Source organism: Staurois parvus, unplaced genomic scaffold, assembly GCF_062004578.1.
Source record: "Staurois parvus isolate SC_StPar_1 unplaced genomic scaffold, SC_StPar_1.0 ptg000297l, whole genome shotgun sequence".
Lineage (NCBI taxonomy): Eukaryota > Metazoa > Chordata > Amphibia > Anura > Ranidae > Staurois > Staurois parvus.
Genome location: NW_028318093.1, coordinates 433,525 through 505,613, shown reverse-complemented (window position 1 = coordinate 505,613; position 72,089 = coordinate 433,525).

Genomic DNA, 72,089 nt, shown 5'->3' with positions numbered 1-72,089 from the left:
TTTTTCCCGAATGTTCAGTGTTGCTGGCTATAGCCGACAACACTGATCAGTGTGTTCTGATAGCAGGGAAGACTCCTCAGCATCAGAATGCAATAGTACAATGGGGAGGATTCCCCCATCCATCTTGAACGTGTGGATAGGGGAATCAGGTCAGTTTTTATCATTCAGCCTGCTGGTTGAATGAAAAAAAATTAATAATGTATGGCCAGCTGTAGGTTGTGCTCAAATGTTTACATTTACACAGATACAGGTTAGAGGCCAAGGATGTAGACAGCGTGTTTCCAGGGCTGCTCACCTGTCCTGATATGGATGTAAATGCTTTGATGTGCAAACATCTGCAGTGTCTGTCAGCCTGCCATTGATCCCTAGAAGCTGTTGTCCACAGTTGCACACAACCACCTGTGACTCCTGGGCCCACACTCCTTTGTACTCTGTACAAGTCCCCCACAGCTGTGTGAATCAGTCCTTAGAACCTCAGTCAGGTTTTAAATGTTGTTTGTATCCCCATGAGAGAATTTCTCTTCTCTTCCTGTTTTGGTGGACAACCGTCACTTGGACAGGAAATTGGAAACATGTTTCCTAATGGGAACCCAGACATCAATAAAATCTTGACAGAGAGTTTAAACCCCTTCACTGTGCTAGAAACATTTTTTTTTATTGCTGGCTGCGCTTCAGGGATTTTCCCTTGTTTCCTGTTCTGTCTGACACCCATGAAACACACAGTAAATAGGGGGATTATTTATTACTTCCTATTTTGTTTGGCAACCCTCAAATTAATAGTAAATACTTGTACAAATCCCCCCAGTGAGGACACAGGCAGGCAATAAAAAGTTGTCAGATGTGTAGCCCATCTCTGCAGTGCTGCACTGCTCTGCAGCATGGACTGGGCTGCTTCTGTACTGCCATCTCCATATTTTCTTTCTCCCTTTCAAGCTTCCAGAGAGGGCCTAGGTGCATGTTAGGCCAGGCATAGCCGAAGATGCCTCAGCGGTGATGACCTGGTGTTCCACCCTGTCAGGCATGGGGACCCTGGGCAGCCTGTGCAAAATGTTGGTTATGTGTTAGAGAAGACACTGGTAGCTTGTGATGAGGCAGAACTTGGTTTACTTGTGTGGCTTAAGTTGCAAACATACAGAACACTTCAGTAATGTGTAACAGCAGACATCTTGGTTTTGAAGAGAGAGAGAGAAGAGAGAGAACCAACAGGTTTTACACATATGCACAACTGGTAACCTTAGTGTACAGTGCCATCTACTGGTCAAGTGATATTAACACACAATACTGTATATAGTACATGCTGTTGTATTCCCAACACAAAAGGACCTCAGAATGCCATTAGCATGGCTGCCATTACAAATCATGGGAATCTACACATCCTGCCTAACAAAGAGAATTAAAGTTCCAGCCTTGCCCCTGGGATTGATGTAGAAGAAGAGACTGAAACTTTAAATTAATTGTCGGGATTACTCTGAAAATAGTTCCTTCTTTGTCCCTGATCCCTGCTTCTGAATTGGTGGGGCGCAGGGAACTTTATTTTAATCGCTGGGAGCCATGGTCAGTGGGATTATTGTGCATGAACCCAAAGGTATTCAAAGAGTCCCCTTTCTGGCCCTTGCTCCCTGTAGAATTGAAGGGGCCCAGGCCCAGTAGAGAAGGGCTGGCTCTTCCCATAATTGGCTGCCCTGGCTACCAGGTTCATCCAAGTCAAACAGAAAGGAGTAATGCTACACTATATTCAGTCCTGCTACTATACACACCTACCAGCCCTCTGACTCAGCCTTCTTAACCTGGGTGCCCAGTCTCCCTGGGATGCCTTGAGGATTCTTCAGGAGTGTTATTGGCAAAATGTCTAAAAATTGCCCAAAACTTGTATACAAGCCAGCGGGTAGAACAAGCAGGCCTTTTAGTTACACAAAGCCACAGGTTTACATTGAGCACCATTACGACCTTCTAGCCACCAGCATCCTGGCAACCAATGACATCATCATTTGATAAGGCGGATGTCAGCTGCCTGCACAGCATCCTAGATTGACCCTCCCCTGCCCCTCTATATCAGTGCTGGGGCCACATTAGCTCATTGATGGAGAAAAACGGAGGGAGAGGAGAAACATTGGAATACTAGTCAGTACCAGTGTGCAAAAGTGTATTTGCTTTGGAAGAATAAATCACCTCTAACGTTGGGTGTCCTACATGTGTGAATATTGCTGCATTATATAAAACTATTAGAATAGTTTTTCACATTTTAGAATAGGGTGCCCTTTTAAAATGATGGACAGTCTTGAGGCACTCAACTTTAGAATGAGGTGCCTCAAGACTGTTCATAATTTTAAAGGGTGCCTCGGGACTGTCCATAATTTTAAAGGGGGCCTTGACTGAAAAAAGGTTGATAAACACTGCTCTGACTGGACAGTAGAGCAAGGTTAGAACACACACAGGGGCGGACTGACAACTCATAGGGCCCCTGGGCAATAGGGGATCATGGGGCCCCTGTGTCCTTGCCCAAACTCAAAAAAGCTTATGAAAAAGGTACCAGGGGCATCTCATGGGGCCCCCTACTGACCCCGGGCCCTCGGGCAGTGCCCGAGTTTCCAAATGGTCAGTCCACCCCTGAACACACACTATTATCTCGCTGCTAACTTTGCCCTATTCTCCCATCACACATACAAAAGAGCTTCACTTTCTGTATGTACTGGCCCTGCCTCTTCCAGTCTGTGTGCTGTGTGCTGGGATTATAGGAGGCTGATATCAAGAAAAATGTACCCTAGTTTTAATGTTTTTTTAATTATTGCATGGCATGCATTAAAAGGATTTGTATATTTGATTGGATTTCAGCTTTAAATCTGCATTAAGGCATTGCAAATTAAAGCAACAGTTTAGCAGAGAGTTACTGCATTTGATTTTGTGTTGATGGCACATTTTCAGTGAATGTGAATAGGACACAAAAGTGAGTGACACTACCTGACAAAATCTAAAGCCAATATTCTTGTGTGGAAAACTACTGCAAAGTATTTCAGGCAGCTTGCCTGTGTCTTGTCTTCGTGTGCCAGGGTTACATTTGGAAAGACCCACATCCTGCGCCTCTTCTCTTTTGGGAAAGACATCCAGCTCATTGTGTTTGATAACGTTTCATGTAAAAGACTGATTTTATTATGTGTACAACTTCTTTTGTCTTGGATATGTTTTCTCTGTTCAGAAAAATAGTTTTTATCCCCTACACCTCAAAGATGTCTATTTCCTTTTTTAAATATGCTGTCAAGAAGAGAAGGTAGCACAACAATGGAAAGTTAAAAACTTTATTTAACCACTTCAATACCAGGCACTTTCACCCTCTTCCTGGCCAGGCCAAATTTCAGCACTGTCACACTTTAAATAATAATTACACGGTTGTGCAACACTGTACCCAAATGAAATTTGTATTATTTTTTTGTGCACAAATAGAGCTTTCTTTTGGTGGTATTTAATTGCTAAAAAAAGAAAAAAGACCCAAAAAATATAAAAACAAAACTTGGTTTTCTTCATTTCTGTTATAAAATGTTGCAAATAAATAATTGTTCTTCACAAATTTAGGCCAAAATGTGCTCTGCTACATTTATTTGGTGAAGAGAACCCATATCAGTGTTTATTATTTAGTCTGTAGGAAAGTTGTAGAGTCCACAAACTATGGTATATATCTGAAAATTGATCGGTCCTGATGTACTGACAGCATATCTTATTTCTGGGGCCCGAAAATGTCAGGACAATACAAATACCCCCCAAATAACCCCTTTTTGGAAAGTAGACAGTCCAAGGTAATTAGTAAGAGGCATGGTGAGTTTTTGCCGTATTTTTTGGAAAATTAAGAAATTTTATTTTTAATTTTTATTAATTTGTTTTCTTGTTTATGATTTTTTTTTTTTAACAAACTGTGACCAGAGCAATACAATGTTACCATAGTAACATTTTACTACTCTACAATTAACACATTATGATTGATTGTAGCAGTGAATTTCATTACTACAAACACGCATTTTACTGAATGATATCGATTAGTTAAGCATTGTTGTGATTAGCTGTGATTGCCCGATCTGTGATCACTGTGACCAATCACAGCTAGCAACACAACTGTACACAATGAATGGCATGAGAGAAAACCATTCATTATTTACAATTGTCATGTGATCTGCTGTGATTGATCACAGCAGATCACATGGTACCGGAAGCGGACCAAGACAGTGATCTGTCATTGGCTGTGTCCGGTGGCCACACAGCTGCGTGCAAGGTGTGTTCCAGAGGACATCATATGACGTCCACCCAGACCTTAGAAAGTGGTTATAACTGAATTTCTGGCAGATATGAAAGAAACAAATAATGCAGGTCGGTATTCATTAATATATCCTTAACCTCTTCTCATCGGCCCTTTGCATATATGCAACCTCTTAGTGCGTGAAATTTAAAGAGATTCTAAAGGTTTATTTTTTGGGGGGAAAATAATAAACATGCTATATTTACCTGCTGTGTTCCATTCTCACCATGCATGCGCGACTCAGGGAGCACGCAGCGCGGCAATCGACAGTGCTCTGTGTCCCTCGGACACAACGGATCACCGATCCACGGAAAGAGCCAAAGATGTCGGTTCGGTCATGTGATCAGCTGTGTCCAACCACAGCTGATCACATGTAAACAGGGAAATGCCGGTTATCGGCATTTCTCTCCTCTCGAGCTGTCACGCTGACAGCTCGAGAGGAGAGGAGAGCCGGTAATCAGCATTCCACGGAGGGGACATGTACACTGATGATCAGTGTGCCCCTATGATCAGTGTGGCCCCAGAATTGCCACCTGTCAGTGTCCATCAGTGCCAGCTGTCAGTGCTGAACAGTGCCACGTGCCAGTGCCCATCAGTGCCACATCAATGCCACATATCAGTGCCTACCAGTGCACATCAATGCCACATATCAGTGCCCATCTGAGCTGCCCTTCAGTGTCACCTATCAATGCCAATCAGTGCCACCTATCAGTCCTGCCAATCAGTGCCACCTATCAGTGCCACCTATCAGTGCCAGTCAGTGCCACCTATCAGTGCGCATCAGTGCCGCCTATCAGTGCCAGTCAGTGCTGCCTATCAGTGCTAGTCAGTGCCACCTAACAGTGCCAGTCAGTGCCACCTAACAGTGCCAGTCAGTGCCGCATATCAGTGCCAGGCAGTGCCGCCTATTAGTGCCGCCTATCAGTGCCATATATCAGTGCTGCCTTTCAGTGCCCAGGAGTGATGCCTGTCAATGCCCATCAGTGCCACCTACTAGTGCCTCCTCATCAGTGCCCATCAGTGCCACCTATCAGTGTCCATCAGTGCATCTTATCAGTGCCCATCACTACAGCCTCATTAACACACATCAGTGAAGGAGAAAAATCACTTATTTACAAACTTTTATAACAAAAACTAAGAAAAAACATTTTTTTTTTCAAAATTTTCAGTGGTTTTTGGTTTGTTTAAGAAAAAATAAAAAACCCAGAGGTGATTAAATAGCACCAAAATAAAGCTCTATCTGTCACAAAACAATGATAAAAATTTCATATGGGTACAGTGTTGCATGACCGCGCAATTGTCATTCAAAGTGTGACAGCGCTGAGAGCTGGAAATTGGCCTGGGCAGGAAGGGGGTATAAATGCCCAGTAGGTAAGCGGTTAAAGAGATACATACAGAGAAATACAAACATTTATAAATATTCTGTGCAAAACAACTCTTGAGACACTTGCATTAAATCCCAGCTCTTGTGCGGTTCCCCTGAGATGTTCGGGTGTTTTTGGTTACTTGGCATGCACCAGTACCTGTTTCTTTCTCCGTGATCCAAAATAAATAATACATCCAATAAGGACTCTCTCATAATGGCCACAATATGTATGCCTTCCTAGAAACTCAAAGGCAGAGATATCACCAACAGAGTCCCTGAAAAATAATCAGGTGGTTTAATCCTTTACCATCTATGAAAAACTGAAACAGCAATTTAGGGTGAACTGACCCTTTAATTGGTTTCCTTCCAAGACTGGCGCTGGCATGTATGTGCATAGCAGGAATATTGGCCTGGAAGCTTCTTCCGGAAACAGAGAATGATTGGTTCTCCGTACTCCGTAAAGCACTAATACTTTATGTCAGCACTGCATAAATATGAGAAATAAAGAAAATCATTGTTTACAATACCTTGTAGAGTGTTTGTCAAGCGCATGGCAAATTCTTATCATTAATAACTGAGAAATTCTAGAACATCTGCATGATCCATCACATACCTCTAGTGTACTGAACAGCTGCTTCCATGCTGACAGACATCTAAATAATGTGTGCAAGAATTCCTATACATTAACTCCAGCATTGCATGCATTTGCTGGCACTACGTATATGGGCGACAGGAAAATTACACCCAGGGTTTATTTTCCCTTAGACAGACAGATGAGCATATGGATACTGTTTATGGTATACAGAAACATTATTGTAATGCCTGTTTAAATTTATATATATACGCATGTCCTTAATGTGACTGTGGGATGTTCCTATAATAAAGCAAAGTGAAAATTCTGTTTCAGGCAAAACTGTCCTAGGGTGGCATTAGATGAAATTATCATGTTGATACTATGTACTAATAACAGGTTATAAATAAAATATAATGATGTAGAGTGTTAATTTAAAGCAGAAGTGTATCATATTCTTTATTATTATTATTATAATAATACAGGATTTATATATTTCTCAGCGCTTTACAAAATATAACAGGAGACAATATAGTAACAATACAGTTCAATACAAGAGGGTTGGAAGGGCCCTGCTCCTGGGAGCTTACTATCTAATAGGGAGCGGCTGATGGTACAAAAGATAATAACTGTGGGGGATGAACCGATGGGAGAAACAGAAGATTCAGTTATTAGCCGAAGGCAAAATAGTCTTCTCTGAAGAGATAGGTTTTCAGAGATCGCCTTAACGTGGGCAGAGTAGGTGATAGTCGGACAGATTGGGGCAGAGAGTTCAAGAGGATGGGGGAGGCTCTGGAAAAGTCCCGGAGATGAGCATGAGAGGAAGAGACAAGGGAGCTAGAGAGCAGGATGTCTTGGGAGGAGTGGAGAGAACGGTTTGGATGATATTTGGAGACAAGATTGGTGATGTAATTTGTGGCAGAGTTGTAAATGTCTTTTTATGTTATTGTTAATATTTTGAATTTTATTAATTAGGTAATGAAAAGCCAGTGGAGAGCTTGGCAGAGAGGGATGGCAGACCTGGAATGGTTGGTAAGGTGGATGAGTCTGACAGCAGCATTCATGATAGACTGAAGAGGGGATAACCTGTGATTAGGTAGGCCAGTGAGGAGGAAGATACAATAGCCAAGTCAATAGTCGAGGTGAAGTTTCCAAGATTTGGACAGTGATTGGATTTGGTGCTGAAAGGGCAGATCGGACTTCAGGATTACACCTAGTACCCTAGCATGAGGGGAGGGACTGATGGTTGTATTATTGATCTTGATGGAGAAGTCAGAGGAGGGGGCACGGGCTGGAGGGAATATTATGAGCTCAGTTTTAGAAAGATTGAGTTTGAAGAAATGGTGTGACATCCATGCTGATATGTCAGTTAGTAATACGAGAAGAGACGACAAAGATTGGATAACAAGGTATTAATATGAGTGACAAAGTAGGCTTTTTTGGCAGCATGGAGGGAGGAATTATATTTTAAGAAGGCAGATTTACATAGGGTGAATGCTTGCTGAAATTTGGTTTTACGCCACAATCGCTCCAGCGCACGACTATGTCTATTAAGATTTCTGGTGTCGTCAGTCTGCCAGGGTTGTAATGGTTGGAGCCTGATACTTTGTGTAGTTAGAGGAGCAAGTGAGTCCTGTGTGGGTGAAAGTGAACTGTTGTAGACAGAAGTGGCCAGGTCAGGGTGGGGCAGGGGAGAGATTCTGTCACAGAAGTAATCAGTTGCAGAGTAGAAAAGAGAAGGATTAAAATGGTGAAGGTTTCTGTGGGTAATTGTTTGCTGCTTGGAGACAAGAACACTGTGAAGGTGATGAGGTTGTGATCAGAGAGAGGAAAGGAGGTGTTGGTGAGGTTGTAGGGGGTTCAAAGATGGGAGAAAACAAGGTCTAAGGTATTCCCTTCAGAGTGAGTGGAGGTCTGTGTCCATTGTGTTAGGGCAAAAGATGAGGTTAGGCTGAAGAGTTGGGATGTAGCCGGGTTGTTAACAGTAATGGGGATGTTAAAATCACCAAGAATAATAGTGGGTATTTCAGAGGAGAGAAAGTAGGGTGGCCAGACAGAGAAGTTAATAAGAAAGCACGACACCGGTCCACGAGGCTGGTAGATCACTGCAATCCTCAAAAAAATGGGAGAAAACAGCCGAATACAGTGATTCTTGCAAGAAGAGAAGGATAGAGAGGGTGGAGTAGGAAGGACTTGAAAGGTGCTCAGTGTCGATAGAAGAAAACCAACTCCACCTCCTTTCCGACAACTAGGTCTTGGTGAGTGAGTCCAGTGGAGGTCTCCATGAGTCCAGTTGAGGGCTGCGAAAGAAGAAGGATCTGATGCTTGAAGCTAGGTTTCTGTAATTGCTAGTAGGTTAAGGGAGTGAGAGACAAAAAGGTAATGGACAGAGGTGAGCTTGGTACAGACACAGCGGGCATTCCAGAGTGCACATGAAAAAGGAGGGGTGGTTTTTGGGAGCAGGGGGATTGAGATTAAACTAAGTGGATTGTGGTTTATGCTGGAGGAAGAAGGGTGCCTGGAATGGGGGTTAGATACTAGAGGACCAGTGTTTGGGGAGATATCCCCAGAGGTTAGGAGAAGAAGGAGGGTAAGGAAATTAAGATGGGAGTGAGATGTATAAGTGCACATGCCTCCCTGCCCTGGTGTTTGAGTCAGTAGGTGGGTTAGGTTATAAGCAGGAGGTGATGAGAGTAGTAGTAGGGAGATGATAGAAGTGAGAGTGATATGTATAAGCTTTGGGGTGGAGCAGAGGGGTAAAGAAATGAGATTTTGAGGACAGAGGATACTATTATGAGAAGGAGGAGTAGAGGGGGCATATTAAAAGGTAGATGGAGTGGTAATCAGAATTGTAAGAGATGCTTTCCAATGTGTTTTGATTGCAGTCCATCCAAAGTGAAGTTCTTTGTTGTGGCCAGGGGCGTACTGACAACTCATGGGGCCCCCGGGCAATAGGGGATCATGGGGCCCCTGTGTCCTTGCCCAAACTCAAAAAAGCCTATGAAAAAGGTACCAGGGGCATCTGATGGGGCCCCCTACTGACCATGGGCCCTCGGGCGGTGCCCGAGTTTCCAAATGGTCAGTCCGCCCCTGGTTGTGGCTTTCTTGCTGATTTAGTTAAACTGCTGTGTTCAACAGGTGCTGAGCACTTGTGCTCTCACGAAAGAAAAATGCCCTATTTGTGATTGTGCCCCCTGTCTGTGAATTTCCCGATAATCTCATTTAAATTTATAGGGAGATGATCAAATGAGGAATCCTTCCCCACCCCAATTAGGAACTGATAAGGAAAACATGAATGGGGGGGGGGGATTGGTCAAAGTCAGACCAGCCACAGATACAGGCCAAAGTCATAAAAGATGATTGATTCTTTTATCATATATATACAGCAATGACACACAATAGGGAGGCATTCTTTGTTAAAAATGCAGTGAAAAAAGCAGCAAACACTTTTTTTTGGCTATTTGCTTAGTGGTCATGTGACTGATATTTAGCTGCTGTGCTTTGCTTTGTCTGAGATGGTGGGCGGGACTAAGCCACAGGTTGTCATGTGTAATGGTGACACCACTGTCTGTCAGCTTAGTGTTTGAATTGATGACAGTGAGGCTCCCTGCAGGAGCTGCTGTCAGTCAATACCTATTGACCCTTATTGGTTCCCTTGGGCATGCCTGCCTGTGACATGAGGGAAAGGCATGCAGAGACACAGTCTGGGTAATTCTTAGAGGTTTCATTGACACCCTTTAGAACTTTGTTTGGACACAGCACCATAAGTGACAGTACTTGCTCCTGATTCATTCACCTGTCAGAGATGATGAAGGAACAATAAGAGACATTTGGCAATTTGCAATTTTTGGCAATTGCTCCATTATTTTGCTAACTCTTTGTTCTGTGACACTTCGCTTAGGGGCACTGGTTTGCGTTTTGATGTTTGAAAACATTGGATCCTCATAATGTCTTGGAATGATCCGGGTCCTCCAATCTATATGGTCTTTGTGGCTCTCTATATTTGGGAACTACTTAAAATATATATGCCAGATCCCCCTGAGGAAGCAGGCTTGTCCTGTGAAACTCGTTGGAGATGACTGCCTAAAAGCTTTTTGACCATTGTGGGATGCAAATGAGAATGTATGATATATTATATGATTGTGTTGTTTTTAACAATATCTCAATGTCTGTTTTCCTCAAATTGTATTATTTTTGTACAATAAATATATGAATATTTTACATATGGTGTGGTACCTTGAAAGTCCTAGTAGTTTTTCTTTTGGTAGGAAATTTGATTATATTTCAGTGTCCAGGTACCAGCAAAACTATTGAACAGGTTGGGAATATTCTGTATCGGTCTCCCTCCCCATATCTAGATTTATAATCAGTGGGAAAAAAAGCAGTTTCAGCGCCTCTGAGCAAGATCCATTATTGTATCATTAAGATGCCAAAAGTGACTGTCAAAAAACCACATGCTGGTTTCCCTGTAATGTCAAATAAAAAATGATGAGGAAAGTACAGCAGCAACAATGTATCAATTGTGTAATGGTTCAAGCAGGAAAAATCTTGTGCAGATCTTGTTCAGACTAACAAAAAGTCATCAGATTATCCATCTAACCAGAAACAAATATTTAAGTTTTAGGTGGTCTTCCTCAGTAATTATAAAGCTTGCTTATAGATGTTTGGGGAACCCTTCAATACGACATCATGAAGTCCATAGATCCCATCACACATTCTGGTGTCATCTTGAGAAGGTTCTTTCTTCCAAATTTTTGTTGACAAGTCCTCACTCCTCACAGGTTTACGGATGTTTGCACTAAGTAGCTTTTAGTGGCATTCTGATGAAATTAGGCATCTTGTTATCTTTTTGGTGGGCCCTTAGCTTGTATTGCCGCTACAAAGAATATGTATGTGCCTTTCCTAATCCAGTCTAAAAGTAGCCTGGCGCTCTTCAAAGAATGTCCAGAAATGAAAACACATCACCTGTGGAAACAAGGCAAATTTTACTTGAAACACATCTTCACTTAAAGGCTTCATCTCTGAGTGGTTTCTCTATTTAGTAAAATTAATTAGGCGCCCCTGGGTTGGGTTTCATGGTACAATAAAGCTTGCCTTTTCAAATGCAATGTCATTCTGTATATGCTTTGATGGTATGAAAGAGGTCAAAGCTTGCTACCAAAGCTTGCATTACATCAAAGTATAGCACACAAAAAAGTTCATCCAGATAGCAATGACCTAAATTGCCGAAATTCAAAAACCTGTGGTCTATTGTTCAGAAAGCAATCTAATGACCTTATGTTGGCTTATACTTCTACCCTTAGTAAAATATACTGTACACAAGCATATTCATTTTGTCATCAATTAAACAAAAAACGATGTTGTTAAAAAAACAATCTTACCCTAATTCCAAGTATTTTAAGAAATCTCATTATGTACCATCACCAAATATATGTATATAGATCTGCATTGTTCTTCGGTTTTGCATTGTGTCAAACTAGCAACTACCATGATGCATATTTAATTTTCAATTTGTGTTTTTTTTACATTTATTACATATTTTAATATGTTCTGTTATCCAGTGATTTGTTATGTTGTATACTAGTATATTTTGTGGAGGGTTTTTGTGTGTAATGTGGGGCATATTTAAAAATGTAACATGAACTGTATGGTATTTTTATATTTTAAATATAGTATATAAATATTTAAAATAGTGTTTTGGCTGGATTACCACTTTAATTGTAACATACTTTAAAGCTCAATTGAACTTTCAATTCAAATTAGCTGAATACATTCCAGATGCATTAAAACAGAAGGTGTTTAAAGTCTTGGGGATCATTTACACTTGCAATCAGGGTGTGGTAAAAACAAATGATTGAGCCACATTTTTACTGCCCCCTTGACGGCTCCCTGTAAGATGCAAAGGCAGCTGGATGGGATTATATACATATTTCAGAAAGTAACCCATTGAAGGAAATGGGGCTGATCCACAACTACACATGAAATGAAAGGAGGTTTGCAGGTGTTTGGGGCTTTTTTTTGGCCGCTACTGCAAGCTAAGTGTTTGTCTCGTGCTTGTGGCACCGCCCCATTTACTTACACACATGGGAGAGTTTGATAGGAAGTGTTGCCTGTCAAATTCAGGTAGCATTAACCACTTCAGCACTGGATCAAGCATTTTTTGCTATTCTGCAATTATGCGGCCATGCAACACTGTACCCAAATGAACTTTATACCATGTTTTTCACACACACAGAGCTTTCTTTTGGTGGTATTTGATCACCACTGGGTTTTCAATTTTTTTTATTATATAAATGAAAAAGGACCGAAAATTTAAAAGAAACAGTAATTTCTATTTTCTATTATAGAATATATCCAATAACAAAATCAAGAAATCAAATTTCTTCATAAATTTTGGACAAAACGTATTCAACTGCATGTCTTTGTTAAAAAATCCCAATAAGTGTATATTAATTGGTTTGTACGAAAGTTAATTGGATTGATTTACTAAAGGCAAATAGGCTGTGTACTGCAAGTGTAGTTGCTCTAGATCTGAGGGGAACATGCAAAGAAAATAAAAAAACAGCATTGCTTGCACATGATTGATCTAAAGCAACTGCACTTGCAGTGCACAGTATATTTACTTTTAGTAAATCAACCCCATAGTGTATATAAACAATAGTATATATACTGGGATGTTTATTTATTTATTTTTTATACTAGTACAGCAACTTATAGTGGGACTGTGATAGTGCGGTGGGCAATCTGACAATCTGGAATATGTGCTGCTTTTACTACTAGATGTGACTGTTTTTTCTCCCTGCTTTGCAGGGAGAACAAAATAGCCACATTGCTGCTCTCTATTCAGAGCCCTATGTTGTTTGTCAACACAGTGCTCTGAACTGTCATTAGCTAAGCTGATCAGCTGGTCCTGGCCATAAGTCATTGGCCGGGACCTGCTGATTGACTTGTGCTGTAGCCAATGACAGCACAGAGGGACAGGCGGGTGAGTGTGCGTACGTACATGTCCGTGATCTGGCACAGTGGGGCTGCTCTGCCATAGTAAAACTGTAGTAGGTGGTCCACAAGTAATTAAAATTGCTGCTGTGGCAATGTATACTCATTCAAGTGGCACCAAGTCCCCTTGTTTACCGCGCCCGACAACTTGTGTGAAAGGACCCCTCAACAAATATGTCAACAGTGATCTCTTCCTTCACGCTTCACTCTTATGTTAGAGGAAGTATTTTCAAAAGTGGACAGCCGGAGAAGGGAAGGCTTATCATTTTCTCTACATTACTGCACTGTGTGGCTTGATGGATTCAACCTTGCAGGTCATGTGATACTACCACAGACTGGTCTTCAGCATATCACCTTACTATTCTGACCTGGAGCTATGGTAGGACTTTAATTGTTTGTAATATAGTAAGACACTAAAATTTCCTCACTTAACAGTAGTGCAATGAAATGTTGGGAATTGGGATAACATTATAGTCTGGAATTCTTACACCTGTACAGACTGTGTATACACCTATATAAATATAAACTTGAAAACTCGAATGTGATTAACCTCTTCCTGTCCGGACACTTTTACCCCCTTCCTGTCCAGGGCAATTTTCAGCTTTCAGCGCTATCACACTTTGAATGACAATTGCGCAGTAATGCAATACTGTACCCATATGAATTTTTTACCATTTTTTTGAGACAGATAAAGCTTTATTTTGGTGGTATTTATTCACTGCTGGGATTTTAATTTTTTTGCTATGTAAATGAAAAAGTCCAAAAATTTTGAAAAAAAGTGTTTTTCTTATAAAATTTTGCAAATAAATAATCTTTCATCATAAATCTTGGCCAAAATGTATTCCGTTATATTTTTAGTAAAAAATAATTAAGCCAAATAGTTTATAACCAAAAATTATAATTTTTAAAAAAAAATTTTACATTTTTATTTTATTTTATATTATTATTTATGTTTTTTTTTTACATACTGTCACAATAGCAGTACAGTGTCACCATGGTGACACTGTACTACTTGTGGGGAGTGATGAAGATTTTTTTTTTTTTTTACAGTGATTGCTTTTACACCCATATAGGATGTAAAAGCAATAATTTCTCTTTCTCTCTGTCTGCATTCTTGCAGCCATTGAGAAATACTGAGTGAGCTGTGATTGGTCACAGCTTGTCACATGGTACAAGGCTGTTGTAAATAGCCTTGTACCATGTGACCTCCGTGATCATTCACAGATTTCACACATAGTAAGCAATGATGTCAGAAGTGACATCTTGCTTACTACTTTGCATGTGATCACTGATTGGCCAATCAGTGATCACATGATCGGGACCTCGTACAGAGGTCCCGTCCGACAATTGGTGTTTCACTGTGTCCGGAGGACACAGTGGGCACCGGATCACGGTGCTACGCGCTCCCAGGGAGCGTGCACCGCTAGAAATGGCGGGTGCCGTTTATGAACGGCAATCCGCCCCTGGAGTGCCACCGCCCTGCCGTTTATAAACAGCAGGTGGACGGCAAGTGGTTAAAGTGTTCACACAAAAAACTTTTTTTCCATAGAATAGAGCGGGGAAGGATTAGAACCCCTGAATTTGGGGGAATTATTCAACAACAACACAGACAAAGATAACTATTTCTTTAGTAGAGCCATGGTCGGCTACAACCCCGGTCAGATTTTTATTTCTGTCTGTGTCCCTGGTGTACATTTTCACACAGTTTCTGTCTGGTGCAATCTAATAAGCCATCGATCACATCATTCATAACATGCTTCTGCCTGTCTCCTGCTCTGCGAATGTGTTTGCTATCAGTAAGCGGTTGAGAAGCTTCAAGATGTAGCACTACCCCGATAGGAGTCACAGACCTTTTGGGTTACCCTATAGTTGTCAGAGACTAGGCCCGAACATGGGCCTTCTACGGTGAGTGGCAATGTTTCTTCTTGCTGAGCCACCTGGAATACTGGACAGCTCCCTTGACAATTATTTGGATGATCCTACCTTGACCTTGTTTATCATGAAACTTGAACCCCTTGCTCCTCCCATAAACTTCCTGATATAATCCATGTCTCTGCATTTCCTGTTTGCCAGATTATTGTGCTCTCCAGCCAGTATCGTGGTCCTTGTCGTCTCTGTTGTTATCCATATTTTGCTACCACTCATTATTGATCCTTGGCTTGTTCTCGACTTTGCTTCTGCCTGATCCCAACCTGTGACTGCTCCTTACTGACCTTGGCTTGTTTACTGACCACGCTTCTGTTTGATCCTTACCTGCTTATACGCTACTGGACCTCTGCTTGCTCACCTCCTGGTGGGGTGATCCTAAGGACCTCGACCTGGTACTAACACACAGCAAAATCTATCTCCACCATCAGGAGCTCTGGTGAACACCGGTTGGTACTTAGACTCTGCACCTCGGGTGATCCCACTCTTTTGACAATGGTGACCTGCCTGTGTACCTACCCTGCTGGTTTTAGGTGAGCCTTTCCACTGCTATAGCAACTGGCCTTTGAGCCTGACCCCTGATCATGACAATAGTCCTGCACAGCCAGGCAACATGCATCGTCCATTCAGACATGCATATAAGAGACACTAAGTGGTCCTTTGAGCTTTTGTTTTTTGGATTTTATTAGGGGAATTTGAACTTGGATGCGGTAAGGGGTGTATGGGATGCCCAATGGAATGGCAACAGAGGACAAACTTCCTAGAACTATATACATGTCTTTACAGCAAAACATTATCTTCTGGAGAGCTAGCCAGAATCTCCTGGTGTACCACACCAGACCCTAGATACTCCTTTAGCCAGTTGTTCTGGGTGAATACATGGGCAGGGGATCCAGTGCTTGTCACTTTAAGGGGAAGACAGTCCTGGGTAGCAGCCAAACCAGTTTCCCACCAGAGTGCTCCTTCCCCTTACTGGACCAGGGGGTGCAGGTCTACTCACTCAGACCTCCTCCTATTAGCTGCATTGTCAGTGGCTGCTCTCAGGCCTTCTGCTGAGCTGCTCCTTCCCTGCTGCATAGGTGGTCCTCACTCTGGGGGCAGATGAATCCTAAGCTTTCCTCCTTTCCAGCTCCACTGCCTGTAGGTGAGCCCTTTCCCATCCTGACCCCCTCCCAAGCTTCTACTCTCCAGCCTCTCACTTCTCCATCTTCCACCCGAACTCCCCTGCTGCTGAGCAGGCTCTCTCACTCTTAAGAGCTGTCCTGACCCCATGCCAAGCCTCCTATTGGGGATTGATCAGGATCCCTCAAGACTGCAGACCAGCCACTCCTCATCCCCTCCCACTGCTTCTAGAACTTTCTCAAAAACTCTAGAGCAAGGGAAAGTCCCAGAGAGCTGGTCTGCAGAGTCTCTCAGCTCTGATCTGATTTTGACTTCCCTCTGACTATTACTACAGGCTGCTACTGCCTAACAATTTAGAATCTAGCTCCCCCTAGCTATCTAGGAGGGTGCTACAAAGAGATGGGCTATGTTATAGAGCAGTGGTGTCTCATTACTGGGGGGGTAATGCAGCTACATACTATAGAGATCAGGAACTAAACTAGACCGGCATAGAAAAGAAATGTTGTACAGGTAGGTAACCACCACATCAACTGCTTAAAGTGGACCTTTCATCATTAATTGCACTTTCACCCATTCCTTTCCTTTTACCTTGTACACAATCACATATAATTTTTGTGCCTTTAAAGAAAACTTATTTGAGCTGGATTCACCCTCCTTGTCTGCAACCTCCTGCGATATTTATGTCACACATCCCAGAAGGCTGCATCGGACGAAGTATTGCAAGATATTTTCATAGAGCCATTATGTAACCTGGCACTAATATTGCTGGCACAATGGCAACCAGTAAATAAAATGATGGGCAGCTAAATTTCTGTCTGTGCATGCACAAGATCTACCGACTTGTCACCATGGGGCCAGATGTGAAAAGCAAAAAGTGACAGCTGGTTCCTGGTTATCTAAGTCCAAGATGGCGGTGTGTAGAAAGATACACACTGGGTAAACTTGGACTGCAAAGAAGATATTGCTGGACTCCATGGCCTAGTTAGTGTGTATATTAAATACATAGTCCACCTTTTGGAAATGTTTAATAAATACATACAGTAAATACAAAATTATTCAATTTTTGTTTTCAGGCCTGCAGGCAGGGCCACACAGAACCACGCTCATTTAAAAATATAACAGATGTCTGCAGGGAGAAGCACCCCAACATTCAGGTAATTGAGGGTGGGGGCTGGGGAAGTGACCATGCTTATTGTTAGACGTAACATAAAACATGGTCTAGAGGGTGAACTTAAGACTTTAAAGTGTTAGGTGAAAAGATGAACCAGCACCCTACAGCCCTCCCATTTTCCCTCCCCCTGGTCCCTGCTGCAGTTATCTCCATGGGTGCAAATGTTTCAACATCCACACATAAATAATTAAAATGTAGTTCTTTTTTTTTTTAAAACATTTCCAAAATAAAAAGCACAATAAAACCACCATAATATTTATTTCCAAGTGGTTACAGGAGTGTATGCAGTTGAATTCAGCTCTACATGTTTCGCAAGATTACTGGCTTCTTCAGGAGACTTATGAATACTGCAACATATATCACCGAGGCATAGTAAGCCATGCAGGATATCGTTGGACAAAAACTAGCAGAAAAACAATGGTAGCTCAATTCACCTCCCACCCCCACTGGCTCCTGGTTCAAATCAGGCATCAAATGGCCACAGGAGGAGAGAAGCTTCCCTCAGTTTATGATCCCGGTACTGACTAAAGTTGACCCCAATACATAAGAATGCGTAGACCCAATCATGGAACATCAAGAGCAATATATTCATTCCTAGTGGAAAAAGGCTCTCAAAAGGGGAAAAAGAAACCCCTGCACTTCCTTATGGAAACAATATATATATGTTGCAGTATTCATTAGTCTCCTGAAGAAGCCAGTATGTAATCTGGCGAAACATGTAGAGCTGAATTCGACTGCATACACCCTGTAACTGCTTGGAAATACAGTTAGGTCCATATATATTTGGACACAGGCACAATTTTAGTTTTTTCAGGTATTTACCAAAACATATTCATGCTATAGTTATATAATAGATATGGGCTGAAAGTTCACACTCTCAGGTTTAATTTGAGGGTATGTGCATCCAAATTGGAGGAAAGGTTTAGGAATTACAGCTCTTAAGAGTAGCCATCCCCCCCTTTTTCAAGGGACCAAAAGTAATTGGAAAATTTAATCAAAAGCTGTTTTATGGCCAGGTGTGGGCTACTGCTTGTTATTTATTCATCAATTAAGCAGGAAAAAAGGTCTGGAGTTGATTCTAAGTGTGGTATTTGCATCTGGAATCTATTGCTGTGAACCTACATCCTGCATTCAAAGGAGCTGTCCATGCAAGTGAATCAGGCCATTGTAAGGCTTCAAAAACAAAACAAATCCATCAGAGAGATAGCAGCAACATCATTAGGAGTGGCCAAATCAACAGTTTGGTACATTCTGGAAAGAAGAACGTACTGGTGAGCTCAGCAACACAAAAGGGCATGGACGTCCATGGAAGGCAACAGTGGTGGATGATCGCAGGATCCTCTCTATGGTAAAGAAAAACCCATTCACAACATCCAGACAAGTGAAGGACACTCTCCAGGAGGTGGGCGTATCATTGTCAAAGTCTACAATCACGAGAAGACTTCACGAGAGCAAATACAGAGGGTTCACCACAAGGTGCAAACCATTCATAAGCCTGAAGAATAGAAAAGCCAGATTAGACTTTGCCAAAATACATATAAAAAGCCAGACCAGTTCTGGAAAAGCATTCTTTGGATGGATGAAACTAAGATTAATCTGTACCAGTATGAAGGGGAAGAAAATAGTGTGGAGAAGGCTTGGAACAGCTCATGATCCAAAGCACACAAGGTCATCTGTAAAACATGGTGGAGGCAGTGTGATGGCCTGGGCATGCATGACTTCCAGTGGTACCGGGTCATCAGTGTTTATTGATGATGTGACAGAAGACAGAAGCAGTCGGAAGAATTCTGCAGTGTTTAGCGATATACTGTCAGCCCAGATTCAGCCAAATGTAGCAAAATTGATTGGATAGCGCTTCACATTACAGAAGGACAATGATCCAAAACACACTGAAAAAGCAACCCAGGAGCTTTTGAAGGAAAAGAAGTGGAATATTCTGCAATGGCCGAGTCAATCACCTGAAATCAACCCAATTGAGCATGCATTTCACTTGCTGAAGGCAAAACTAAAGGCAGAAAGACCCCCAAACAAAGAACAACTGAACACAGCTGCAGTTAGAGCCTGGCAAAGCATCAGAAAGGAGGAAACCCAGTCTTTGGTAATGCCCATGGGTGCCAGACTTCAGGCAGTCATTGCCAGTACAGGATTCTCAACAAAATAAAAATTAACATTTTATCTATGATTATATTCATTTGTCCAATTACTTTTGGTCCCTTGAAAAAGGGGGGATGGCTACTCTTAAGAGCTGTAATTCCTAAACCCTTCCTCCAATTTGGATGTACATACCCTCAAATTAAACCTGAGAGTGTGCACTTTCAGCCCGTATCCATTATATAACTATAGCTTGACTATGTTTTGGTCAATACCTGAAAAAACTAATATTGTGCCTGTGTCCAAATATATATGGACCTAACTGTAAATATTATGATGATTATTATTATTTATTATAGGTGCTTATATAGGGCCATCAATTTACATTGCGCTTAACATATATATTGCATATTCACATCAGTCCCTAACCCTCAAGGAGCGTACAATCTAAGGTGGTTTTATTGTGCTTTCTATTTTGGAAATGTTTTAAATGCTTTATAATAAAAAAAATATTAATTTAAACTATTTATGGCTCTTGTTAATGGTTTTGGCACCTTAAAAATCCCCTTTTCTCTTCTTCTAAATGTGATATAGTTTCTTTATGGGGATGTGGTGCCTGTGGTCCTCTGATACTTGGGTAGTTTGTGTATAATCAGAACTGATCTGATCCATCCTGGCACTTTTCAAACCCCAGGACTGCTGCACCAGGTGGCATAGACAATAAACTGATTCATCCATGGATGTTAGTAGAGCAGGGACCAGGGTGGTGGGGAGGGTGTTAGTTCACCTCTTAATTTTTTCTGAAGAGATTAACTAACCATTTATTTATCATTTATAAACATTTATTGTAGTGGCTGATTTAAATTTTTGACATGTATGTGGAAGTTCCTCTTTAACAAGAGATTTCCTTTTTTTGCTGGAGCTGTCATTTAGCCCATGTAATATGGAATCATGATAGTACACAGCATAGCATAGACATACACTATATTAACTATTTATGGCTGAAGCTTTTAACTACTGCTTGTAAAATCAGTTTGTGTTTTAAAGGTAACAGGAGGCAGTATCTTATATTGGAATTTTTTTTATATTATTGTTGTTTTAAAGAAATTGCTTCTGACATAAGCTAATGGGTTCACACTGATGCTATGTGATACAAAGTTACCTTTTTTGGAATACTTTTAATATCAAGTTACCCTACCTAAGTTAAAGGGAAGCATTTCCCCAGGCAGACTTGGTAGTTCAAAGATGTGTTTATATTGTAAATATCAGCAGATGTGACATGGCTTTTTAAAAGATCTCAGAGTAATTCTTCTTGGCTTTATACTCTGGGGCTTTAAAGTCACCCTTGCAGGTATGATGGGTGATGTAACCACAGCTGACAATTGTCCTTAGGTCCTTATGACAGTATCAAAGTTATTAATCCTAATAGTAATGACAGTTCTTATAAATAAATACATAAATTAGATCAGCTTGATGTAAACATTCTTCAAATATTTGTTAATATTAGGCCTTTTTTTATTTATAATGTGTACATAAAGTAGAATATCTGCGTTACCATAAAATAAAATATATACAAAAAAATATTTAAAGAAAAAATATGTTTGCGGCGCATACATCAATATCAATTAATAAAAAATCTTAATTAATACAAAAATATATAAAAGTCCAAATAATTCAGTCCATTTCTGTGATCACCACGTGGAAAAATCATACAGAATTCATTAGAATAAATCACTTTGATCATCCAATAATCACCACGTGAATATCTGTGCAAAAAACAAAATATAAATCTGTGCGGTGCTCCCCTCTCAGGTGTGCACTCACCAAAATTTATTGACTCCCACTCTCATGGTTGGCATACTGAGCGTAAGAACATATTTCTCCAGGGACCAGATCTCCCTTCAAGCTGTAGTCCATTGCTACACCTTTTTTACACCTTATTTTTGGATATAAAATAAAATAGTTTGTTAGGGCCAAGTTGGCCCAAAGGGACTATTTCCTTTATAATACTATGTGGCTGCTGTGTGTGTTGTAATATTGTGTAGTGGTATTATCTATATACAACATGCGGCTTTGTATTCTGGCAGCAGTAAGGAATACCTCTCTTCTGCTGCCCGAACTGCATTGAATCAGCCTGAATGGGTTTCTACCAATCAGGAGAAGCCTGGTAGTTTTATCAGAGAATACAAGGCTTTCTAAGATCAGCCGATGTGGAAATCTTGATGTCATCCACTCACATCTTCACCGTGGCCAATCAGGGGAAGCCTTTTGTTTATTGATAAAAATACAAGGCTTCTCCTGAATGGTGGAGATGCAACTTGATTTGGTTCCAGCAGTAGACAAGAAGTTGCCCGTACCACTGCGGAACACATTGCCATGGAACACACTCTTTATATACCGTGTTTCCCCGAAAATAAAACATCCTCCGAAAATAAGACTTACTTACAGGTTTCCTTCTGGGTGAAATATAAGGCATCCCCCCGAAAATAAGGCCCCCTAGGCTCTGTCTCGGAATGAAAATTAATTTACCGTAAACTGGTTGCTAGGGCCGCCCCGACTGGCGTCTAGCAACCAGTGACGTTACGCGGAGTCCTGACGTCACTGCTCTGTGGAGGCGGAGCGGAGGTCGAACTGAGCGGTGAACACGGGGCGGGAGAGAGGAGGAGACTTTTGCAGATGCGTGTAGAAGAACAGGAGGATCAGAGTGGACGGGACGCGGCGAAGGTGGTGAGTGCTGGTCTGTCTCTGGTGACACTGCCTGTTATGATGATTGTTATGATGATGTTCCAGAAGATGATGACATGATTGTCATTGAATAAATGAGTTAATTCTTGATACTGTAGGATTCACAGTTTGTCTGGTTTGTGTTGACAACTACCGTACCGTATACAGGTAATAAATTTCCTTTATTTTCATTTAACAATAAATTCTTCTTCATGGAAAAATAAGATATCCCCTGAAAATAAGACCTAGCGCATCTTTGGGAGCAAAAATTATTTTAAGACACTGTCTTTTTTTTGGTGAAACATGGTAGCTAATATACAGCTAATATGCAGATACTCCCTGGACATTCTGTAGACTTTTAATGGTTTTAATATAATTTGTACTTATTTATGGGGGAAGCCACATCTGCTGGTTACAAGCAGATTTGCATAGCTACATTACTGGGTGCCAAAAAGCAAGTATTTTTGTATCAACTGACTTTAATAATAATGCAAACCCTTTGCAGCTGATATGTTTTATCAGCATAAAGTGTATCTAAACCCCTAAAATGAACTTCTCTTATTTGGCTCTTTTGGTTAATTAGATACACCACTTGAATTGTTTTGTTATCTGTTTGATATGTTAAAAAAAAAACACCTGTTGATCCTTCAAGAAATCTTGGGAGCGGAAACTTCCTGTGCTCTCTGCCTGTGTGTTGTTGCATTGTTCCAAACTATCTTTAAGGACAACAGAACCACATCCCTCTATGTTATAGAAAATGGGAGAGGGTTCTGTAGTCCTTCTTTGTTTTAATTGTCTTTTTACAGTATGGTAAACATGCATTGTCATCCTAGGACAAGAAGTATGCTGCTGGTAGGACCACCAAGTGAAGATAAAGGAAAAGAAAGTTGAAGAAAGAAAACCAATGTAGTCACCACATCTAAAGACTGGTACACTGAAATATACTACATTCTTGCTTGCCAATTTCCATACTCCTCAAGAGCGAAGACATTGCACTGAGCTTTACCTACAGTATATCTCTCCATTAATAATATATCTAACAAAACTCTTTTTTGTTTCATTTTAGTTTTGGATAAAAAAAAGGGAGTAATTAAAATCTGTGTTCATTTTTGTTTCTCTTGCTGTCTGTGTTAGGGAGGTTTCTCTTAACTTGCTGTCTCTAGGACACAACAGGAAGTAAGAGAAAGTCTCTTCAAAGTGATGTAAAATCCGCTCTTGGACAGCACCTTCTGTTTTGGTGACATCTGAAAAATTTCAGATTTTCCATCACATTCTGTCCCAAATGAGAATAGTCTAGGACAAATGTAGTAAAAACTTGACTTTGGCATGCCTGAGTGGTTACATCTCTACAGGGACAGATAAGCAGATGAACAGGCATTTAGCTGTGGCACCTGACAGCTTCTCGTTGATTTGTACAGGATGCTGACCATGGAGGTACACCAACACCTGTGATTCTTGGACTTGAATTTGTGAGGTCTACACTCAAATGTGTCCATGTGCATGAGCCCTCACAAAGCAGTGATTCAGATTTGGGATCTATCTCATTAAAAGTTTTTTTTTTAATGCCGCACAAGTCTCAAAAACATTTCTGCCTGGAGTTCCACATTAAAACGCACCCTAACCCTAACCTTTAAATCGTATCTAAACCCAAAACAAAAATGTGTGATTGCAGCTCAACTTTTTTTAGATGTAGAACTGCAATATTTTTCATTTAGTAGGACTTTTCCCTTTTTATTTTCATCCAGTAATCCTGTAAATAAAATTTTCTTGACCCTATATTGTTACACTAATTTGTCCACTGTATCTATGGAAGGAGCAAAAGTTATCAAATAAGCTGGACTTCAAACATATATGCCTTTTTTCTTTTGCATTACATGGTGAATTGATGGATAGTAGTTTACACAAGAAAGACAAGGTTCTTTGTGCTTTTGTTTCAGTTCATAGGAAGTGACAAGGACATTGCATTTCTGGCAAGATCAGCAGGTCTTTACTTGATGAAAATCTTTGTAGCCTAAATAAAGAGAACTAATGCAGTCACCATGTCTATGGTAAGTGGCAATATACTTTTTTTTTCTCGTTTTTAGGTTTAGATCTGCTTCAACCTCCTATTCCTTGACTCTGAAACTATCCTTAAGCACATTTATCAGATCGAGTATTTGAAGTATCAATGCCAAAAGCTACCCATTCTGTTTCAGGATCTCCCAGTGCCAAGATCTTGACACAAGAAACCACTGTCTGAGTTTTTAGGACCTGGCAGAATAGAGTTTAGGTTTAACATCCCCAGGAAATGTTATATTTCATCAAACAGTTCTGTACTTAAGGATTCAAATAACACTTCAATAAGCTATTGGGCCTGTTTAAACCTGTGGATGGTGGATGGCACCGTGTACAGCTTATTGTGTCCAGAGTTTGGCTTTCTCAGTTTCAGTGGTAAATACACTCAGCTTTGATTACCTGGAGGCACAAATTGTCTTCTCTGGACTGCTCTGCACAGAGAAAAGACAATGCTTGTTTCATGTGACACTGAACTTGGTATTACTGCTATGGTAGTGACAGCATAACAAATGGCATGAAGTTGTCAGATGCAAACTATTTGACCTTATAAATAAACATGCTAACAATTTAAAAAAACTACATTTTATGGGGCTACATTCAGAAAAATACCCATGCTTATAGGTAATATCAATTCTGCACTCTTTGGCCCACCATTGTACTTTCACCCTAGACCAGCTTTCAATAGAGAGGAACCATTAAAATAACGTTCAGGTTTCAGGGAACCCCTGCTAATAATTTCTATATCGCCAGCTCACAGCACATCAGTATGGTGGACAGTAGGCAGAATGCTTCTTACATTGGAGGTTAATGGGAGGAATGCCCCACTTACACATATAAAATGATCATTGGTGTTAGCGGTTACATATCTGAAAGGCAGATATTGCTCATTGCTCAACAACCCCCTAACAACCTCTGGAGGAACACTAGGGTTCCACAGAACCTGATTGAGAAAGGATGTGCTAGGCTAATATACCTTCCAAACACAAGGAACCTCCTGATCTGTGTAGGCATTGTCATATTTGATGTTACTAGCTAATCAACATTAAACACCTGACCACAAAATACCACTTTCTGCTGGTGTCTCAATCAGCAATATCTAGAGATGAGGCACTTAGGCAATGGCAACTGTTTCCTTATAAGCCCACCCCATGGCTTGATACCAATGTCTTCCAAACAAACTGCGCTCAAATGTAATATAAAATAGGACATCTAAGTGGATGACTAGAGCTGCTTCTAATGTTCGAACTGTTCTGGTGCTCCCCTTTTCCCTCTCCACCTATTTTCCCTACCCCTGCCCACCCTACTTCTCCTCCCTATACAATTTGGCTATTTTGTGATTACAAAAAGATATATTGATAACATTGACAAAATGTACCTATTTGGAAAAGCCTGTTCATTGTTACATATATCTTGTTAATTGTGTAATTAAAACATTGGAAAATACAATAAAATATTTTGGAAAAATACAAAAATTGGTCCTCTATCTCTCTCATACACACAGTCAATAGAAACAGTCCAATCCAAATGGTTCCCATAAAAGGTATTCCTACTTTAGTACTAAATGGTTGCCTTGCACCAATACCAGTGCAAATACTAAGCACTTGCACGAGCACTTGTACTCAGGCAAATGCGCCAATACTAAGACTGATATCTTTAATCTCTGAGTTCACATATGCACATATGTGCAGGGCCAGTTTCAATGTGATTTGTAAAAAGAGTCAAGTGCAATTTTGTTCAGCGGTTCAGGTGCAAATTGTAAAATTTTATGACAGTGGGAATAACACCTGAACTGGACTGAAAATCATAACTGACTTTTTAAAAATTGCATTTGCACTTGCTCTTTTTACCCACACATATGTGAACCGGCTCCATAGAAAGCCGGTTTGGTTCACATGTCATGAGAATCAGATGCACTTCAAAATGCAATATATAATATAATATTAATTTAATGAAAATATAAACAGAACTGAAAACAATTTATTTGGTATTAGATTAATATATTATCTAATTTAATAATGTGTCACATGACACGAAAAATAGGTATTGTTAATTGGTATTGGCGAGTACTTGATAATAAGTATCGATACTTGTGCTCTGTCTTAAAAAAATGGTATAGTTTGGTGCATCCCTACTAAACAGTAGTTTGCAAAGTACCAATTTTGTAAAAGTTTTCTTTTTGTGTGATACTCATTTATTGCAGAGCGAATCTTGTCTGCTTTTAACTACAAGTCACACACTCAAACAACAAAATATAAAAAGCCAGCTCTTGGTTCACAAGTTTAATGTGCCTTGTGTTCTGAACAGCTTCTGCTGTTTCAACATCCCATTATTTCTGCTTGCTATCAGCATTTCAGATTTTACAAATGATGAATTCTGATGCAGGTTTGCCTCCTTATTTCTGGGTCTTGTGATAACCAGTCCCCTAGCGAAACACAACCAGCAGGCCGGTGTACTTCATGAGACATGTATTCCCAGAGAATTACTGCATTTCACACGTTTGAAGACTACATGCTGTTAGTCTCCATTCTTAGCCCAACATTAGCGTAATACATTTTGTGACCACAACTTTGTCTTCAACTTACAGGTAAGTAGCAGGAGGGGGGGTTACTGGGGGACTTAACTGTTTTTGGATCCTGGAGTTGTGCTTTAAAGCTGAACTCTAGTTTTACCTTTAGTTTTGCATATTTGTACAGTCTCTATCCCTGTATTCAAATTGGTAACTCTGATTTCATTGCACACTGTGAGATCTTCACAATGTGCATTAGAATCTGCAGCAAGTCAAAGAGAACCTGCCTCATTTTCTGGCTGAAAGATATCAAGCATGATCTAGTCCTTTACTTCCAAGCCTGACTGTCCCTGGTCATGCCTGTTATTCATTGAATATTAGTTCCTTCAGCCATGGTGGCTCAGAACCACATGTGGGCACTGTGCAGGGTGGTCTCCATACAAATCCAGTCTGCCTAGGAATTTCCAGTCTTTCAGACTGACAAACACCCATCAAGGCATTTTTGATATTTGCCTAACCTTTCTCAAGATCCATAAAATTAGAGAGGTTTTGTTTTAAAATGTTATTAGCATGTTGATGAGAAGGGAGGGAAGAAGCAGGGAAAGCAAAATATAGGTGGATTAATTTTCAACCCTAACTCTAGATCTCATTTCCTTCTATATAGTTCTTATGGGTCAAGCTGGCCCAAGCAAATTATTTCCATTGATAAGAAATGTGCCCAATGTCAGCGCTTTATAAACTGTAGCATCAGGGCTGTGTTCTGGCAGTGGACTGGGGACTCCTTGTCTCATTCCTGAAACAAAATTGAGTCATGCGGAGCATTGCTCATCCATTCACAGAAAGCATTCTGTTTTTATGAATGAATGCAAGGCATCCACTGATTGGCTAAGGTAGAGATTGTGACATCATCTGCCTACCCCTCCAATTGATTATTTTATAAGATTACCTTTATCACTTGAACTGTATGTACATCCTTGAAAAATCTACTTAGTTTCAAGAAATGGGTTGGATGAAACTCTGGAAATACAAGATTCTTTGTGATGTATGCAATAAAGATGTGGTAATGGATCTTCTCATGGTTCTAACCAAATAAATTTTTAAATGTCGAAAACCCTGGTTTATGTAATAAATTTAAATTTAAAATGTTTTTTATTTATGTGTTAGCATTGAGTACATGCATACTGTAAATTCTCCCTTACAGAAGGACATTGTGATAGAGATCATTGTTAATGTTTGGAATATGCAAGCCATACTAAAGTAGTATGCTATAATAAAGGTATTAAGGGCATTATGATACCAAGAGGTCTTGAAAGGCCTTAGAGAGACTAAACAAGGCCCAGTATATCCATGTGTGGTAGAAAAGGTCCATAATGTCCGAATCTCGGGAGCACAGAGAGTAGTGCCACCTCCGGAGTGCCTGCCAAGTTTGTAATTGCATCTCATTATATACCTCAGATGTTAAATGCCAGAATGGTTGAATTTTTGTACAGGGACAACAAATGTGGAGAAAGCATTTGTGGCATTGGTGAACATCTCCAGCAGGTGCTATACGACAAAGGAAACAATTGTTTCAAGATGGTTGAACATCTGTCCCACCTGGATACAATTTTGAAATGTTTCTCTTGATAGTGCTTTAAAAGAGAGATAGTATGTTAAAATGTATGTCTGAAACCAATCATCTTCTTATAGCTGCCTTCCTAGAGCCTTCTCCCAGTTTGACACAAAGGGTCACGTCTCCCATTACTGCATATAACTCTTGTATTGCCTAAGGAGCAATTGCTGGAGATGTGCATAGGCTTCCAAACTTTGTTAGGGGAGAGTAGAATCCTCCATATTGATAGGGACCTGACAAATGTGGATAATTGCCGTGCCATGAATTCTTCATGATGGATTGGGATTAAGGTACAAATTGGGGCTGTAGCTCATTCGAGTCAGGTTGGAGGACTTGCTATGCTTTCAAGTTAATAGTATTATGCAGGTTCAGGAAAGAGCCTGAGCACATACTGGGCAGGAACTAGGGGTTAAGATGTACTTAAGTACTTAAGGGTTAAGAATGTGCCTGGTCAGCTTTGGAGGCCAAAAAAGAATTCTATTGGTGTAACAGACAGATAGTCAATATGGGAGAATGTCAGCCGTGGGATGGTATTGTGGGTTCACCTATGGAAGGGTGATAAGTGGAAGAGAGGGAAAATCTCATTCTAAAATTATCCCCTCTTGTCTGTGTTGGAGTAAAACCATCTAATACTTTGACTAAGAGCGATGTTTTGTAATGCAGTACAAAGTCTAGTAGCCTAGGCTGCCTTGAGGTTTGGGCTTTGTGGGCTTTTATTCCCACCATTGGGGAGCCATTGCCCCGCATAAACCTAATGGTTGTGAAATGCAGAAAATTAAAATTGAGGTAAGTGGATAAGGACAGTTTGGAATTTGTACAGCAGGCAATGGAGTATGTCCATTTTGAGGAAGTAAAGTCTACTCAACCATGAGATTGAGAGAGAATTCAAGTCTGTGAGGTCTGAAAATATGCAATTGGTATGATCACTGAAATTCAGGATAGACAAGATCTATAATACCTACAGTAGATAATGGACTGCAAATAAAATGGGAAGGCTGATTGTAGGTTACTTATTTCAGATTGTTGTAAGGATATATTCAACTGCTTAAATTTCTAAACTCCCCAAACTGGGGGAAATGCTACCGAGGATATCAGGGATACTACTAATAATTTGTTCTATATTTTAACTCTAAAAAGCTCATTTTGCATTTGCTCTCCATACCCATCACTGAGAAGGTTTCTGAATGCCAGGAAAAAAGCTACAAATACAATTTTAGATAGTTGTTTCAAATGGTTGGAATTTGTTAAATTGAATGACACTTAGGAATTGATTCATTAAACTGGAATAAAAGAAAAACTAAAGTTCTGTTGTTGCCAGTTGGGTCCAATTACAGTTTTTGTTTAGGTATAAAATAAAGGATGAAACCTGATTGGTTGTTCCTGGCCACAACTCAGCCTCTGTTCCAGTTTTACTTTTTCTATTTGTAATTAATCAGCACTGAAGGGCCAGGGCACATTTGTGATCTTCTAACTGGCCACAATCCAACAGGTAATGGGCTAGTCACTTTAAGCTAGGTTGGTGTGGTGCTGGTTGCACCTAATTATTTGCATTAACCTGTAGTGTGTGCTGTTGTCTATGTGCACACAACTTTGACTTTTTCTTGTGACCCCCTTGATTTACTTGAGATGTCCATGTCACTGACACCACATGGGAGTGTTTAAGATATTTTGAAACTGTAGACTCCCTTTTGTTTAGTGTCTATGCTTTTTCTGGTTGACAGTAATTGTGTAGCGCTTTATGAAGAGCCTCATGGTGGGATCAACTAACTACTACACAACCTGGTCCAACATTTGGGTCATATTGCTGTAATTCATCAGGTATGTGCTCTACAGTGTATATGGGATGCCTATGGCTTCTATTATTTAGGCCATGTTGCATATTTTAATCCATGTAATGTTATATACTTTGTAACAATAAACATTTTTATTTTATTTTGATTCTCTGTTTTGTCACCTGAAAAGTACACCTTGTCTCTTTCATTTTTTATTTAAGCTACCGTAGGTTAGATTATAAATAGATATGTGGGTGGAGTAAGGGCAGGAGAGCTTGACCTGTGGATTGAGCAGAGATGGATTCCTTGTGTAGATGGGCTATAAAAAGGGGTAACGCAGAGCTCCATGAGTTCCCTTTTTGGAGAAGATGTTTACTTCTACTACTTCGGAGAGACAGGCAAAAGGTATTCTCTACAACAGATAATAATTTAGCACCAGAGTTACCCTGAAAGGAAGAAAATGTTTGTATTACTGGATAAACCTTGTTTTGATACTGTGCAGGTAATGTTTCCACTCGAATGACTGTTATGTTTATCCTCTGGAGTAAAGCTTACCTAAACCTGACTGGACATTCTTCTCTTATAGGCTGGGGAATAAAGAAAAAAAAGGTGTTGAGTATCAGTGGCATCTGTCTGTGCAGCAGTGGATGGTGTCTGCCCTGTCCTATGAAAATGGGTGACTTGGGACCTAGGAACCCTCTGACATACTTGGAGGAACCAAAAGAAGCCAGCCTATGGATTATTATGGCTTGCCTTGAGAGAAAGAGCTCCCATCTGGTGACTGTGCCTAGGACGTTAGAGTATTTTGTGACTCACAAGTTTGGGTCTCCAACCACTTGTAAATGAGATCAACCCTGAAATTACCGGAAGTATGACTGCCGGTCCTGGCCCTTTCGGAGAAGGGGGAAGCAGGCCTTAACCTTTGGTTGATCCTGCTGCTGCGTTATAACATCCGGTTGCAATTGTGACCATATGACCAAAATATCATGTTATATATAATTACATTGTTTCAAATAATAAATGCTAAAAAAACGAAATATACACAGTAGCACCATGATTACAAGTCATCTTCATACACAGACCACCTACACTCCACATAAACATACTTAGTAAAAGATCTCGCACTCCTAAACCACATTTAGATCTTGTCGTCAAGCACATAAATCATATAAACACATTATCTAAGAGAGCGTCAGCCTGTCTTATCTTAGCATGTTGCTAACATTATTTTTACTTTTCTTACAAAGAGGAAAGTCTTTCTGTCTACATGATGAGCTAGTTACAGTCTACTGAGGAGCTTAGGACTGTGCATGGTACATTATGATGGGATGATGGGATTTTATAAGTGGCGCCCAGCAAACTAACAATAATTTGAACTCGGTTTCATGGATTTTTTTTTTTCTCTCTCCAGCTCTGTGAAAAAAACTCAATGCACTGCTAACCTCTGCATCTTGAAAAGCTATTATCACAAATCTGATTGCAGACTGGTTCCTTTCCTCTGCTAATCCTTCCTAAACAAGCTTTTGAACAAGTCCATACACCTCTGTGGGCTGTGTTTAGAAAGGAGGATGCTCAGTGTATTAGAGCTGCATTTTCTCTGACTTGGATTTCACCAGTAATCCCTGAGTTAACCCTCTTCTAGTCTTCCCAGCTCTCACAATATAGGTGATGATGAAGGATTTATCTAGGGTTAATAGGCGTTATGAAAGCCAGAACAGCAGTTGTACTTGGTAACCAATTAGGTTTCGTCTTTCATTTTGTTTAATTGCAATGAGATTATTGAAGTGTATAATTACTCTTAGACCCATATTACATATTTGCAATGCATTAAAAGAAAAGTATGGCTAAAGCTTTTTTGGCCAAACTTCTCTTCTGGGTCGCAAGAGTGCACTTATCAGAATCAGCTGACAGCAGGCTAAAGCTTACTGTAGGCTGATGTCACAGAACCACTCCAGGCTCTGGAAGGATCCTGACCATCATTGATAATAATCAAGATCCACCCAGGATGAGAGCCAATGCCAGCTGTGCCCACCTTCTCTCTAGCCCTGCGCTCCAGTGAGCGCCAGAGGGAGAGAGAGGAGAGCAGTGACTGAAAGTTACCATGAAGACATAGAACTGAGTGATCAGCGGTTATGTGATTGCTCAATTCTTAGTTTTAAAGCCAGTGGGGGACAGCTGCAGCAACATTCTGTAGCATTGAGATGCGTATACATATTTGGATTTTCCATGCATGGTAACATGATATAAAGTAGATCTACAGTAAAGGCAAAATTTTTTTTTTTTTAATAGAGTAAGGGAGGGTTATAACCACTGACATAAAACACTATTTTTATATGACTAATAAGGATGTGGCACTTATGGTAAAGCCCTTTATAACTCAGTGTTTGCTTTGCCACACTGAATCCCATTGGGGAGATTTCCTTTGACTTCCTGTCCCAACACACAACAGGAAGTGAGAGGAAATCCCTCCAAAGTGAAGAATTCCCTGGCCCCATACTGGCCCCATAACGGATGGTCAGGGGAAGTTGGTTACAAGTGACAGGGAGAAGGCAATTTTATTAACCACTTGCCCTGCAGAGGATTTACCCCCCTTCCTGACCAGGCCATTTTTTGCAATACGGCGCTGCGTTACTTTAACTGACAATTGCACAATCATGCAACGCTGTACATAAATGAAATTTGTGTTCTTTTTTTCCCCACAAATAGAGCGTTCTTTTGGTGGTATTTGATCACCTGTGCATTTTTTTTTTTTTTTGCTCTATAAACAAAAAAAATACCGACAATTTTGAAATAAATATATATTTTTGATTTTTTGCTATAATACATATCCAGTAAAAAAATCAAAAATCAAATTTTTCTTCATAACTTTAGGCAAAATGTATTCTGCTACATATCTTTGCTAAAAAAAATCCCAATACATGTAAATTAATTGGTTTACGTGAAAGATATAGCATCTAAAAATGGTGGTATATATACTAGATTTTATTTGAAACAGTTTTTTTATACTAGTAATGGCGGGGATCAGCGACTTACAGGGGGACTGTAGCGGCATTCTGACACTGGGGAGGAATTGACTAGCTACCACTGACATCCCCAGTGACAATAATACAGTGATCAGTGCTAATTAAAAACACTGACACTCTAGTAATGACACTGGGCAGGAAGGGGTTAACATCTGGGGTTAACTGTGTGCTATGTGCTGTTTTATTAAGTGTTCCACTTCCTGTTTTCTCACATATATATTCTTATTATTATAGCCGAATTTACCACCCTAACTCCTCCCACAGTTTTTACACTACATAGACAGTAATAAACCGAAACGTGCGGATTGTTCCCGATTGGTGTGCTATTACTTTGTGGAACGTTTCGCTGAATGGTTCACGAAATATCGGCGTTTTTGTGGTGAAATTGGTCCCATAGGAATGAATGGTGGAATGTTCAAAAGTAGTTACTCTGCCCAGTCCAACCTTTTCACAGTTACTCCAGCCACTCCAACCACACAACAGTTACTCTAGCCACTTCACCCAGTTACTCCGCCCACTCCAGTTGTAGACTACTGGTGGAGGCAAGAACACTTCACACAATTTCCCCAGAAATTGTAGATTTTCTAGTTAAGTGTGCTGTTTTACTAAGTGTGCTGTGTGTGTTTTACTAGGGAAACATACTACTGTGTATTTCTCTGCACAGGAGAGAGACCTGTGCTGTTTACACACAGGTCTCTCCCCGTCAGTGATTGCCTGGTGCTGGTGGGGGCCTGGACCGGGTGATCGACATAGCCACCAATGGCAGTTCTTAAAAGACTAGAAACACTTAACATGAACAAATAACGAGGGCCAGATGGATTACACCTGAGAGCCCTCCAAAAATTTAGCCAGTACATTGCTAGACCGTTATTCCTAATCTTTAACCATTTGCCGCCCGGCCTATAGCCATTTGGCGGCCGCAAAAATGCATTAGCTTTCCGGGGTGTATGCCATTTGGCGTCCTCCCGCACATGCGCAGTTCGCGCGGTTGCAGAGCCGCGCAGCGGCGCGATCTATCACTGGCTGTGTACCTCGGACATGGCCGATGACAGGTCTGAGTACCGGCCCCTGTTGCCGGTACCATGTGACCTGCTGTGACCAATCACAGCAGGTCACATGACAGTTGTATACAATGGATGCTTCATTCATGCCATCCATTGTATACTAGTGTCTAGCTGTGAATGGTCACAGCAGGTCACATGCACATGTCATGTGATTAGCTGTGGCCAAATCACAGCTAAGCACAAAAAAAAAAAAAAACCTGAATGAATCGATGTCATTCAGGTAAATGCTTGCTTATAGCAAAGTAATTCTTTGCTATAAGCAAATTGTGTAAAACAAAAAAAAAAAAAAAATACTGATCACTTCCCCAAAGTAGTAAAATGTTACTATGGTAACATTGTACCACTTTGGTCATAGTAAAATATGAAAAAAAAATCTTACAAAGATAAAAAAAAATGTAATAAAAAATTAAAAACAAATTAAAGAAAAAAAAAAATATATATATATATATTTTTCATACTGTCACCAGTCAGTGTCCCTGTTCACTGACATGCCAGTTATATGATGACGCTGTACTGCACTTGTGACAGTATGTAAAAAAAAAATAGTGAAAATAATTTTTTTAATTTTTTCATTTTCCGAAAAATTATGACAAAAAAAATACAACTTCAAAAAACTCGCCATGCCTCTTATGAAGTACGTCGGACTGTCTACTCTGCAAAAAGGGGTCATTTGGGGGATATCTGTACTATTCTGACATTGTTGGACCTCAAGAAATTAGATTGGCTGTCAGTACTTCAGGATTGATCAATATTCAGATCTATACCATAGTTTGTGAACTCTATAACTTTCCTACAAACTAAATAATACATCCTAATTTGGGTTATTTTCACCAAAGACATGTAGCAGAATACAGCTTGGCCTAAATTTATGAAGAACAATTATTTATTTGTAAACTTTTATAACAGAAACAAAGAAAAACGTGTTTTTTTTCAAAATGTTTGGTCTTTTTTTGGTAATTTAGCAAAAAATAAAAACCCCGGCGGTGATTAAATACCACCAAAAGAAAGCTCTAGTTGTGTGAAGAAAATGATAAAATTTTAGTTTGGGTACAATGTTGTATGACCGCGCAATTGTCATTCAAAGTGTGAGAGCGCTGCAACGTGAAAACTGGCCTGGGCAGGAAGGTGTAAAATTGCCCAGTATTGAATTGGTTAAGGACAGTTTAATGACCGGAATGGTACCAGCAGACTTCAATAGTTTGTAAACTATTGGAGGGGCTGATAAGGGACCATATTCAAGAATTTTTTGATAAAAATAGTATCCTTAGTAACCGGCATGGATTTATTAAAGAACATTCTTGGCAGGTCAACCTATTAACATTCTATGAGGAAGCAAGCTGTAATCTGGATAGATAAAGGCCTGTGGATGTAGTGTACAGTAAAGGAAATTAAGTATTTGATCCCATGCTGATTTTGGATGTTTGCCCGCTCACTGAGAGACAGAATAGCAACAAAAAATTCAAAAGAAATGCATGTCTAACAAATTCTGCACTGATTTGCATGTTCATGAGGGAAATAGGTATTTGATCCCCTTCACAAAACATGACTTAGTACTTGGTGGCAAATTCCTTGTTGGCAATCACAGAGGCCTGTAGTTGGCCACCAGGTTTGCACACATCTCAGGAGGGATTTTGGCCCACTCCTCTTGGCAGATCCTCTCCAAGTCATTAAGGTTTGGTGGCTGACGTTTGGCTATTCTGTCTCTCAGTGTTACAATACACCTACCTTTCATTAAACAGGGTATCTACTCAAGAGATAAATCTAAAATTCTACTACTTTACAAAACTCTTGTTCGGCCACATCTTTAGTATGCCATCCAGTTCTGGTCACCAGTCCTCAGGAAAGATGTGCTGGATAATTTCACAAAACTTTTAGATGGGCATCTTAGTGAATACAATATACAGTGAGGTTCAACAACCAGTAGATCATGATCTACTGGTAGATCGCAGCCAGGTGTCTGGTAGATCATGATCTGGGCTTGCTGACCCACCATCCCAGAGCATTAAACAGAATGCAATGCAGAAGGACTACATGTAAAGTTGTAGTTGTAGTAGGGAGCATAGGCTTCTATTATATCCTGCAGGTTTGGCACACCTTCTGAAAGCACAACAAAACTCCTTAGAGTTGCGGAGTGATTGCAGAGTGGCCCCATTTACTTGAATGGGTCATGAGCTGCAGGAGGTAGCACCCACCAAAAGCAGCAGAGGGTCAATTCCTGCTGTGGTATGTTTACACCTTGAGCTGCTGGCTGGCTGATTGGGGGTGTTAAAACTGTGACTCAACCACAGGGTTTTAACACCCTCCAACTTTACGTGTGAATGAGCCCCAAGGGTGCTGCTGCCACATGCAACTAAGGGCTCATTCACAAGTTGGTGAGAAGGCAACATGTTGCCTCCTCTTCACCTGATTTAAACCCAAGACTGTTGTGCAATGCACGCAATTGCGACACGGTAGAGGTCTAAATCAGGTGTGAGGAGGTGACACTGTGCATCTGTGATTTTTGACTTCTCCCAGGTTGTTCAGGTAGACCGCTACGGTAGCCAACCCCTGACATGCACGGATATGAGAAGTGGTGGAGACATAAATGCATACACTCATACACCCACACCCACACAGGTTGAACTGGATGGACTGATGTCTTTGCTCAACCCTACCAACTGTATAACTATGGTATGTAATCTATACATGGTTATAGGGCTGCAAGTAAGGGGGCACTACTGCGCCCTATGTAGGGGGCCTGAGCCCCATCACTTAACAGGGGGGCCCAGACAGCCTGGCAGCTTCAAGCTTCATGTAGCACATGTTTCATACCAGGGGTGGACTGACAACTCATGGGCCCCCGGGCAATAGGGGATCATAGGGCCCCTGTGTCCTTGCCCAAACTAAAAAAAGCCTATAAAAAAGGTACCAGGGGCATCTCATGGGGCCCCCTACTGTCCCCGGGCCCTCGGGCAGTGCCCGAACTCTCAAATGGTCAGTCCGCCACTGTTTCATACATACTGTGAGCACGTAATGTTGTTCCCATGTGGCTCCCAGGTGGCAATTCATATTCCCTGAGCTGGAGGGGGGAGGCATCTTATCACCCAGAGGGGTCTGGGAGACTGTAGATACAGTAACTTTTTTTTTCCGGTGTACAGGCGGATGTAAACAACAAGCACTGCATTTGCCGATGATGCAATTAGAGTCCTGGTTCACAGGCTCTCCCTGCTGCTGCTGTCAGAGTGATATGGGCTTGCTCACTGCCTGCCTCCTTCAGCAACTAAGTGCTAAGGAGATAGCGGGCTCCAGCTGAGGGAATCAGCGGCAGAAGAGCAGTGGCAGGCTCAGGGAAGGCTGGCAGCGATCAGTGCATTAGGCAGAGAAGAAGAGAAGAGCCAGCAGTCCATGTCCCTCTTCATCACACACTGTGACATACAAACTCAGCAGTCAGAAGGGCACACGAGGGATTGTCTGCTGAGAAGTCTCAGAAATGGTACAGTACATTCACACACACAAACATACCTTTGCCCCGTACCATGTCATGGCTGTTGCCCATGGTGAATTATACAGCAACCACATGTGATCATCATCATTATGCTCATGATAGTAGCACAGTACAGGTGCTTTGAAACCACAGCACTTGTAGTTTGTGATTATCAAGATGATAATGATGATGATATCTGGAAAGATCCAGACCATGTTATCATACAGGGTGGATTCTACTTTTTCTCAGCGGGGGATCTGTTCGCTGATCCTCCTCTCAACCAATTGAGAGGATGACAGGCCTGTGTCCACTCTGTTTATGCAAAGTGGGCGCACCAAGCCCCTTCTGTTCTAAGGGTGGTCATGTGTAAATGGATGCTGTCTGCTTACACCCAACTGCCCTATGATCCAATCCCATCTGCCTAAATGGAAGGGGAAGAGATTCCCTTCTATTTCTTTCTTGCAGATCAGGTTGGATTCTATGGGCCATATGAGGCATTATTACATTTTCTGTGATTAGAGGGGGTGACTGTGGATTTTCCTGTTTGTATCTTATTTTTTTGTTGAGAGATAGAAATTATTTGATTGACATTTTATAATATAATGCAATCATAGACTAATGATGCCATGGTACCTATGGGGTCTCTCATAATGGTGCACTGTTCTGCCCCCCCTAGCCATAATGATGCGATTCTTCATATGGCAAATCGTAACTTTAATTTAGACCTGATTTATTTGATTGTTATTGTTATAATGAATGCAACTGTCTCTACGCAGGTAAGGTAAGGTCCCACACGTACTCTTCTGCTGTAAGCCCCACAGTAGATTAGAAAGACAGTATTGTTCAAAGAACTTAGTTCACAGCGCCCGTTTTTGGCCGCACAGACAAAATGTAGTTTTCCCAATGCATACATTCCAAACAAGTGTTTGTAACTGGTCAAGGTAAAAGGTAACTTGATGAAGGGGCCCTGCGTGGCTCCAAAACGTTGGCACGGTTGATATTATGTGACCACTGAATAAAGCTTCAGACCCTTTTGAGGATTCCTTGGTGTGCTGGTGATACCAAGCACAGACAGTCCCATTTGTGTCAGTTGGGATGCAAGGGCTACAGGAACACAGATGATGCTCCCAATTTGACAGCCATGCGGGTGCAGGTGCTTGCACAAGGCCTAAGTGTACTGTCACAGTGATTCAATTTGTAGTGTTTTATAATGTTTTAATTTCATGTGATTATAACTAAATAACATTTTCACAAATGTAGCCCCCTCCTAGTCAGGTGCTAGGATGTGTAGAGTTAGGTTCAGCATAGCTGTGTTCCTCTGCTTACCAGAGAGGCTGTCAGGTAAATTCCACTGAATATTCTGCTTAACAGAGTGCTGTGATTGATTAGTTAGGTCTGCTCTGGTGTTGGTGGAGTTTGTCTGAGTTTTGCCTGCCTTCAGAAAGCTATGAGAGCCTTCCAGAACATGGGTAGGGGATAGGCAAAGGAACAGCGCGAATATGGATACAGCCCTGGCTAATTGCAGGGGAGGGTGGCCCTCATTGCATGCTGGGAGTGGTATTTATATTATGAGAGCAAATGGGTTCAGTGTCTTTCCTGGGAGTGGATTGCACCAAGCCAGGCTGGAGGCAGGCTGCCTCGCCTGGCACTTGCTGCTATGCGGCCTCAGGTGAGTCGACCTGAGGTCCTGAAGTTAGGAAGTGTAGACCCTGGTTCTACAGTAAGCTGACTGAGGGGAGCTGTCTGCCAAAGGTCTGTCTGATATCACTGGAGAGAGTCGCATGGAAGATTGAAAGGAGGTAACCATTCTGTCCTTGGACTTGTGAGTACAGACACTGAGAGATCTTGGGGACACTTTGCTACCCCTCTGGTGCTTGATAGTCAGTGTGGGTCTGAGAAAAGGAAACACTGGCTGATGTTCTGAAGAGCTTGTCCAATTGATGCTACTTCAAAGGACTTTGCTCAGTTGCTATTACTTCTAGACTGTTGCAGTCTGCCTTAATGGACCTGTACCTGAGGAGCTCAACCCTGTTACTACTACTACAGCTAAAGTTACTTGGCTCACTCCTAAAACTGATTGCTGCTATATGTTACAAGGAAGTCTGCTGTTAGCCGGGACTTCTACATTGCTCAACTGAGAGATAAGTTCAGATCTCCTCAATGTGAAAAGTTCTAATTTTGGAGTATCTTACTACAATTCCCCATCCCTATCCCCAGTTCTGCAATAAAACTCCAAAAACAAAACATCCCCCAGGCTGGTCATTGAAGACAACGAGTGGAAGTTTGTGTGAGTGTATTTGGCTGAAGAAATACACTGTGCCTGACTGTGAGGCAAAGAAAGGGGAGCAGCTCCTGTGGGGGTATAGCTACACAAATATGTGGTCATTTTCCGTCAGATAGCTATTCTAGCTCTTCAACACCAGCTCATACAATAAAGCATAGTGCCGGCATCTATCAGACTGAGTTCCAGCAGTGGGGCAGTACAATTCACATTTCAGTGCATTGCTCTGTTTACTTTTCATTCTTCTTTTAGCTTTATTAATCACATAATGATACTTATTTAAGTCTCCTCACCCCAATATTGAACCCCCAACATGAACGGGGCACATTTTCTATGTAAAGAAACGGCAAACCCCGATACTCCTGCGCTTAGGGATGGACTCTGTATGGATAGGACCACATCATGAATTTCTTGGGATATGCACACCTTGCTGCCCTCAAATGACCGGGGAAGTCCAAATATACTAAGCAGAGAAAAACAAACAGAGGGCCTACCGGCCTAGAGCATTACCTTTAAAAATGTATTTAATAAATGATAAAAGTAGGTATTGTACTCACAAAATGACAGTACAGTCAAAGGCACATCATGAAAGAACAGCTCTGTCCAATCAGCACTTACGTGTCTGTCTGTAATGGGAACTCTGGACCTCAAATTTTCTATGTGCCTTTGCAGTGACTGGTGTTCATAAAATGTGAAAAAAACTCTGCATAGTGTGAATGAGCCTTTAAATATTGCATATGATTATTTCATGTTTAGTATTTACAAGTGGCTAGGATCTTTTTCATATGTTAACCAGGCTATCCTTAACTGTTTTGATGAAAATAGTCTGTTGTTAGAGAGCTAAATTTTAAAAGTGCATACACAGCTGATCAAGCTATAGAAATGACTCCCCACCTGCCTACTCTATTCCAACTGCACCAATGAAAATTCCATTAGAAAGAGACAGTATCGGGGGGGAAGATCTACTGCTGTGCTAGAAAATCCAGAATGCTGAGCAATGTGTGTGTCGTGATTACACCTTGAATTCAGTTTTTATATGTAAAAAAAAAAGACTTCATAAATATAAATTTAAAAGTTTTAAAGATTTGTTAAAAATGAAATGAAATTAAACGTAAAAATTGATTTTAAACTCTTATGTTCTCTGTTAGTAAAAAACAAAGGTGCATAGCTTCTCTGCTAGAAAAGGCAATTAAAATGAAAGGTTATATAATGTGTAGAAAAATGGGTTTGAGTATGTGAAGAAAAAAAAATTAAAATAATTGAAGAATGTTCCTTTTTAAAATTTGCAGCTGTGTACACATCACAGAACGTACTTGAAAAATGTTTGTGAAGAGTGAAGGCTAGGTGCTGTTAGTGTTCTGCACTGTGCATTGTGTTAGATGAAAGCAGAGACCGCCAGCTCCCATCATCCCTGACAGTCAGATGTCACTGCATGAATGACACACAGCACAATTTACGGACCATCTGCCAGGACTAAAAATCACCTTTATTCTTATCCTCTTTTACTGTTCAGAATGTGGGAGAAAATAAAAAAAATCAGCTGTTATTAGCATGTATTTTAGGTTTATTGTGTTATATTGATGCATAGATTATGCAAACTAAGGTAAAGCAGATCTAAACCTAACTTTTAGAAAACTGTGAGTAGGCATCTCTTTATTACAGAAGAAATATGCAATGTCTGTTCTGCATTAATACAAACTTACCTGCCTGCCCGCAGCTTTCTATTTCTTGTACATTGAGGTGCACATGCGCAGGTTGACATGCATTCCCGGCATGCTCTGGCTGTGCAGGAATGACTGACTCCCATGAGTTGGATGACATCATTCCCCATTGGCCAATCAAAAGGCCGAAAACCTGACAAAAGATGACAGCAGCTGGCGGAGGATGGAACTGCTGCATCACTGGAAGTGCCATAACTGCAATTAAACCTGAATACTGAGGTTTTAGTTTACAAAAAGAACCCATACATTAACATCTTTTGTCTTAAAAGAATAATAACAGAGCTTTCACTGACCACCAGCACAAGGGGGCAAAGTTCCGCTGACCACCAGCACAAGGGGGCAAAGTTCCACTGACCACCAACACAAGGGGGCAAAGTTCCACTGACCACCAACACAAGGGGGCAAAGTTTCACTGACCACCAACACAAGGGGGCAAAGTTCCACTGACCACCAACACAAGGGGGCAAAGTTTCACTGACCACCAACACAAGGGGGCAAAGTTCCACTGACCACCGGCACAAGGGGGCAAAGTTCCACTGACCACAAAGTACAAGGAGATAAAATTCCACTGACCACCAGCACAAGGAGGTAAAGTTCCACTGACCACCAACACAAAGGGGCAAAGTTCCACTGACCACCAGCACAAGGGGGCAACGTTCACTGACCACCAGTACAAGGGGGCAAAGTTCCACTGACCACCAGCACAAGGAGGTAAAGTTCCACTGACCATCAGCACAAGGGGACAAAGTTCCACTGACCACGAGCACAAGGGGACAAAGTTCCACTGACCACCGGCACAAGGGGGAAAAGTTCCACTGACTACCAGCACAAGGAGACAAAGTTCCACTGACCACCGGCACAAGGGGGAAAAGTTCCACTGACCACCGACACAAGGGGGCAAAGTTCCACTGACCACCAGCACAAGGGGGCAAAGTTCCAATGACCACCAGTACAAGCTAAAATCTTGTGTTAATAACAACGAATGTATTAAAACCCACAGCTAGTCCAATATATATATCCTTGGCAGCGCACTGACTGGCCATGCAAAAGCTCAGACAAGTCTTCACTTGGCTTGTGACATCCATCTTCGCCTGGTGTGCCGCTACTCCGTTCCCAGCATGCGCATTGGCCCCTATGTGTGCTGTTATCTGATGCTCGGCTGCTGGGGTGACTTGGCTCACATGCCAACAGAGAAGTCTTTGTGTGCCCACAGTGGCATGCATGCCATAGGTTCGCCACCACTGACCTAGGCGGTCAGAGTGAAAGTGGCAGCGGGTACCTGTCAAAATCAGGTACCTGCTCCCCCCCCCCAAAAAAAAAGTACTATGGAAATTCCTTTGAATGGCATTCGTCAACTCATCGAAGAGAATATTCATACAAATGTTCCTATGAATATTCGGTCTAAAATCTGCTAGTGTATCCCAGCCAGCTTTACAGTGAAAGGATATTTAGTTTGCTAAAGTACTATGTATAGTATTTGATCCCCATGATTTCTTTTCATTCTTTCTTCCATCCCAGTGATGATGATTTCCTGCAAACTATTTCACATCTTCCAGTCTGCATGCGTTCACTCTAACAATGGCAGTGCATCATTGATCTGCACCAGCTTCCTTATAGTAACAAATGTGATCTACTCTACAGTATTGTGCAATGTGCATCAGCCCAGCGGCTTGCAGTCTCCACCAGGGGCATATGTGACTAGTGATGGGCCGAACATCTTTGTGCTCAGTTTTCTGTCAAACGTTCGAACCAAATTAACTCAATGATTCTAAGGGACTCGAATTTGTAAATTCAAACGTGCTCATTGTGAAGGCTTATATGGCTTATATGCAAGTTATTGGCTATAAAAGGGGTATGGGGACTCGGGAACTGCCCTGAGGGACATGAATCAGTCCAAATTTTTTTCTTTAAATACAGCCATTTTTCATTGCTTAGACGAAAAAAAATTGAAAAATTACTTTAAATATCATATCGGGGGAGGGGGGCCTTAAACTACCTGCAAAGTTGCACTTCTATACAATGTATAGAACCTGCTGCAGCAGGATTGACGTTATTTTTTTTTTAAAATACATTTTTATAACAAAAAAAAAACACAGCGTGGAGCCCCCCTTCCCCCCAATCCATACCAGACCCTTTTGTTCTGATCGAAAGGTTAAGAGGGACTCCACAGTAAATAGTTTTTTTTTAAGTGCATGGGGTTCCCCCTAAAAGCCTGGTAGGACTTTTAAGGGGAGCACCACACACAAAAAGTGGGGGGGAGGGAGTGAGGGGTTCCCCCTAAGTTCCTACCAGACCCTTGATCTGAGCACAGGCCTAGCAGGGCAGGAAAGGGGGGCTTGAGCTCTGTATAATTGTTAACATGTGACTGGCAACTGTCAGACGTGTCATATTGCATAGTGCTTGGTGGATGCAGGCAGGTCAGTGGGCGCCTGCTTTTTTTTTTTCATATCGGTGAGTCTGTGTCATCGGGACAATGCTGGACGCCATGAATGACAATAGATTACATTGTTGAAACCATTTTTTTTTTGCTTTTTTGGCTTAAATTAAAGGACTTGTCAAAAGCTGTTTTGTTTTTGTTCAAATAAAGGAATTTTTCAAAAGTCAGGTGTCTTTATTTTTTCTAAATGTAACCCTTTAGTGAATGGGTAGTGGTACAAGTACCCATTACTCATTCACAAGTGGGGCAGCATCAGGGTGCCCCCTTATTTAAAGGGGTACCCTGATGCTAATGAGCCCCCCTGTCCACAGACCCCCACAACCACTGGGCCAGGGTTGTGGGGAAGGGGCACTTTTCCCCATCCTATGCCAATGGCATGTCACCTGGTAAGCCACAGTGGGGGGGGGGGGTGCTCAATTGTTTCCCACTTTCCTGCCCTGCCAGGTCTGAACTTGGATCAAGTGTCTGGTAGGGCTTTAGGGGGGACCCCACGCTTTTTTCACCCACTTTTGGGGTGTTGGGTTCCCCTTACAAGTCTTACCAGGCCTAAAGTATCTGGTATGGCCTTTAGGGGAAACCCTAATACACTTTCCCCCCCCATTTATGTGAGATTGGGTTCTCCATAAATGGCCTACCGGGTCTAAAGGGCCTGGTATGGCTTTTAGGAGGAACCCCATGCACTTTTTTATGAATTTTTTACTGTGGGGTCCCTCCTAACCTTCCTACCAGACCTAAAGGGCCTGGTATGAATTGGGCAGGGGGTATGCTGTTTCTTTTTTAAAATGCATTTTTGTTTTGCTTAATATATTTTTGTTTTTTGTTTTTTTTCGGGGAGAGTAGTATTTCTCCAGTGTAAGCAGCCTTATATAGTGTGGGGCGTGGACTTAGCCGTGAACCATGAATGGCCAAAGTCACTGTGACTTTGGCCAATCTTAGCTCTCACGGTGCATTGCGCTGTGATTGGCCAGAGCATTGCACCTGACCTGTGGCCAGGTGCATTGCTTTAGCCAATCATGGCTCTCACAATGCACTGTGAGATTGCAGTGCATTGTGGGGTGCTTGGCGGGCGAATAGCCCGCCAAACGCTCTTACCATTGATATGTTCGGCAAACACACTAATGGCCGATGTTCTAACCCAACACTATATGTGACTGGACAACAATACAGGAACAAACTGGAGACAGATGTCATCCCATAATAGGAAATTCTTGGACAAGGAAATTTATGGCAGGATCACTAGTACTGAGGGGCAAAGCTGCCCAGGTTCAATTTACCAAGAGTTCAACAAATCTTGCTTGAAATTTGGCAAACCCAAACTTAAAGATGAATCCCGGCCATTTTAATGAAGGTATAGTGTTATTACTTTTTGCTCATCACTATACCCTGTCTGTTTCATGCGGTACTACAAATAAAAGTCATTTAATTTACTACACTATGGGCACTTATTTTGTGGCTCCTATTTGGAGCTATTAGGCTCACAGGCAGCAGTGAGTACCCAGCATATCCGGAGGAATGAGAGATCCTTATCCAGGCTGATTACCCCACTAATCTTAAGGAGGACCTCTGGAACCAGTGGATTCTAACTTTTTCCTAACAGCTTGATGACTGCACCATGAGGAAACGTTCACCGGATAGACCAGTATACCTTGAGGATTATTACATATACGCATTATCTATGCACTTCTGGTGAGTGCGCATTTTTCACTTTTGGCTGGAGTCACAAGTTCATCCTCTGTATTATCAGACTATATATCCGTTTATGGTCTTACATACGTTTACAATATATGTGGACATATTGGCATATGTTTGTGTTTTATATGGATTTTTAGCGCTACACCTCTGTTATATATATTTATTACTGTAGAGTGTTTGATACCTCTTGGTGTTTTAGCAGCTATTTATAGGAGCGCTCTCACTACTCGTATTTTTTGCTTAAAAATTAAAGATGAGGAGTCTATGTGATATATTGTTTAGGGCTAACAGGCAAACTACTGTCAAAAGAGTTGATAGGAATCTGGGCACTATATGGGGGATATGTACCAACACACACACACATATATATATATATATATATATATATATATATATATATATATATATATATATATAAACTCTATTTTCTGTGTTTTTTTTATGTTTTCAGTTTTGCCTTCAGCATTCAGCATTTTCCTAGTTGCCTGCATTTTCCCCGGTGTTAGAGTGTTGCCACCGGCCATGCTCTTGCATGGACTCATTTTGGGCTAACGGTTAAGGTCAGTTTGTTTTTTATTATTTTTTAAATGAATTTATTTAATTTTTATTTGTATTTTTTTTAATGGCTCCTCCCTATGCTCAGCATGTATACACATATCATTTACAGATCTCATTCTATTCATTAAGGTGAAAAAAATTCTGTGCTGCAGGATCCACCCCCCAGCACCTTCTTATACTTACCTGAGCCCTATCTGATCCAGTGATGTCCACGAGAGCAGCGGCTCTGACTGCTGTCTCCCTCCTCACTTGGCAGATTGATAGCAGCAGTAGCCATTTGCTCCCACTGCTGTCAATCAAATGCTCTGCCGAGCAAGCAGGGGGAGGGAGGGACCGAGGCACCTGCTCTGTGTCAGTAGACGCAAATAGGGTAGCTCGGGAGCGTGCCAGCACCGGTGCCCCCATAGACAGCGGCTTTGCATGGGGACGAAGAGGAGGAGCCTGGAGCATCAGAGGGGGATTCCCAGAAGAGGATCAGGGCTGCTCTGTGCAAAACCATTGCATGGAGAAGGTAAGCATAACATGTTATTTTATTTTTTGTTAAAAAGAAAGCTTTAGCTTCACTTTAAACACGATTTTAAAGCTTTAGATCTGCTTTAAACTCTATCTAAAACCAAGAAAAAAATGTAACTGCAGCTTACCCTGATGTAGTGGCCTTATCAGTTTTCTTTTTTAAGGTTCCTTTTTTCACCAGGTAATCCTGCTAGTAACACACTTATTGTCCTAGGCCTAGGGTGATAACACTCCTTTGAGATAACATAACATATAAAGTGCACAAGATCCATGATATTGGATATGTGGCAGGATCAAAAGGTATTTTTTTTTGTTTTGCACTTACTGAACAGATATAAAAAAATGCTTTAAAGAGGTAGTAAACCACAGACCAAAAAAAAAGGCATAATGTTATAGCGTGCAACGCATGCTAGCACATTACGTAAAACTTACCTTAAAAGGAAGCCCTTGGCTGACAGGGCTTACATTTTCACCTGTCTTTCTTCTTGGTTAATGAGCTCCGGACTTCTGACAGGCTGGGCCTTGATGACGTCACTCCTGCACAATGGAGTCCCGGGACACGGCACATAGCTCTGAAGGAACGGCACGGGTACGCCGTTCCTTCAGGGCGCATGCACCGGATTAAATGAAGAGAGAATCTCTCCTAAATGGTGCACGTTTAGGAGATATTCATTTTACCTACAGGTAAGCTTTATTATAAATAGAGATGAGCGAATCGAAGTATCCGAAGTGGAATTCGAGTCGAATATCTGAAAAATTTTGATTCGTACCGAATCCGAAAAATAGCCTAATTCGGACGCGCGAATCGAAATTTTTCAGAAAATGGCGGCTGACATGTGCGGCGACGGAGCGGGGATGTCTGGGAAGGCGCGCAGACAAGGCGTGCTGACCCATAATGCATGCCTCAACTACATGTGATCGCATCAGCCTATCAGCAGCCAGCCAGCCAGCACTGTGTAATGGTCGAGCTATAAATAGCGGCCATTTTGGAATTCTTCATTTGCCTGCAGTTATTGAACAGAGGCAGACCGCTCTGTACTAGGGACAGGGACAGAGTTAGGGCCACAGAAACGATAATTGGGGACAGAGAAAAGTTACTTAGGGACAGAGAACCATTACTCAGGGACACAGACTTGTTAATGAGGGCCACAGAATCGTTATTTAGGGACAAAGAAACGCTAGTTAGGGCCACAGAATTCATAATCAGGGACAGACAGAATTGTTACTCAGTGCCAGAGAATTGTTACTTAGGGCCACAGAAACGTTATTAGGGCCACAGAATTGTTACTCAGGGACAGACAGAATTGTTACTGAGTGCCAGAGAATTGTTACTCAGGGACAGACAGAATTGTTACTGAGTGCCAGAGAATTGTTACTTAGGGCCACAGAAACTTTAATTAGGGCCACAGAATTTTTACTCAGGGACAGACAGAATTGTTACTCAGTGCCAGAGAATTGTTACTCAGGGACAGACAGAATTGTTACTGAGTGCCAGAGAATTGTTACTCAGGGCCACAGAAACTTTACTTAGGGCCACAGAATTTTTACTCAGGGACAGACAGAATTGTTACTGAGTGCCAGAGAATTGTTACTCAGGGACAGACAGAATTGTTACTGAGTGCCAGAGAATTGTTACTTAGGGCCACAGAAACTTTACTTAGGGCCACAGAATTGTTACTCGCACAGACACAGAATTGTTACTCGCACAGACACAGAATTGTTACTGAAGGCCACAGAACTGTTACTTAGGGCCACAGAATTGTTACTCGCACAGACACAGAATTGTTACTCGCACAGACACAGAACTGTTACTGAGGGCCACAGAACTGTTACTTAGGGACAAAGAAACGCTAGTTAGGGCCACAGAATTCATACTCAGGGACAGACAGAATTGTTACGGAGTGCCAGAGAATTGTTACTCAGGGACAGACAGAATTGTTACGGAGTGCCAGAGAATTGTTACTCAGGGACAGACAGAATTGTTACTGAGTGCCAGAGAATTGTTACTTAGGGCCACAGAAACTTTAATTAGGGCCACAGAATTTTTACTCAGGGACAGACAGAATTGTTACTGAGTGCCAGAGAATTGTTACTCAGGGACAGACAGAATTGTTACCGAGTGCCAGAGAATTGTTACTCAGGGACAGACAGAATTGTTAATGAGTGCCAGAGAATTGTTACTTAGGGCCACAGAAACTTTAATTAGGGCCACAGAATTTTTACTCAGGGACAGACAGAATTGTTACTGAGTGCCAGAGAATTGTTACTCAGGGACAGACAGAATTGTTACCGAGTGCCAGAGAATTGTTACTCAGGGACAGACAGAATTGTTACTGAGTGCCAGAGAATTGTTACTTAGGGCCACAGAAACTTTCATTAGGGCCACAGAATTTTTACTCAGGGACAGACAGAATTGTTACTGAGTGCCAGAGAATTGTTACTCAGGGACAGAGAGAATTGTTACTGAGTGCCAGAGAATTGTTACTTAGGGCCACAGAAACTTTAATTAGGCCCACAGAATTTTTACTCAGGGACAGACAGAATTGTTACTGAGTGCCAGAGAATTGTTACTCAGGGACAGACAGAATTGTTACCGAGTGCCAGAGAATTGTTACTCAGGGACAGACAGAATTGTTACTGAGTGCCAGAGAATTGTTACTTAGGGCCACAGAAACTTTAATTAGGGCCACAGAATTTTTACTCAGGGACAGACAGAATTGTTACGGAGTGCCAGAGAATTGTTACTCAGGGACAGACAGAATTGTTACGGAGTGCCAGAGAATTGTTATTCAGGGCCACAGAAACTTTACTTAGGGCCACAGAATTTTTACTCAGGGACAGACAGAATTGTTACTGAGTGCCAGAGAATTGTTACTCAGGGACAGACAGAATTGTTACGGAGTGCCAGAGAATTGTTACTCAGGGACAGACAGAATTGTTACTGAGTGCCAGAGAATTGTTACTTAGGGCCACAGAAACTTTAATTAGGGCCACAGAATTTTTACTCAGGGACAGACAGAATTGTTACTGAGTGCCAGAGAATTGTTACTCAGGGACAGACAGAATTGTTACGGAGTGCCAGAGAATTGTTACTCAGGGACAGACAGAATTGTTACTGAGTGCCAGAGAATTGTTACTTAGGGCCACAGAAACTTTAATTAGGGCCACAGAATTTTTACTCAGGGACAGACAGAATTGTTACTGAGTGCCAGAGAATTGTTACTCAGGGACAGACAGAATTGTTACGGAGTGCCAGAGAATTGTTACTCAGGGCCACAGAAACTTTACTTAGGGCCAGAGAATTTTTACTCAGGGACAGACAGAATTGTTACTGAGTGCCAGAGAATTGTTACTCAGGGACAGACAGAATTGTTACGGAGTGCCAGATAATTGTTACTCAGGGCCCCAGAAACTTTACTTAGGGCCACAGAATTTTTACTCAGGGACAGACAGAATTGTTACTGAGTGCCAGAGAATTGTTACTCAGGGACAGACAGAATTGTTACTGAGTGCCAGAGAATTGTTACTCAGGGACAGACAGAATTGTTACTGAGTGCCAGATAATTGTTACTCAGGGCCCCAGAAACTTTACTTAGGGCCACAGAATTTTTACTCAGGGACAGACAGAATTGTTACTGAGTGCCAGAGAATTGTTACTCAGGGACAGACAGAATTGTTACTGAGTGCCAGAGAATTGTTACTTAGGGCCACAGAAACTTGAATTAGGGCCACAGAATTTTTACTCAGGGACAGACAGAATTGTTACTGAGTGCCAGAGAATTGTTACTCAGGGACAGACAGAATTGTTACGGAGTGCCAGAGAATTGTTACTCAGGGACAGACAGAATTGTTACTGAGTGCCAGAGAATTGTTACTTAGGGCCACAGAAACTTTAATTAGGGCCACAGAATTTTTACTCAGGGACAGACAGAATTGTTACTGAGTGCCAGAGAATTGTTACTCAGGGACAGACAGAATTGTTACCGAGTGCCAGAGAATTGTTACTCAGGGACAGACAGAATTGTTACTGAGTGCCAGAGAATTGTTACTTAGGGCCACAGAAACTTTAATTAGGGCCACAGAATTTTTACTCAGGGACAGACAGAATTGTTACGGAGTGCCAGAGAATTGTTACTCAGGGACAGACAGAATTGTTACGGAGTGCCAGAGAATTGTTACTCAGGGCCACAGAAACTTTACTTAGGGCCACAGAATTTTTACTCAGGGACAGACAGAATTGTTACTGAGTGCCAGAGAATTGTTACTCAGGGACAGACAGAATTGTTACGGAGTGCCAGAGAATTGTTACTCAGGGACAGACAGAATTGTTACTGAGTGCCAGAGAATTGTTACTTAGGGCCACAGAAACTTTAATTAGGGCCACAGAATTTTTACTCAGGGACAGACAGAATTGTTACTGAGTGCCAGAGAATTGTTACTCAGGGACAGACAGAATTGTTACGGAGTGCCAGAGAATTGTTACTCAGGGACAGACAGAATTGTTACTGAGTGCCAGAGAATTGTTACTTAGGGCCACAGAAACTTTAATTAGGGCCACAGAATTTTTACTCAGGGACAGACAGAATTGTTACTGAGTGCCAGAGAATTGTTACTCAGGGACAGACAGAATTGTTACGGAGTGCCAGAGAATTGTTACTCAGGGCCACAGAAACTTTACTTAGGGCCAGAGAATTTTTACTCAGGGACAGACAGAATTGTTACTGAGTGCCAGAGAATTGTTACTCAGGGACAGACAGAATTGTTACGGAGTGCCAGAGAGTTGTTACTTAGGGCCACAGAAACTTTAATTAGGGCCACAGAATTTTTACTCAGGGACAGACAGAATTGTTACTGAGTGCCAGAGAATTGTTACTCAGGGACAGACAGAATTGTTACGGAGTGCCAGAGAATTGTTACTCAGGGCCACAGAAACTTTACTTAGGGCCAGAGAATTTTTACTCAGGGACAGACAGAATTGTTACTGAGTGCCAGAGAATTGTTACTCAGGGACAGACAGAATTGTTACGGAGTGCCAGATAATTGTTACTCAGGGCCCCAGAAACTTTACTTAGGGCCACAGAATTTTTACTCAGGGACAGACAGAATTGTTACTGAGTGCCAGAGAATTGTTACTCAGGGACAGACAGAATTGTTACTGAGTGCCAGAGAATTGTTACTTAGGGCCACAGAAACTTTACTTAGGGCCACAGAATTGTTTCTCGCACAGACACAGAATTGTTACTCGCACAGACACAGAATTGTTACTGAGGGCCACAGAACTGTTACTTGGGGCCACAGAAATGTTAATCAGGGACACAGAATTGTTACTGAGGGCCACAGAACTGTTACTTAGGGCCACAGAATTGTTACTCGCACAGACACAGAATTGTTACTCAGGGACACAGAATTGTTACTCAGGGACACATAATCGTTTAATTAAAGAGTATGTCAGACAACATGCAGAGGAGTGGCAGAGGAGGCAATGTTTTAGGAGCGAGCAGACGTGGCAGCAGAGGAAGGGGTCGAGGCAGCACTATTCGCAGCCAGAGGCCAGTGCTCCCGGTGTCATCCAGCGGTCGTGTCTCCACCGACAACCCTGCCGTCGTCGATTGGTTGGCTCGGTCGTCTTCCTCTTCCCAGGTCACCTCTGACACCTACAGCCAACGGTCGGTGGGTACGTCAGACACAACCGTTAGTTGGCATGGCCCGGGACCAAGCCCACTGAAATCACGTGTCCTCTACCTGCCCCTGTCCTTTGGTGTTCCCTCACCAAGCGAAGTATCGCATGCTGTGGGCTCAGCCCCACTGTACAGTGAGGAAGAGCTAACAGAGGGCGGTCAGGAACGGGGGGAGACATCCGCCTTTTCAGCAGCCAGGCGAAGAAGTAGTGGCGAGGAGAGTGGCTCGGTAGCCGGTCTAGAGACAGGTCTGTCTCCTGACCCAGACGCAGCCGAGGGGGCTAGTAGTGAGGCGGAGACCCTACTTGATGATGAGGAGGTTGATCGCACTTGGCAGCCTCGTCGTCATCAGGCAATTTCTTCCGCATCATCAGGAGAAGAGGGTGGCAGCTTGGCAGCGAGCAAAACAGTCGGTGGGTTGCCCAGGAGACAGCAGCAGGGTCGCAGCAGTGTCAGTGGAGCCAAACGGCCACGGAGTAGAGCACCAGCTCCACTGCAGCCTACCACCACGGCCAGTAGTGGTGCCGGTGTGCACGGAGGAAGCAGCAGTCAGCCAGTGAGGAGTATCGGGGGCAAAGTTTCCTACTCGGCGGTGTGGCAATTTTTCGTCAAGCCGCCCGAGGAAGTAAACGTAGCCGTATGTCGACTATGTGGCCAGAAAGTCAAGCGTGGCCAGGGGGCCCATGTTGGGACTATTTGGGCCATGTTGGGACAATGGGAGACCTCCCATTGCTGCTGTCTCCATCGCCACACTCTGCCATGTGCCACTTTCAGGTCTCCTCACACACTGCTGGTGTGTTGAATTTTTTGACATAGGGTGCTGGCAGATTACGGGCCTCCCATAGCTGCTGCCAGGCCCCTAATCTGCCATAGGCCCCTATATACCGCCTCCTCATGCTGCTGCCAAGTCCAGAGTCTGTCATGGGTCCCTGTACGGCCTCCCATTGCTGCTGTCTCCATCGCCACACTCTGCCATGTGCCACTTTCAGGTCTCCTCACACACTGCTGGTGTGTTGAATTTTTTGACATAGGGTGCTGGCAGATTACGGGCCTCCCATAGCTGCTGCCAGGCCCCTAATCTGCCATAGGCCCCTATATACCGCTTCCTCATGCTGCTGCCAGGTCCAGAGTCTCTCATGCCATGTGCCACTTTCAGGTCTCCTCACACTGCTGGTGTGTAGAATTTTTTGACATAGGGTGCTGGCAGATTAAGGGCCTCCCATAGCTGCTGCCAGGCCCCTAATCTGCCATGGGCCCCTATATACCGCCTCCTCATGCTGCTGCCAGGTCCAGAGTCTGTCATGGGTCCCTGTACAGCCTCCCATTGCTGCTGTCTCTATCGCCACACTCTGCCATGTGCCACTTTCAGGTCTCCTCACACACTGCTGGTGTGTAGAATTTTTTGACATAGGGTGCTGGCAGATTAAGGGCCACCCATAGCTGCTGCCAGGCCCCTAATCTGCCATGGGCCCCTATATACCGCCTCCTCATGCTGCTGCCAGGTCCAGAGTCTGTCATGGGTCCCTGTACAGCCTCCCATTGCTGCTGTCTCCATCGCCACACTCTGCCATGTGCCACTTTCAGGTCTCCTCACACACTGCTGGTGTGTAGAATTTTTTGACATAGGGTGCTGGCAGATTAAGGGCCTCCCATAGCTGCTGCCAGGCCCCTAATCTGCCATAGGCCCCTATATACCGCCTCCTCATGCTGCTGCCAGGTCCAGAGTCTCTCATGGGTCCCTGTACGGCCTCCCATTGCTGCTGTCTCCATCGCCACACTCTGCCATGTGCCACTTTCAGGTCTCCTCACACACTGCTGGTGTGTAGAATTTTTTGACATAGGGTGCTGGCAGATTATGGGCCTCCCATTGCTGCTGCCAGGCCCCTAATCTGCCATAGGCCCCTATATACCGCTTCCTCATGCTGCTGCCAGGTCCAGAGTCTCTCATGCCATGTGCCACTTTCAGGTCTCCTCACACTGCTGGTGTGTAGAATTTTTTGACATAGGGTGCTGGCAGATTAAGGGCCTCCCATAGCTGCTGCCAGGCCCCTAATCTGCCATAGGCCCCTATATACCGCCTCCTCATGCTGCTGCCAGGTCCAGAGTCTGTCATGGGTCCCTGTACGGCCTCCCATTGCTGCTGTCTCCATCGCCACACTCTGCCATGTGCCACTTTCAGGTCTCCTCACACTGCTGGTGTGTTGAATTTTTTGACATAGGGTGCTGGCAGATTAAGGGCCTCCCATAGCTGCTGCCAGGCCCCTAATCTGCCATAGGCCCCTATATACCGCCTCCTCATGCTGCTGCCAGGTCCAGAGTCTCTTATGGGTCCCTGTACGGCCTCCCATTGCTGCTGTCTCCATCGCCACACTCTGCCATGTGCCACTTTCAGGTCTCCTCACACACTGCTGGTGTGTAGAATTTTTTGACATAGGGTGCTGGCAGATTATGGGCCTCCCATAGCTGCTGCCAGGCCCCTAATCTGCCATAGGCCCCTATATACCGCTTCCTCATGCTGCTGCCAGGTCCAGAGTCTCTCATGGGTCCCTGTACGGCCTCCCATTGCTGCTGTCTCCATCGCCACACTCTGCCATGTGCCACTTTCAGGTCTCCTCACACACTGCTGGTGTGTAGAATTTTTTAACATAGGGTGCTGGCAGATTATGGGCCTCCCATAGCTGCTGCCAGGCCCCTAATCTGCCATAGGCCCCTATATACCGCTTCCTCATGCTGCTGCCAGGTCCAGAGTCTCTCATGGGTCCCTGTACGGCCTCCCATTGCTGCTGTCTCCATCGCCACACTCTGCCATGTGCCACTTTCAGGTCTCCTCACACACTGCTGGTGTGTAGAATTTTTTAACATAGGGTGCTGGCAGATTATGGGCCTCCCATAGCTGCTGCCAGGCCCCTAATCTGCCATAGGCCCCTATGTACCGCTTCCTCATGCTGCTGCCAGGTCCAGAGTCTCTCATGGGTCCCTGTACGGCCTCCCATTGCTGCTGTCTCCATCGCCACACTCTGCCATGTGCCACTTTCAGGTCTCCTCACACACTGCTGGTGTGTAGAATTTTTTGACATAGGGTGCTGGCAGATTATGGGCCTCCCATAGCTGCTGCCAGGCCCCTAATCTGCCATAGGCCCCTATATACCGCTTCCTCATGCTGCTGCCAGGTCCAGAGTCTCTCATGGGTCCCTGTACGGCCTCCCATTGCTGCTGTCTCCATCGCCACACTCTGCCATGTGCCACTTTCAGGTCTCCTCACACACTGCTGATGTGTAGAATTTTTTGACATAGGGTGCTGGCAGATTACGGGCCTCCCATTGCTGCTGCCAGGCCCCGAATCTGCCATAGGCCCCTATATACCGCCTCCTCATGCTGCTGCCAGGTCCAGAGTCTGTCATGGGTCCCTGTACGGCCTCCCATTGCTGCTGTCTCCATCGCCACACTCTGCCATGTGCCACTTTCAGGTCTCCTCACACTGCTGGTGTGTTGAATTTTTTGACATAGGGTGCTGGCAGATTAAGGGCCTCCCATAGCTGCTGCCAGGCCCCTAATCTGCCATAGGCCCCTATATACCGCCTCCTCATGCTGCTGCCAGGTCCAGAGTCTCTCATGGGTCCCTGTACGGCCTGCCATTGCTGCTGTCTCCATCGCCACACTCTGCCATGTGCCACTTTCAGGTCTCCTCACACTGCTGGTGTGTTGAATTTTTTGACATAGGGTGCTGGCAGATTAAGGGCCTCCCATAGCTGCTGCCAGGCCCCTAATCTGCCATAGGCCCCTATATACCGCCTCCTCATGCTGCTGCCAGGTCCAGAGTCTCTCATGGGTCCCTGTACGGCCTGCCATTGCTGCTGTCTCCATCGCCACACTCTGCCATGTGCCACTTTCAGGTCTCCTCACACTGCTGGTGTGTTGAATTTTTTGACATAGGGTGCTGGCAGATTAAGGGCCTCCCATAGCTGCTGCCAGGCCCCTAATCTGCCATAGGCCCCTATATACCGCCTCCTCATGCTGCTGCCAGGTCCAGAGTCTCTCATGGGTCCCTGTACGGCCTCCCATTGCTGCTGTCTCCATCGCCACACTCTGCCATGTGCCACTTTCAGGTCTCCTCACACACTGCTGGTGTGTAGAATTTTTTGACATAGGGTGCTGGCAGATTATGGGCCTCCCATAGCTGCTGCCAGGCCCCTAATCTGCCATAGGCCCCTATATACCGCTTCCTCATGCTGCTGCCAGGTCCAGAGTCTCTCATGGGTCCCTGTACGGCCTCCCATTGCTGCTGTCTCCATCGCCACACTCTGCCATGTGCCACTTTCAGGTCTCCTCACACACTGCTGGTGTGTAGAATTTTTTGACATAGGGTGCTGGCAGATTATGGGCCTCCCATAGCTGCTGCCAGGCCCCTAATCTGCCATAGGCCCCTATATACCGCTTCCTCATGCTGCTGCCAGGTCCAGAGTCTCTCATGGGTCCCTGTATGGCCTCCCATTGCTGCTGTCTCCATCGCCACACTCTGCCATGTGCCACTTTCAGGTCTCCTCACACACTGCTGGTGTGTAGAATTTTTTGACATAGGGTGCTGGCAGATTATGGGCCTCCCATAGCTGCTGCCAGGCCCCTAATCTGCCATAGGCCCCTATATACCGCTTCCTCATGCTGCTGCCAGGTCCAGAGTCTCTCATGGGTCCCTGTACGGCCTCCCATTGCTGCTGTCTCCATCGCCACACTCTGCCATGTGCCACTTTCAGGTCTCCTCACACACTGCTGGTGTGTAGAATTTTTTGACATAGGGTGCTGGCAGATTATGGGCCTCCCATTGCTGCTGCCAGGCCCCTAATCTGCCATAGGCCCCTATATACCGCTTCCTCATGCTGCTGCCAGGTCCAGAGTCTCTCATGCCATGTGCCACTTTCAGGTCTCCTCACACTGCTGGTGTGTAGAATTTTTTGACATAGGGTGCTGGCAGATTAAGGGCCTCCCATAGCTGCTGCCAGGCCCCTAATCTGCCATAGGCCCCTATATACCGCCTCCTCATGCTGCTGCCAGGTCCAGAGTCTGTCATGGGTCCCTGTACGGCCTCCCATTGCTGCTGTCTCCATCGCCACACTCTGCCATGTGCCACTTTCAGGTCTCCTCACACTGCTGGTGTGTTGAATTTTTTGACATAGGGTGCTGGCAGATTAAGGGCCTCCCATAGCTGCTGCCAGGCCCCTAATCTGCCATAGGCCCCTATATACCGCCTCCTCATGCTGCTGCCAGGTCCAGAGTCTGTCATGGGTCCCTGTACGGCCTCCCATTGCTGCTGTCTCCATCGCCACACTCTGCCATGTGCCACTTTCAGGTCTCCTCACACTGCTGGTGTGTTGAATTTTTTGACATAGGGTGCTGGCAGATTATGGGCCTCCCATTGCTGCTGCCAGGCCCCTAATCTGCCATAGGCCCCTATATACCGCTTCCTCATGCTGCTGCCAGGTCCAGAGTCTCTCATGCCATGTGCCACTTTCAGGTCTCCTCACACTGCTGGTGTGTAGAATTTTTTTGACATAGGGTGCTGGCAGATTAAGGGCCTCCCATAGCTGCTGCCAGGCCCCTAATCTGCCATGGGCCCCTATATACCGCCTCCTCATGCTGCTGCCAGGTCCAGAGTCTGTCATGGGTCCCTGTACGGCCTCCCATTGCTGCTGTCTCCATCGCCACACTCTGCCATGTGCCACTTTCAGGTCTCCTCACACACTGCTGGTGTGTTGAATTTTTTGACATAGGGTGCTGGCAGATTACGGGCCTCCCATAGCTGCTGCCAGGCCCCTAATCTGCCATAGGCCCCTATATACCGCTTCCTCATGCTGCTGCCAGGTCCAGAGTCTCTCATGCCATGTGCCACTTTCAGGTCTCTTCACACTGCTGGTGTGTAGAATTTTTTGACATAGGGTGCTGGCAGATTAAGGGCCTCCCATAGCTGCTGCCAGGCCCCTAATCTGCCATGGGCCCCTATATACCGCCTCCTCATGCTGCTGCCAGGTCCAGAGTCTGTCATGGGTCCCTGTACAGCCTCCCATTGCTGCTGTCTCCATCGCCACACTCTGCCATGTGCCACTTTCAGGTCTCCTCACACACTGCTGGTGTGTAGAATTTTTTGACATAGGGTGCTGGCAGATTAAGGGCCTCCCATAGCTGCTGCCAGGCCCCTAATCTGCCATGGGCCCCTATATACCGCCTCCTCATGCTGCTGCCAGGTCCAGAGTCTGTCATGGGTCCCTGTACAGCCTCCCATTGCTGCTGTCTCCATCGCCACACTCTGCCATGTGCCACTTTCAGGTCTCCTCACACACTGCTGGTGTGTAGAATTTTTTGACATAGGGTGCTGGCAGATTAAGGGCCTCCCATAGCTGCTGCCAGGCCCCTAATCTGCCATATGCCCCTATATACCGCCTCCTCATGCTGCTGCCAGGTCCAGAGTCTCTCATGGGTCCCTGTACGGCCTCCCATTGCTGCTGTCTCCATCGCCACACTCTGCCATGTGCCACTTTCAGGTCTCCTCACACACTGCTGGTGTGTAGAATTTTTTGACATAGGGTGCTGGCAGATTATGGGCCTCCCATTGCTGCTGCCAGGCCCCTAATTTGCCATAGGCCCCTATATACCGCTTCCTCATGCTGCTGCCAGGTCCAGAGTCTCTCATGCCATGTGCCACTTTCAGGTCTCCTCACACTGCTGGTGTGTAGAATTTTTTGACATAGGGTGCTGGCAGATTAAGGGCCTCCCATAGCTGCTGCCAGGCCCCTAATCTGCCATAGGCCCCTATATACCGCCTCCTCATGCTGCTGCCAGGTCCAGAGTCTGTCATGGGTCCCTGTACGGCCTCCCATTGCTGCTGTCTCCATCGCCACACTCTGCCATGTGCCACTTTCAGGTCTCCTCACACTGCTGGTGTGTTGAATTTTTTGACATAGGGTGCTGGCAGATTAAGGGCCTCCCATAGCTGCTGCCAGGCCCCTAATCTGCCATAGGCCCCTATATACCGCCTCCTCATGCTGCTGCCAGGTCCAGAGTCTCTCATGGGTCCCTGTACGGCCTCCCATTGCTGCTGTCTCCATCGCCACACTCTGCCATGTGCCACTTTCAGGTCTCCTCACACACTGCTGGTGTGTAGAATTTTTTGACATAGGGTGCTGGCAGATTATGGGCCTCCCATAGCTGCTGCCAGGCCCCTAATCTGCCATAGGCCCCTATATACCGCTTCCTCATGCTGCTGCCAGGTCCAGAGTCTCTCATGGGTCCCTGTACGGCCTCCCATTGCTGCTGTCTCCATCGCCACACTCTGCCATGTGCCACTTTCAGGTCTCCTCACACACTGCTGGTGTGTAGAATTTTTTAACATAGGGTGCTGGCAGATTATGGGCCTCCCATAGCTGCTGCCAGGCCCCTAATCTGCCATAGGCCCCTATATACCGCTTCCTCATGCTGCTGCCAGGTCCAGAGTCTCTCATGGGTCCCTGTACGGCCTCCCATTGCTGCTGTCTCCATCGCCACACTCTGCCATGTGCCACTTTCAGGTCTCCTCACACACTGCTGGTGTGTAGAATTTTTTAACATAGGGTGCTGGCAGATTATGGGCCTCCCATAGCTGCTGCCAGGCCCCTAATCTGCCATAGGCCCCTATATACCGCTTCCTCATGCTGCTGCCAGGTCCAGAGTCTCTCATGGGTCCCTGTACGGCCTCCCATTGCTGCTGTCTCCATCGCCACACTCTGCCATGTGCCACTTTCAGGTCTCCTCACACACTGCTGGTGTGTAGAATTTTTTGACATAGGGTGCTGGCAGATTATGGGCCTCCCATTGCTGCTGCCAGGCCCCTAATCTGCCATAGGCCCCTATATACCGCTTCCTCATGCTGCTGCCAGGTCCAGAGTCTCTCATGCCATGTGCCACTTTCAGGTCTCCTCACACTGCTGGTGTGTAGAATTTTTTGACATAGGGTGCTGGCAGATTAAGGGCCTCCCATAGCTGCTGCCAGGCCCCTAATCTGCCATAGGCCCCTATATACCGCCTCCTCATGCTGCTGCCAGGTCCAGAGTCTGTCATGGGTCCCTGTACGGCCTCCCATTGCTGCTGTCTCCATCGCCACACTCTGCCATGTGCCACTTTCAGGTCTCCTCACACTGCTGGTGTGTTGAATTTTTTGACATAGGGTGCTGGCAGATTAAGGGCCTCCCATAGCTGCTGCCAGGCCCCTAATCTGCCATAGGCCCCTATATACCGCCTCCTCATGCTGCTGCCAGGTCCAGAGTCTGTCATGGGTCCCTGTACGGCCTCCCATTGCTGCTGTCTCCATCGCCACACTCTGCCATGTGCCACTTTCAGGTCTCCTCACACTGCTGGTGTGTTGAATTTTTTGACATAGGGTGCTGGCAGATTATGGGCCTCCCATTGCTGCTGCCAGGCCCCTAATCTGCCATAGGCCCCTATATACCGCTTCCTCATGCTGCTGCCAGGTCCAGAGTCTCTCATGCCATGTGCCACTTTCAGGTCTCCTCACACTGCTGGTGTGTAGAATTTTTTTGACATAGGGTGCTGGCAGATTAAGGGCCTCCCATAGCTGCTGCCAGGCCCCTAATCTGCCATGGGCCCCTATATACCGCCTCCTCATGCTGCTGCCAGGTCCAGAGTCTGTCATGGGTCCCTGTACGGCCTCCCATTGCTGCTGTCTCCATCGCCACACTCTGCCATGTGCCACTTTCAGGTCTCCTCACACTGCTGGTGTGTTGAATTTTTTGACATAGGGTGCTGGCAGATTATGGGCCTCCTATAGCTGCTGCCAGGCCCCTAATCTGCCATAGGCCCCTATATACCGCTTCCTCATGCTGCTGCCAGGTCCAGAGTCTCTCATGCCATGTGCCACTTTCAGGTCTCCTCACACTGCTGGTGTGTAGAATTTTTTTGACATAGGGTGCTGGCAGATTATGGGCCTCCTATAGCTGCTGCCAGGCCCCTAATCTGCCATAGGCCCCTATATACCGCCTCCTCATGCTGCTGCCAGGTCCAGAGTCTGTCATGGGTCCCTGTACGGCCTCCCATTGCTGCTGTCTCCATCGCCACACTCTGCCATGTGCCACTTTCAGGTCTCCTCACACACTGCTGGTGTGTATAATTTTTTGACATAGGGTGCTGGCAGATTACGGGCCTCCCATAGCTGCTGCCAGGCCCCTAATCTGCCATGGGCCCCTATACCGACTCCTCATGCTGTGACGTTGCAACAAGGTGGAATTCAACCCTACATATGTTAGACCGCCTTTACGAACAGCAAAAGGCCATCACAGATTTCCTGATGTTAAAAGCGGATAAAGGTATTCCCTGTGTAACTTAGATGTCAGCCATTGGCAGCTCATGCGTGACACCTGCGCTTGCTCAGGCCCTTTGAGGAGGCCACGCTATTCGTGAGTCGGCAGGACTATGGGATGAACGACGTCATTCCTCTGTTGCACGTCCTGGAACAAATGCTGTTAACAATGGCTGGTCAGGGTGCGGTAGACGTGGCGCACAGATCTCAACGCCACATGACCCCTGTGGGGGCAGGACAGGAAGAAGAGGAGGAGGTAGAGGAGGACATTGGTGCTCAGGAATTATTGAGTGAAATGGGTGGTTTTTCCACTCAGCGGACAGGAGTGGAGGAGCAGGAGCATCTGGTAGAGGAGGAGGAGGAGGAGACAGAGGACCCAGACGCACCGTGGCAGTATGCTGTGGAGATGGAGGCAGGGAGTCCCTCGCATTCCTTGGCACAAATGGCCCATAGCATGCTCGGTTGCTTGCGTAGCGACAGCCGAATAATAACCATCAGACAGAGGGATGACTTTTGGCTGTCCACCTTGTTGGACCCTCGCTACCGTTCAAAAATGGTGGCCTTTTTCACACCTGCTGAGAGGGAGGCCAAAATAACGTACTATAAAAACCACCTATGTAGTCAGCTGGTCTCTGCCTGTCTGCGCCAACGTCCATCCTCAGACACTGTGGGCCCTGTGCGCTCGCGTTCCGCTGCCATGGCAGCAGGGGAGGGGTGGGGTGGTAGGAGCAGTGGCAGCTCCACCAGCAGCGGCTGCCTCAGTCTGCAGTCGATGATGAGTAGCTTTCTTCACCAGCGCAGTGAGGAAACTACTAACCAGCCGCAGCAGCAGCAGCAGCAGCAGCATCAGGTGGACCTGGAGCAGGACCTCAAACAACAGGCTTAGGCCTACTTGGACAGCACCCTGCCAACCGAGGTAGACAATCCCCTTGACTACTGGGCAACGAAACTTGACCTTTGGCCCCAACTAGCTGAATTTGCCCTTGAAAGGCTGTCATGCCCGGCCAGTAGCGTGGCATCGGAGCGCGTGTTTAGTGCGGCAGGAGGTATTGCAACTCCGCGGAGGACACGACTGTCCACCCAAAGTGTGGAGAGACTGACGTTTGTGAAAATGAATCAGGCGTGGATTAGTCTGGATTTCAAACCACCAGTTCCTGACACAACTGACTAAATCCGCCATGAATCATGCCCCAAACATGTGCCACTTTCAGGTCTCCTCACACTGCTGGTGTGTTCCATTTTTTGTCATAGGGTGCTGGCAGATTACGGGCCTCCCATAGCTGCTGCCAGGCCCCTAATCTGCCATGGGCCCCTATACCGCCTCCTCATGCTGCTGCCAAGTCCAGAGTCTCTCATGGGTCCCTGTACGGCCTCCCATTGCTGCTGTCTCCATCGCCACACTCTGCCATGTGCCACTTTCAGGTCTCCTCACACTGCTGGTGTATTCCATTTTTTGTCATAGGGTGCTGGCAGATTACGGGCCTCCCATAGCTGCTGCCAGGCCCCTAATCTGCCATGGGCCCCTATACCGCCTCCTCATGCTGCTGCCAGGTCCAGAGTGTGTCATGGGTCCCTGTACGGCCTCCCATTGCTGCTGTCTCCATCGCCACACTCTGCCATGTGCCACTTTCAGGTCTCCTCACACTGCTGGTGGGTTCCATTTTTTGTCATAGGGTGCTGGCAGATTACGGGCCTCCCATAGCTGCTGCCAGGCCCCTAATCTGCCATGGGCCCCCGTACCGACTCCTCATGCTGCTGCCAGGCCCGTAATCTGTCATGGGCCCCTGTTGTCGCTTGTTGGCATATTCCGCTCGTTCAGATGCTCCTTCTCCTGCTACTCCTCTTCACGGATTCCGTCAGCAGTCTTTCTTGGAATCCGTTTCCAAGAGACAACAGTTTGCGAGCACGCACCAGACGGTGCAGAAACTGAACGTCCTCCTGTCCAAGTTGCTGCTGCCAGGCTTGTAATCTGTCATGCGCCCCTGTACCGCCTCCTCATGCTGCTGCCAGGTCCAGAGTGTGTCATGGGCCCCCGTACCGACTCCAAATGCTGCTGCCAGGCCCGTAATCTGTCATGGGCCCCTGTACCACCTCCCCATGCTGCTGCCAGGTCCAGATTGTGTCATGGGTCCCTGTACGGCCTCCCATTGCTGCTGCCAGGCCTGTAATCTGCCATGGGCCCCCCTACCGACTCCTCATGCTGCTGCCAGGCCCGTAATCTGCCATGGGCCCCTGTACCGCCTCCTCATGCTGCTGCCAGGTCCAGAGTGTGTCATGGGTCCCTGTACGGCCTCCCATTGCTGCTGTCTCTATCGCCACACTCTGCCATGTGCCACTTTCAGGTCTCCTCACACTGCTGGTGGTTTCCATTTTTGTCATAGGGTGCTGCATGGCCTCCCATTGCTGCTGCCTCCACCGCCACACTGTGGCTCCACACTCTGGTTTTGGCCCCGTGACTGGCCAAATGAGTGAAGTGTGCGGTGATTCTAAGATCGACGGCACTCATCTGCATGTCATACTGCCTGACAGTATTATTTCTCTTCCCCAGCAGACTCCAAGGGCATTTAAATTAAAGGTACAGTGTTCAGCACTAATATTAAGTCTCTCTGAAGCCTAGAAACACCCTTTTTTAAGTTAAATTCACAGCGAATATATTCGACTCGAATCGAATTTTTTCTACGAATTCGCCGAATCAGTCGAATCGAATTTTTGAATACTTCGCTCATCTCTAATTATAAACTTACCTGTAGGTAACATTAAAAAACAGAGTTTACAACCACTTTAATAATATATGTAAATGACCAGAGATCAGCAAATAAAAGAATGTAATTGTTCATTGTTTTGGGTTCACATACACTGTAATAAAAGCTTTTCCCTTTTTAATTCCATTGTAAATATATATTTATATTTATGGTGGGCAAAACTGCCTCCAAGGTTACATTTTTGTTCCCAACCTATTTTATGTTTATATTTTGTACAGAGCAACTTTTCAGCTCTTAATTAGTGCCATCCTCAATATTCAATACAGCCATAGTCAACCAAAAAAAAATATATAAATATATACTCCTGCGCCACAGAACAATCCCCACCTCTAAAATTTGAAATGCTGCTGTGCACTAGTGTAAACACCAAATTATAAAAATTATATAATAAACAGCGCAAAACAATACCCAACAAATTTCACATAATAAAGGGAAAAACTCATATTTTGAGTTAAAGTGTCCAAAATTAATGTGTCCAAAATATATATATATATATATATATATATAAAAAATATAATAAATATATATATATATATATATATATATATAATAAAAAATATATAAAAAGCTTTTCTCCAACTTCAGAGTGCTTCACCAAACACGAATAAATATGGATTGTGGTTATCCTTCTGTGATAAGTGCTTCCACCATCCACCAGTGAAAAAACCAACATTAATCGCACTCACCAGATAATGGCGAATAGTACGTCTTTTAGGACTTTTAGGGATCCTACACCCCCTCTTATAGCCTCCAGACCTCCATTCCACCACTACTACTATAGATGTAAGAAGAGGTCATTAGCAATATCACACTATATGCAATATTTTCTTCTTTGGCACAACGGTGGAGCGGTTTTGGAGAAAGGTGGTGGAAGAATCATCCTAGTCTGGTGTGGTAGAATGGAGGTCTGGAGGCTATAAGAGGGGGTATAGGATCCCTAAAAGTTCTAAAAATCGTACTATTCGCCATTATCTGGTGAGTGTGATTAATGTTGGTTTTTTCACTGGTGGATGGTGGAAGCACTTATCACAGAAGGATAACCACAATACATATTTATTCATGTTTGGTGAAGCACTCTGAAGTTGGAGAAAAGCTTTTTATATATTTTTATTTTTTATATATATATATATATATATATATATTTATTATATTTTTTATATATATATTTTTTGGACACATTAATTTTGGACACTTTACCCACTTCCAGACCGGACACTTTTACCCCCTTCCTGACCAGGGCAATTTTCAGCTTTCAGCGCTATCACACTTTGAATGACAATTGCGTGGTCATGCCACACTGTACCCAAATTAATTTTTTACCATTTTTTTGAGACAGATAAAGCTTTATTTTGATGGTATTTATTCACTGCTGGGATTTTTATTTTTTTTGCTATGTAAATGATAAATTCCAAAAATTTTGAAAAAAAGTGTTTTTTTTTTTAAATTTTGCAAATAAATAATATTTCATCATAAATCTTGGCCAAAATTTATTCTGTTATCTTTTTAGTAAAAAAAAAATCCAAATTAGTTTATAACCAAAAAATAAAAATATTATTTTTTACATTTTTGTTTTATTTTTTTATATTATTATTTTTTATTTTTTTATTTTTTTTTCTACATACTGTCACCCTAGCAATACAGTGTCACCATGGTGACACTGTACTACTTGTGGGGGGTGATGAAGATTTGTTTGTTTTTTTTTACACTGATTGCTTTTACACCCATATAGGATGTAAAAGCAATCATTTCTCTTTCTCTCTGTCTGCATTCTTGCAGTCATTGAGAAATACAGAGTGAGCTGTGATTGGTCACAGCTTGTCACATGGTACAAGGCTGTTGTGAATAGCCTTGTACCATGTGACCTCTGTGATCATTCACAGAATTCACACGTAGTAAGCAATGATGTCACAAGTGACATCTTGCTTGCTACTTTGCATGTGATCACTGATTGGCCAATCAGTGATCACATGATTGGGACCTCGTACAGAGGTCCCGTCCGACGATTGGTGTTTCACTGTGTCCAGAGGACACAGCGGGCACCGGATCGCGGTGCTTCCCGCTTCCAGGGAGCGCGCACAAGCAGGGTGCGGGGAGGCCGTTTATAAACGGCCACCCGACCCTGCACTGCCACCGTCCGGCCGTTTACATACAACAGCCAGTCGGGAAGTGGTTAAAACAAAATATGAGTTTTTCACTTTATTCCTTTATTATGTGAAATTTGTTGGGTATTGTTTTGCGCTGTTTATTATATAATTTTTATAACCAAAAAAAATAGTCTATTATCCTTCATACAGAAAAGAGGACATATTAATTAACATTATTTTTCAAAAAGTCCTTCAGCTTCTTTTGTTTATGTACTTTAGAAAAATTGTAGCTTTAATCACTGCCGCTTCTCCAGCTCCATGTGTGCATCTCAATAAAGGCTGCTTACCTACATATACTAAACAAATACATTATCAAGCACTTCAGTGAAAGCCCCACAGCCGTCCTTTTCAGTCTTTGGTTGGAACTGACCTTTCATCTCAGCAGTTCAATTCTGTCGTGCACCGCTGTGGGCTCTGATGCAAACAAATCTTTATAAATAACTCAGGCTTTTAACGTCAATCATCTCAAACACTGACAAACTTTAAACAAACTGACCTTTTTTGAGGATTTGACTAAACTTTTTTTCTTTTTTAAGGCTTAATTACTTCACTATTTTCGAAGGAGTAACCCTCTACATGTGTCTTTTGGTGTTTATCATCTGTGATTGAACTTTATATTAGCAATGATAAATGTAGGTTTGATGTTTAAACTGGCTGGAGTCATGGAGGGAAGGATTAAAAAGCAACAAATTGGGTCATTATTTTCAAGAAACCCATTATTCTAAGAGCTATTTCCGACTACTGCGAGTGGAACATTTTCTGGAGACACCTCAATAAAATAATATTTAATAAAGAAACAGAGACAGCGCTTGGTCTTTTTTTCTTCTGAAGTCCCCAGTGAACGACCATGTAAGGTTACCCCGACTTTCCTGCTTTTGGAGAAAGAGGTGGTGAAATAGTTTGCAGTGCTAAAGTTCAGCCTTATACTCAAAATAGACTGTTGGTTTTCTAAAAGCGAGCATTTCATCACAGTCAGCATTAAGGTCAGTGCAAGTCTGGTGAAGTTCCCACATTTAAGATGCACCTAGCAATTTATGGTGAGATCTAGGAGATTGGATAATATAAAGGGCTTCTTGTAGCGTGACGGTAGGATCAGGTCACTGCAGAAGTCTAAGAAGCTACAGAAGTTTACGTTTTGTGTACTAGACGTTATGTCACATTTTACTATCTAAATTGTCAATTCCTTGGCCAAACAATGCATTATTTGTGCTGCATGACATATAAAAAAAATATATATAAAATATTGTTTTTTAATCTTGTTTGAAAGATACATTTTGCTTTGAAAAACTTCAATACAAGTTAAATTAATAAGATCATTAAATATGTCAAGGAGCAAAATGTGTGTAATGCCTTTTTTTGAGCATTTGAGTAGATGTAAACCCTAACTAGGGCACTTTTTATTTTGGTAAAGCACTATGTATTATGAACAAATGCCATATATATTTCATAAAATATTTGTTTTTACCTTTGTTCTTTCCTTTTTTGCATCTCAATGCTACTGATCACCTCCAGCCTACCCACATGGAAGAAAAATATATTTGAAATATATTTTAAAAATATTATTCCCAAATATATTGACATATATTTGAAATACTACAATTTTGTTCATATTCAATATATTTCAAAATATGTTTCAATAAATATATATATATATATATATATATATATATATATATATATATATATATATACTGTATGTTGAAATGCGTTTTTATTACAAAATATATGAAAAATATTTTAAAAAATACATTTCAACTGTATATCTTTAAAAATACAAATTTATATTTTTGGAATGCATTTACACATATATGTAAAAATATATGTTAAAATGATTTTTAGATGTGAAAAAAAATCTGAAGAATATATTTTAAAAAAACATTTTTCATATATTTTGTAATATATAAAAAACGCATTTCAAAATGCATTATATACTGTATGTGTGTGTATATATATATATATATATATATATATATATATATATATATATACATACACACACATATATATATATATATATTTTTTTTTTTTGTTTTTGGAATATATCGAATATGTCCAAAATTGTAGTATTTCAAATATATGTCAATATATTTGGGAAGAATATTTTTAAAATATATTTCAAATATATTTTTCTTCCATATGGGTATTTCAGCCATTACCTGTCTATAGTACATGCACTCTCTCCAGCATCATCTGTACACCATTGCTATGTACCTTTTTTGTTTCTGATACCACCACATCTGTGCAATGTGTGACAGCATGGCTGCTTGTAGTCTCTGCTAGGTACATCTGTGATAGAATGCGATGAGGCACAATTCGATACCAAATAATTGTACCTACCAGTAAGCTTATGTTGAGGCTTACCTGTAGGTGTAGTGAATATCTACCGAACCTGAGCCATTTAGGAGATATTCACAGGAGCAGCAGCCGGTGATGTCTCCAGCGCAGTGCACCCTGCATGGAGGGCACACTGAGTACACTGGGCACACACCCAGAGAGCACAGATCCTGAAGGAAGACCAGGTGAAGATGAAGGTGCCTACAGGGATGACAGCAAGCTGCTGGAGGGCTCCATTTAAAAGGTAAGTCTATCATAATGTGCAAGTATGTGCAACGGGGCCCCTTTATAATGCTTGTCCCCAATGGTTGTCCTGACCTTGCAAGCCTCCCGACATCTCTGACACAATGGGTTCAGACATATCTCAACAGTACGAAGTCATAATGCAAGAGACACAATTCTTTAGGAACACCTCTATATTAGGCTTGTTCAAAAGAGTAAGCCAGAGATTGAAGATTTAGGAGGTACATCCCCAGTCAACACATAAGAGCAAACCACTGATAAAAATGGAAATAACCAAATAGCAACAGTTAACAGATTATACTGTCATAAATGGTACATTGTAACTTCCTAATTGCAACAATAGCAGCAGAAGGCGGAAGAAAAGGCTTGTTGACTTAGCAGCTCCCGCTGGGCCACCGGCGTTGCATTAAGTAATGCAAAGAATTATGTAAATATTTATATACTGCTCAAAAAAAATTAAAGGAACACTTTGAAAACACATCAGACCTCAATGGGGAAAAATGTCATGCTGGATATCTATACTGATATGGACTGGGTAATGTGTTAGGAACATACGGATGCCCCATCATTTGATGGAAATGAAAATTATCAACCTACAGAAGACTGAATTCAAAGACACCCCGAAAATCAAAGTGAAAACATGATGCAGCAGGCTAGTCCATTTTGCTAAAATTTTATTGCAGCAACTCAAAATGGTAGTCAGTAGTTTGTATGGCCCCCTCGTGCTTGTTTGCATGCCTCACAACGTTGCATGCTCCTAATGAGACAACAGATGGTCTCCTGGGGTATTTCCTCCCAGATCTGGACCAGGGCATCACTGAGCTCCTATACAGTCCGAGGTGCAACCTGGCGGCATCAGATGGACCGAAACATGATATCCCAGAGATGTTCTATTGGATTTAGGTCAGGCGAGATTGGGGGACATTCAATGGTACCAATTCCTTCATCCACCAAGAACTGCCTGCATACTCTCACCACATGAGGCCGAGCATTGTTGTGCACCAGGAGGACCCACTGCATAGGGTGTGTAGGGTCTGCATAGGGTCTGACAATGGGTCCAAGGATTTCATCCCAATACCTAATGGCAGTCAGGGTGCCATAGTCTATCTTGTAGAGGTCTGTGAATCCCTCAATGGATATGCCTCCCCAAACCATCACTGACCCATCACCAAAACGGTCATGCTGAACGATGTCACAGGCAGCATAACGTTCTCTGCGGCTTCTCCAGACCCTTTCATGTCTGTCACATTTGCTCAGAGTGAACTTGCTCTCATCTGTGAAAACCACAGGGCGCCAGTGGTGGACCTACCAATTCTGGTGTTCAATGGCAAATGCCAATTGAGCTCTGTGGTACTGGGCATGGATAGCATGGCCTCCTAGGAACAGCGTCTTGCACCAGCTCTTAGCTGTTCACAGAAAAGTGCCTAGTTACTGACTGACAGCCTGTCAGCATGGCAAGCAGAGATGACTGGCTGAAGACTGGACAGTGACAGTCCTAATGCATTAAGCTGATGCAATCCTGGTCTAGTAATTGGCATCACCGCTGTGCTGAACTGATGTGCAGAGTGCAGCAGCAGTAGCCAGCAATCTATCTCTGGATGATAACGGCAATCCCCCTATTCTCAGCTCTGAGGGAGAAGGAGGCAGTCCCTTGCTGTAGAATATATAAGCTTTCCCAGCATCCCTCTGTATTCAGCTCTCCCTTTTAGTTGTAGTCCAGTCGGCACTCAGGAATACAGCATGTCCTGACTATAGGACAACAGATCCCAGGATCCTCAGCTGTATCCACTGTAACAGTGGATGTAAGTAGCAGTTCCGCTGCTGGGCACTAGGGGGAAAAGGATTAACTGTAGTCCCATTTGTAAGTGTCCTTAGATGGCATAATGATATAGCCGACACCTGGCTACATGCACAGTGCATATTATGGCATTAGCCTGCAAAGGAATGGGTATTTTTTTCTTTAAGACTTTACTACCACTTTATAGAAAATCTGGTTACTATGGGTCATTACAGTTACTGTACACTGCTGAGTTTTAAAAAAAAACACAGGTTTTAACGGAGATTTCCATCTTGTGGACGTTTTCTACCATAAACTATTAGTTTTGTTTTGAGTAAGAGGTAATGCAGGAGAGACATGTATTATGAACTTATGTTCTAAGAATACATATAAATAATTGGCCCTTGCTTGTACAGTTCTGATTTTATCTCCCATATTTTCTGTCCACCATGACCCTTCATTTTCTTTCAAAGTTGTGTATCCCCATTTTAATTTATGTTGCAGATTGTTCTATATATATAATAATTTAATGGCTCCTCTATGTGAGTTTTATGAATTCAGGTTGGCTAGTGTGTCTCTGTCCCAGAAGAAGACTCCCATATAAGTGATCTTTGTATTATTTATTCAGGTTGTTAGGAGTTCTTGTCTTGTTTGCTGATTGTGACTTGATGGCCACTTGAGACTTTCACTTGAGACCTCGTATGTTTCTGCACTACCCCTTGCATTGCTGGCAGGTGTGAGCTATGGTTTAACCTTGGCCATCATTCGTTTGACCTTCTGACAAATTCTGATTTTTGGGAATTGTCCTAGACTCTTCAAGCCATTCTTTGCCTTGCTGTTACTTGATCATTGTGTTTTATTTTCA